Genomic DNA, 72,089 nt, shown 5'->3' on the forward strand with positions numbered 1-72,089 from the left:
GACTCATTTGTCATAGTCTTCATTGATGACATTCTGGTATACTCGTGAAGCTGGAATAAGCATGACAAGCATTTGAGAGTAGTGCTCCAGACTTTGAGAGATCAACAGCTTTATGCCAAGTTCTCAAAGTGTGAGTTTTGGTTTGATTCCGTAGCATTCTTGGGGCATGTAGTGTCCAAGGAGAGCATTATAGTAGATTCGGTGAAGATTGAGCCTATTCGTTATTGGGCCAAGCCCACCTTTGTGATTAAGATTCATAGCTTCATTAGATTGGCAGGTTCTTATAGGTACTTTGTTGAGGGTTTCTCTACTATAGCGGCACCTCTAACTTGGTTGACTTGCCAGGTTGTCCTATTTGTGTAGTCGAAGGAGTATGAGAGGACCTTTTTGAGGCTCAAAGAGTTTCTTACCACCGCTTATGTATTGACTCTTCCAATTGAGAGCGAGGGATTCACTATTTATTATGACACATCTAGTATTGGTTTAGGTTGTGTAGTGATGTAGCAGGGCTGGGTTATCACTTATGCATTGAGGCTGCTTAAGCTGCATGAGCGTAACTACCCCCCTCATGACTTAGAGTTGGCGGTGGTAGCTTTTGTGCTTAAGATTTAAAGGCACTACCTGTATAGAGTTCGATGCGAGATTTACACTGATCAAATGAGCCTTTAGTATATTATGAGATGGAGGGATCTTAATTTGAGGCAGTACCACTAGATTGAGCTCTTGAAGGACTATGACCTCTGTATTCTCTACCATCCGGGAAAGGCGAATATAATAGCAGACACCTTGAGTTGGAAGGCACTGAGTATGGGTAGTCTAGCCTTCCTTTCTACTGTGGAGCAACCATTAGCTTTGGATATCCATTCCTTAGCTAACTGGATTATTTGACTTGACATCTTTGATTCCCTATGTAGGCTAGCCTATGTAGGAGCTCAGTCATCTCTATTTGATCGGATTCACAATCGTCAGTTTGAGGATGACGATCTAGTAGGACCTTGAGGTCGGGATTTGGGAGATGACACCAGCCTAGCTACTTTATATATATATATGGGGTATTAAGGTTTGGTGGTCATCTTTATATTTCGAGAGTTGGAAGTTTGGTTCAGTTGATCCTTAGTGAGGACCATGATTCTAGATATTCTATCCATCTAGGCACTGGTAAGATGTATCATGACTTGAGGTAAAATTATTGGTAGAGCGACATGAGGAGAGATATTATGAATTATGTATGGTATTATATGAGTTGTCAGTAGGTTAAGGTCGAGCATTTGAGGCCTGGTGGCGAGCTTTAGAAATTATCCATTCTTGAGTGGAAGTGGCAACGGATTACCATAGACTTAATTGTGGGGTTGCCTCTCACTTCCCATGGTCTTGATAGTATTTGGGTCATCGTGGATTGATTGACCAAGTCAGCTCAATTCTTCCCCATTCACACTTCCTTTAGTGTTGAGAGGTTGGCCCATTCGGGAGGTGGTCCATATTCATGGTGTGCCTGTCTCTATCATGTCATATCAGGGCTCACATTTCACATCCAACTTTTGAAAGACTTTTCAAAAGGAGTTAGGTACCCACCTCGACCTTAGCACAACTTTCCACCCGCAGACTGATGGCCTGTTGGAGCGCACTATTCAGGTTCTCAAGGATATATTGAAGGCTTATGTTATGGATTTTGGGGGTCAGTGGAATCAGTTTTTGCCCTTGGCTGAGTTTACATACAATAACAGATACCACACCAGTATTCAGATGGCCCCATTCAAGGCTTTATATGGTAGGCATTGTCTCTCTCTGGTTGGTTGGTTTGAGTCTATGGAGGATAATCCTCACAGTACAGACTTGATGTAGGAGGCTTTAGATCATGTGAGGGTGATTTAGGATAGGATCAGGACTGCTTAGAGTAGGCACCAGATTTATGCGGATCGCAGGCATCGGCTGTTGAGATTTGCTATTGGTGAAACGATGTTCTTCCTATATCATCCTTGAAGGGCGTGATGAGATTTGGGAGGCGGGGCAAGCATAGCCTCCGGTATATTGTCCCTTTTGAGATACTAAGGATAGTTGGCGAGGTTGCATATGAGTTAGCTTTATCTCCGGCCTTTTCATCTATTCATCTAGTCTTTCATGTTTTGATGTTGTGCTGGTATGCTCTAGACGTGGCCCATATGCTTCAGTATGGCATAGTTGACTTGGATGATTGACTGAGCTACATTAAAGAGTCAGTTGCTATTTTGGCCAGGGATTTCAGGCAGTTGCGATCCAGAGCCATTCCTATGGTTAAGGTCCGTTGGAGGCATCGTCCAATCGAGGAGGCTACCTAGGAGACCGAGCAAGAGATATGGGCACAGTTCCCTAGATTATTTGAGCCTTTAGGTACTTTTTGAATCTTACTTTTGTGGATGAAATTTCTTTTAGTAGTGATGTTGTAATGACCCTCTAATTTATTTTAGAAATAAAGAATTCATTTTATCATTTAGAGCATTCGACCCCAAGTCATTTATGACTTGCTGGCACTAATTTTTCGGTCACCTAATCATTTATTTGGGTTTTAGGCCTGTTTCCCTATTTTGGAGCTTTTATAACTTAAAAAGTTGACTTGGTCATAAATTCAAGAAAATAACTTCGAACAGAATTCTGACAATTCCATTAGCTCCAGAATAGCCAAATTTGGCTAGTAGCATGGTTCGCAGAGTACTGAGGCAATCGGTATGAGTTGGGGCCATTTGGCGCTTTTACCTTTGAAACTGGCCTATGGTTGACTTTGGTCAATATTCTTGAAAAAAGCACTCAGATGAAAATTCTGATAGTGCGATTAGTTCCAGAATGTCGAGTTTGATCTAAAATGACCCTTCATTCACTTTCTGAGGCTTCCAATTTAATTTGAAGGCCCGTTGTGGAATTAGACACAAAATGAAACTTGGGTGTGAGACCCACTTTTCTTTAAAATGACCTCATATGGGAATTTCAAATGCTCCGTTTGATGCATGCTTGAATTGTAGATGATGTAGTGCATGAATTTTGTTCCTTTTTGGTACATGAGCCGGGGGTAGTAATTGGAACCTATTTTCAGAGTCAATTCTGTGAGTTACAGAGCGAGTCCCACAATTATCAATTTTTGATTTCTGAAATTGGCCCAACTTTGAATTCATAAATTTTAGTTTCATAATGACTGTATTAATGTTATAATTCTATTATTGATAGCATGGCAGCGTTTAGAGGTCATTCGAAAGGGAAAAGCTTCAATTCTCTACGTTGGAGCACGCGTGGTCGGCCTACAATTAGGATACGATTTTCCTTCCTTTAGATTGAGCATGTTTAGGCACTTGTATACTAAATTATATGAACTTGGAGCAGTTTGGGCATCGAGCATGCTAAATTACTCGAATTCATGTCCTAAGTTTTATTTTGGGGGAAGTTTAGGACTGATAAAGCATGACTCCTATTATTGTTGATTATCCCTACCTTCTGGTGTGTGTTGTGCCTTTGATTTATATATTTGGAAGCATGCTTGGCCTTAGTCTAGGTTCAGATTAGTGTTGCCTTTGACTTGCACTATTTTGGTGCCGTTGGGCCTTAGAACTTCTCCGATGTTGTTTCAGATAACTTAGCTCCTTGTAGACTGATATAGCAGACTTGAGTCTCATAGTCTGAGCTTTAGCTAGGTAGTTACAAAACTTGGGAACCTTACCTCCATAATGCCTATTCTTATATCGGTCCGGCACTTGGTTCTTGGTTCTAGAAGTCTTCTCAATGATTCTGGTTGGATGTGGTTCGGGATGGAGTGATTTTTTATAGAACTTGGTTTAGGGGGTACTCCCCATGACGCTTAGTTGGCCGCTGATCCTAATTTTTATCGACTCGCCTCTGTTCGTGGTTAAAGTCCCTAATTTACCCTATTGGGCGGGGTTCAAGCCCCTGCCTTGGTATTATAGCCTTGGTTCAAGTCCATCGCTCCTTACTTAGCCTTGGTTCGAGCCCACCGCCCTTATATAGCCTTGGTTCAAGTCCATCACTCCTTGTTTAGACGTGGTTTGAGCCCACCACCTTTATATAGCCTTGGTTCAAGTCCATTGCTCCTTACTTGCTTTGGTTTGATCCCTTAGCTACTATTACCTGGTTCAAGTCCAAGGTTTCTGTTACACGTGGTTCAAACCCACGATTAGATATTACCCGAGTTCAAGTCCTTGGTCCTTTTTAGGCATATGGTTCAAGTGTACGATTATCTATCACCTTGGTTCAAGTCCTTGGTTGCTTTCAAATCTCGATTCAGGTCCCTAATCCTTTGATGAATCTTGGTTCAAGTCCTTATCTATTCTCAACTTTGAGTTAAAGATTCAGGCCTTCGGGATGGTTCGGTTCAATTCTGGGAAATGGGTGGCATTATTGGAACTTTGTTGGATCTGTTCATATTACTTCAACTATCTTTCACCCATCAGGATTATGGGAGTCCATTCAGGTTGTTACCTTTAGACCTGTTCACGAGCATACCCGTCGGGTTTATGTGTTACACCCCGTACTTTGGTACTTTGGACCGCTTCTTAAGCTTCTTAAGTTTCTGGGAAGGCTCTTAGGTTTATTAGAAGTCGTCATGTGAGTCGGATAATCTATAATGCTATCAAATAATCCTAAGGAAAGGAGAAGGAGATAATCCATAAGAGAGAAGATTGGAAATAGGGTTATAAGAATCCGGAAGAAGTTGGAGGTTAAGTAGTGAGTCGTAGGACTAGACTTACTTGTGAAAGCTATTAGTTGGGACATTTTACATACTAAGCTACTTGAGTACACGTTGAGCTTAAGTAGCACGGATTACATAGGCTCTTGAAGTGAGACAAGATTACGAGCTCACGAAAGAGAAATAAATGACGTGCCTACTCGAAGCAAGTAGGTGATGCACCTACTTGGACAAGCAGGTGATGCACCTACTTAGGGTCAATTAGGTGATGCAGCAGCTTGGGGTGGACCCCACTGCCACGTGGTAGTGTGTAAGGGGCTGCATGGGCTGAGGTGGCACCCTAGGAGGCTTTCACGTGTCACCCCTAAGGGGATGCCACATGGCGCCTTCTAAGGAGGTGTATATATGTATATTATGCTGAGATATACTTCATTTTCAGCATGTTCTCTTTGGAAAAAGAAGAGAAAAACGTTGAAGGCAAGAGAGGGAAGCCACGGGTTGGCTCAATTGAAGGTAAGGTTTCTAATTTCTTTCTGTGAATTAATTATTTAAGGTATCCTGCGATGATATATAGGTTTTTAATAATGAAAAATTTCTATTTGGGGCAGCGAAGAAGCGACACAAACAGCCCACTACTTTTCAGCATACTAAGAGAACTTCCGAGACAAGTTTTAGTACGTTTTAGCAAGGTATGGCTTGGTTATCTTATCCCACGTTTTGGTAATGGTTTGTACAGGTTATGATAGTGTTAATTATGTAAATTTATGGTTTGGATCAGCACCAAATGGATAGAAAGCAGCCACGAAATTTCAGCACGTTTAGAGAAGTTCTGAGGGGCAATTTTGGCGAGTTTTGGCCAATTTCGGGTAAGGTAAGGTCTTTTCTTCCAATTTGAAAATTATTGTATTGTTATAGGGTGTACTACACACCTTTTATGCTGCTGGAAGTGTAAAAATGTCGTAGAAATATTTAACGTTCAAAGCAAACTAAATTGGAGTCGCTATAGTTAAATTGTAGTCGAAGCAAGGTGTTGTGCTTGTGGTGTGCTGCTGCAGGTGTGTGGTGGTGTGTTTCAGGACTAAAAGTATTCTAAAAGAGGTTTAGGTGCTTCTGTTTTCAGCCACATGACCCCTCATTTTGTATAGTTAAAGGTTTTGTGAAATGGAAACTAGAAACCCTATTTTGGTATCGTGGTTTCGAGCGAGTAATTTGCAGCTTGTGTTGTATTATGTTGGTGTGAACTGCTTATACATGTGCTGCAGGTTTTTGTTGTTGGTTGTCTTTATTTATTAGGATTTTGATTGGAAATTCGGATAGGGCATGTTTTTGGGGAGGTGCTGCCCGATTTCCGTTAACTCCTTAACTAACTAAGGAACTAGTCGAGAAGGCGAGCAAAGAGATGAGTTCTATGAATACTCGTATGTAACTTAAGACTCTGGAAAGTCGAGGGTTGTTGATGCTCGTATTGCTTTCATGTTAAATAGGTTCAAGAGACGATGAGGGGAACGTGTTAAGAGTAATCCGTAAGAGGTATGTAAAGCTAACGTTTTCTTCTTTTGGCATGTTTTTGGCATAAGTATGTAAGGCTTAGACTCTCTTTTGGCATGTCTTTGGCATAAATATATTAAGATTATTCTATCTCTTGGCATGTTTTGGGAACAAATATGTGAAGCTAATCTTCCTTGTTGACATGGTTTTTATGAAGCAAGTATATGACTTTTATATGATCCTAAGGAAGTTCCTATTCGTAGAGCCGCTAGGATGGCCAACTTCTCAATTTTCTAAAAGATATTTGTTATGCCTTGATATGTATATATGATTCCCAAAAGTTCTATTTTGATATAACCCATAGTAACTTTTAAAAGGTACTTGATATGACTCTTGTCTTGATTTGGAATGATAGCTCATTTTGATTATTCCATCGAGTCTCAAATATGATTTAAATTGCATATAGTTTCTTACTACTCCATTTGTGGATGCTTCAATGCTTCCTTCATCAAGCTCGAGTCAGGTTTTGTTATCATACTTACTTCTCTGCATTGTTCGCCATGCCCCGACATGAGGAGGCAGGTATGACCTGTAGATGGGTTTTGTGGAGTTAAGATATGCCATGTACACAAATAATATGATATGATCTGATATGACCATCTATTATGATATGATCTGTTACAGAGATATTCCCTACTCCGGAGTTATGATGTGCTGTGGCGCCGGTGATGGGGTGGCGACCATAATTTATTCACCAAGTCCCATAATGGGGCCGGATATGGCATATTACTTTCTACATACCTTATCTGTGGTTATGATAAGCATTTTGATATTTTTGGATACTTTGCTCATTTTTGCACATTCTGCTCTGGTAATGAATTTACTTATTACAATCCATGCTTTATATACTTAGTACATATATCGTACTGACCCCCTTTTCTTTGGGGGGCTGCGTTTGATGCCCGCAGGTGCAGATGTTCATTTTGGAGATCCGCCAGCCTAGGGTTTCCACTCAGTAATGTTGGAAGTGCTCCACTGTTCTGGAGCCTAACTTTTGATATTGGTCATTTGATATATATATGTTTGTTTATTCAGGGGTACGGCGGGGGCCCTGTCCCGCCATATGTTACCATTACTATTCTTAGAGGTCTGTAGAAATATGTACGTGGGTTATTTGTGTGTTCTTTTTGATTGTGCCTACATGGCATGTTGTAAATATTTTCATGTTACACCAGCCTTGTCGACTTGCGTGCCCTTTCATGATATGGTACGAATGGAAGGGGCCATACGTACTCAAAAAAGTTTTAACTCATTGGGATTTTATAAGTAGTATCACTTTGTGCATAGCTCAATTTGACTACAGTTGATAGGTATGTATACGGGGGTCCAGATCGAACCCCAGTCGCGGCCTACGGGGTTAGGTCGTGACATTATAGGAGCCCAACAGATTTAGTTATTTCTCTCTCTTTGTGTTGAGTATGCTTATGTTATTCAATTTTTGTTTTTAGTTATATGGTTGGTCTCCTACGCTGACATCCCATTACTCACAGTTTTGGGATATGGGTCGGCTTCTTTATTAGTGGGTCATAGTAGGCGCCATTATGACTTGAGCAATTTGGGTCATGACAGAAAACTTCACAACATTACTCAATGACTATCAATCACTATTAAGAGTATCTCTATGATATAGAATAAACCCTAACTTACCTCAACCGAAGAATTGAAGTCAAGAAAGCTAATTCACCAATGCTTTTTCTTTTTTTAATGCCTAAGAACATTTTCAATCTATCAAATATATAATATTCATAAGCAAACAGTCCGTAGACACTTATATTACAATTCTCTATCCTAGACCCAAAAACTCACCCAATTCTATAATCAATTTCCTAAATCTCGAGCCTAGGGTTAAGTCTTTATTCCTCCAAATAACCTAACTCTAATGGTATTCATATAATATAATACACATAAGATTTAATTACCTAAACTAATTTATCAAACTTGAATCATAATATTATAATTATAAGAATAAATTAAAAAAAATAACTTAAACTAAATGGCACAGGTGAGAACAAATTACATAAATCATTCACAAACTAATTCCATATATAAATATATCATACTACATAAGCATTACCTCATGGACACCCAACTGATTAGCCAATCATTGGATGATGAATACACCCATTTACCATAAGCATCTTGTCTCCCAAATCCAAAACCACTATTGCATGTATACAATTCACCTTTATTGGTTGTGAAGTTGGTCGCAAATGGTGTTGCGATAAATAAATAACCAAGGAAAAGGAATAAAAAGCTTCCTATGGTAGAAGATGAGAAGAACACAGAGTGAATAGGGGAAAAGAGATAAGTGCGACAAGGTGGGGCGAGCGAGACAACGCTAAGGTATTTCTTGCATTCTCTCATATTCTTGTAAAGGTAAATCTTGAGCTAAGCCGAGTGCCCCGCACATTATTGCAAGGATTACAATGAAATGCGACATGAAGACTTCCCAAGAAGGTCACCCATCCTAGTATTACTCTCGCTCAAGCACGCTTAACTTTGAAATTCTGATGGAATTTAGTGCGTTAGTGCTAGTATGATCGCACGAGATGGAAGAATCTGAACTAGCGGTGGAGAAGCGACATGAGATTATGTACCTAAAGTACTATAAGTTACGTTGAGGGAATTGGAAAAAAAAAGACTTAAGCAAACAAACAGGATTAGCTAATTACTAACTGATGGTGCACTTGAATACCACAGTTCTTCAACATGGTACTAGTTAATGTCATTTACGGAAGGCAGGAAGTAATACACGAGGTCGAAGATTCCATAATATGACCGGGGCTACAAGACTCACTTCGCACACCATCGACAGATGACTCTTGAGGGAATGTTACCTGTGGATTAATCAACGACTACCTACTCAGCCGAGAAGGTGTAAAATTATAAAGTAAAAGAGTGGTAGGACCTTACGAAGTCTCCGTAGCTATTATCCCAGACGAAGGAGCCCAAGTTACGGTTAACTACTGAAGATCAATCCGTGAAAAATATTGGGAAGACAGATAAGTCTTCATACATTACTTTACCCTCAGACTAATGGACAGGACAAGTGCATTATGCAAACGCCTGAAAATATGTTGCGGGCCTACATTATTAACTTAAGAAATAGTTAGAGTGATCACCTGTCCCTTACTAAAATTACGTATAATAGTGTCCGAAGGGCACCATAGACAGCTTCGTATGGCAAAAGGTACAGAACCCCTATTGGTTGATTTATAGTGGATAAAGTTGTACTATGCATAGTCCAAAGTCGATAGAAGTCATACATAGATAACTTGCATCGACACATTAAGTTTGAGGTTCAGGATTAGGAGTTCTTGAAAGCGTCACCCAAGAAGAAGGGTAATAAAAACTCGGCACGAAAGGGAAACTTGACTCGAGATATGTTGGTTCTTATCAAATTATTTGTGGCATAGGCAAAGCTTCCTAAGAGTTGGACCTACTATCGGATTTGGAAGCAATATCCAAGTTTTCGCAGGTCAACACTTCGCAAATATATAAGTGAACCCTTCCAAAATATTCTCCGTGGATAAAGTTAATGTAATAAAGGAAGTTATCATGTGAAGAACAACCTATCGCTATACTGGATTGACAGATTAAAAGATCATGGACTAGGATGTGACTCCCGTCAAGATATTGTGGCAAAACAAAAACCAGAAAGAGGATGACATGAGAAGTCAAAAAGAAGATAGAGAGAAAATATCCGCACCTGTTCACCATATATAAAGGTAATCTAACCTACTAACTAAATTGAGAGATGACAATTACACAGCACCCTCGAAACCCTAGTCAAGTTAACATTCTTGAGAGTGGCCAGGTGACCCCTACTATCCAGACACTATCAAACAATTCTAAGGAAAGAAGAATGTGACAACCCACAGTAGAGAAGGTTGGAAATAGAGTCATAAGAATCTGAAAGGAGTTGGAGGCCAAGTAATGAGTCGTAGAACTCGATTTACCTACGTAGGCTACCAACTTAGAAGTCTTGCATACTTAAACCACTTGAGTACATACCAAACTTACGTAGCAAGGATTACATAGTCTCTTAAAATGAGATGAGATGACCAACCTACGAAAGGGAGCAAAAACTAGTTTCCGAACTTATGAAAGTGAAGCAAGCAGGTGACAAGCAAGTAGGTGACTCACCTACTTGGGGTGGACCCCACGCTGCTACATGGCAGCTTTGGGTTGGAAGCTTGGACGAGGTAGCACCCTAGGGGGTTGCCACATGTCACCTCTAGGCGGCTGCCACATGTCACCTCCTAAGGAGGTGTATATATACATGTTGTCTGACTCTTAATTTATTTTCCATCTAAAATGTTCAGCCAAAGAAGAGAGAAAAGTTGAGAGGAGCAAAGAGGGGAGCTATAGGTTTCTTCCTCTAAAGGTAAGTCTCCAACGTTTTCTCCGCGAATTAATTATCTATGGTGTTCCGAAACCACATGGAGGTGTATATATATATCTTATGATGCCTATAGAACCATATCTTTAGGTTTACACATGGAAACTTGGAAGAAAGTTGAAAGAAAAGCTTGAGAGAACAAGCTAGAGGGGCTACGGGTTTGGGCCAACAAAAAGGTAAGGAGTAATTTCTCTCCATGAATTAATTGTTTGAGGTGTACCAAGGATATATAATGGTTTTTTATAACATAAAATTTCAGTTTGGGGCAGTGGAGAAGTGACACAAACAGCCCGCTCAATTTCAGCACGTTTGGAGAAGTTTCGAGTTATAATTTGGCAGTTTTGGCCAATATCGGGTAAGGTAAGATTTCTCCTTTCAATTTGGAATTTATGGTGTTGTTATGAAATGTATTATATGCCTTGTGTGTGGCTGGAAACGTAAAAATGGTATAGGAATGCTTGACGTTGGAGACAATCCAAATTGTAGTCGCTATAGTTAAATTGTAGTCGAAATAAGGTATTGTGCTTGTTGTGTGCTGATGCAGGTGTGTGCTTGTGTGTTTCAGGGTCTAAAAGTATTCTAAAATAGGTGTGGCATCTTCTGGTTTCATCCACACGCCCCTCATCTCATATAATTAAAGGTTTTGCGAAATAAAGACTAGAAATTCTATTTTGGTATCGTAATTTTCAGCGAGTGGTTTGGAGCTTGTGTTGTGTAATGTTGCCATATTTTATGTGTATATATGCTGCAGGGTGTTGTTGTTGGTTGTCTGTAGTGATTAGGGATATAATTGGAAATTCGCATAGGGCATATTATAGGGGAGGTGCTGCCCAATTTTTGTTAATGCCTTAACTAATTAAAGAACTAGTCGAGGAGACGAACAAGGAAATAGGTTCCATGAATACTAAGGTACAACTCAAGGTGATGGAAAGTCAAGAGTGGTTGATATTCATATTAGTTCCATGTTGAATAGGTTCAAAGGATGACGAGGCGAACGTGATAAAGCGTAACCCGTACGAGGTATGTGAAGCTTTCTCTTGGAATGTTTTTGGAATAAGTATGTAAAGTTATCTTTCTTTCCTTTTGGCATGTTTTAGCCTTAAGTGAATTGTATGTGAAATTAGGGGATAATTCCATTCCCATAACTCCAAGTACGCCTAAAAATCTCTGTCCACTGCTTAGTATTGAAACTCCCGCAAGAATAGAGTATTGCATGTTAAGGCTTCTACATATTAAAAAGTAGTGTGTGGAAAGCTATCTCTCCTTTCTCTTGATATGTACTTGGTATGAAAATGAGATTATGATGCCATAGTAGTTCATTAAGCCGCAGGATGGGACGGGTACGAATTATGTACGTGATGACCACACGAAGGGAAGTACAGACTATATAGAGCTTATTCTCTTTCTTTTGGCATATCTTAGTTGTAAGTTAACTATGATATCAGCTTCAGAGTAATTCCATTCTTAAGCGTCTCCTATTGACTTCTGAATATCGAACTCCTATGATAGTTGAACTATTTCTCTAGAAACTTTCATATGTTAAAGAGGTAACCAATGTACAGGCTCTAAGTCTTAAAACCTATATGATAACAAGTGTTTTGGATTCCATAAGCGACTTGGTTTTACCTTGGTACATGTCTAGAATCCCCGAGATTACAACTAGCATAGCCCATAATGGCATTTAGAGGACACTCGAGATGATTACACCACTACTCGGGTCCTCAGACGAAAGTTTAATCTTCTTATATACCCTAAAAGGGGGGAAGTGGACAGGAGAATTACAAGCGTAAGAGAAAATCAACTGACGCTATCGTATGTAAATGGGAACGCTTAAACTTCAAACGAGACCCCATAAGGGATGGACGCAATCATACCCGCACTAAAGCACCGGATTCCGACAAAACTCTGAAGTTAAACGTGCTTGGATGAGAGTAGCACTGGAATGGGTAATCCCCTTTGGAAGTGAAAAAGGGAACGAAACAAGTATGACAAAAAGAGATTGTAAGTACGTGTTAGTACAATGAAACATATAGAACAGAGTAAGCCAAGAGAAGAAAAGATTATGACTGAAATACAACGCACCTCGTGAAAATGGCTCAAGAATAGTTGTGCAGCTTATGAATATTGGCATACAAAGAGCGAGGTCAAATGATTACTCGATAAAAGAAAGTCAGTAATAGCTATATGATTGCCATATTTAGAGTCTATTAAAGAAAAGTGTAAGATGATTCAAGGCAGAACTATTAAGATATAATCGGTACGAAGAACAAAAGTCATAGTGGAGCCCTGACCTCAACCGAAGGAGGTAAGCCGCTAGTATAACGACACTAAAGCATTTTCTGAATGGTTCTACGTACCTACACACGTTTGTGTAAGAATTGCAATATACATGCCGTATAGGCACAGTCGAAACAACTTATAAACAACCCACATTCATATGTCTACAGACCTCTAGGAATAGCAATAGTAACATATGGCAGGACACAGCCCCCGCCGTACCCCTGAATATACAAATATATACATTAAGTGACCAGTATCAAAAATTAGGCTCCAGAATAGTGAAGCACTTCCGACATAGCTGAGAGGAACTCCTAAGTTGATGGATCTCCAGAATGAACATCTGTACCTGCGGGCATGAAACACAACCCCCCGAGGAAAGGAGGGTCAGTACGATATATGTACTGAGTACGTAAAGCATAACACATCATAACTGAGACCATAACTAAAATAGGGATGCAGGGGACAAGTATAATAGCTTAACGAATTAATGTACCTGCACCTTAGGACACGTAAATCATATACATCATCATATGCTGTGCCTGGTCCTCTAGTGAACTCGATGCCATAATCATTTTCTCATATTCACATGTCATCGTATCATCATATATTTCATTTCATCATATTATCGTATACGGCATCATATCATCGTATATGGTACAATTTTATCATGTATGTCATCGTATTACATTCGGTTCACTATGGGGCTCGGGGTCGCAAATGTATCACTTTAATCTCATATGCATGCCTACATAAAGTATTCGGCCCATTTAGTGAGGGACTCGGTGAATGGAGTGGTGTACGTCTATAGCGTACCATCATAATATACATACGTACCCGACCCTCTAAGGAGGGACTCGGTGCTCCTTCCTTATTTCACCACATATACTATCATATTATAGCCGGCCCGAGACTCGGTGAATAATCATATCGTCATAACATATAACATATATCACACCTCACGTACGGCATCGTCTCCTCGTGCGTGGAACTATACACATCCAGCTCAGGATGCGGTGAAAAAAGTAGTAACACTGTGCATGATAACGTTCCCGGCCCATCGTGGGACTCGAGGAAGGATGGGTTACAGTATGCACGAGTAGAGAAGTGAGAAACCATATGCAACTAAGTCATTATCTGAGACTTGATGAAATAGTCAAGTGAACCGTCACCTGAAGACTAGGGGAGTAATTATCCGAGGTATCCCTTTAGATGTCATTAGGGCTTACATAAGTTGGGGCTTCAGGGATCACAAACATGCATCAAAATAATGCCACACAATTTATGCAATCAGAAATATAATTATGCAGTCATAGACACAATTATGCAATCAGACCACATTGATCGTTCAGAGCCTTCAAAAAGAGGAGCTGGTTCCTCCACTTACTATTCATTATATAGAAGGCTCGAGAATAGTAGTTTGACCACTTTAAGACTCTAAATGTTAAGAAGTGACTACAAGTTGCGAGTTACACTCAGAGCTCTTAAATGGGATTACCTCTAAACCCACATCATATATCATTTAACTTAAAAGTAAGCCATTCCAAAGGAAAGAAGAGATAGGCTTTACATGTACTAGTTTTCATCACATAGAAGACTTAAAGGCAATGACTTAGTTATTGCAGGAGTTCTAATATCAAGCAGTAAATGAGAGTCTCGACTCATACTCAGGGATTTACGAATGGATTGAATCCCAAATATCATATACATATCATGCATAACTTACATCTAAGACATGACAAAAGAAAAGAAGAATAGTTCTACATACTTATTTCAAAAACACGCCAAAAGAAAGCTTCACATACCTCGTATGGACTTCTCTTAATCACGTCCACGTCGTTGTCCTCAAAACCTATTTAACATGGAAGTAATGCAAGTATTAACAACCTTGGACTTTTCAGCAACTTATACTACCCACGAGTATTCATAACATTCATCCCTTCGCTCGCCTTCTCCACTAGTTCCTTAACTAGTTAAGGCGTCAACGGAAATCGGACAGCACCTCCCCTATAATGTGCCCTATACTAATTCCCAACCATGTCCTTATAACCTGCATCCAACCAACAATACAACCATTATCCCATACATATAAATATTACGACAACATTACACAATATAAACCCCCAACAATTCACTCGAAACTAAGATACCAAAACTAGAGTTTTTAATCTTTCTTTCGCGAATCCTTTAATTGCAAAGCGGAGGGTCATGTGGCTGCAACCAGAAGCTCCCCAACATAATTTAGAGAACTTTTAGACCCTTCAATATGCCACAACACAACCATCAGCAGCCCCCACGCGCACAACACCTTATTTCGACAACAATTTAACTATAGCGATTCCAAATTCGTTTATTTCGAACGCCGAACTTTTCAAACCTTTTACCCAACTTCCAGCAGCCCATAAGGTGTGTAATACACCCTAATTTAACATAATAAACTTCAAATTAGAGTAGAAGAACTTACCTTTCCCGAAATTGTCTAGAACTCACCGAAATCGCGCCTCAGAACTTTTTTTCAGCGTGCTGCAACGTTGTGGCAGCTTCCTGTCCGTTTTTTGGATGAACCAAACTCTAATTTTACTCTACTAATACTTCCATATCATCGTGGTATACACTATATAATTAATTTATAGAACGAAATCGGGACTTACCACATTTTTCTCTCAAGTCGTCACCCTTTTCTCTCTTAGCTTAGGGTTTGGTTTTAACTTCCTTTGCTGAAGATTTTCTGATAAGGAACTGAACCTATGAGTCATTTAGAATGTATATAAGGTCAGCCTTGGAGGTTACACATGTCATCTCCCTAGGGTGACACGTGTCAATCCATGATTGGCCACCGTGTCATGCTTCCAATTAGGGGCTGCCACGTGGCAGCGGGGTCCACCTTCCCCAAGCAGCTACATCACCTACTTGACCCTAAGTAGTTTCATCACCTGCCCGGCAGCACCTCAAGCAAGCAGGTTTTAAACCTACTTAGGGTCAAGTAGGTGATGCAGCTGCTTGGGGGAGGTGGACCCCGCTGCCACGTGGCAGCCCCTAATTGGCAGCATGACACGGTGGCCAATCATGACTTGACACGTGTCACCCTAGTGGGATGACATGTGTAACCTCCAAGGCTGACCTTATATACATGCTAAATGACTCATAGGTTCATTTCCTTATCAGAAAATCTTCAACAAAGGAAGTTAAAACCAAACCCTAAGCTAAGAGAGAAAAGGGTGACGGCTTGAGAGAAAAATAAGGTAAGTCCCGATTTTGTTTCATAAATTAATTATATAGCATATACCACAATGATATGGAAGTATTATTTGAGTAAAATTAGAGTTTGGTGCAGCCAAAAAATGGACAGCAAGCTGCCACGACGTTACAGTACGCTGAAAAAAAGTTTCGATGCGCGATTTCGGCGAGTTCTAGACAATTTCGGGAAAGGTAAGTTCTTCTACTCTAATTTGAAGTTTATGATGTTAAATTAGGGTGTATTACACACCTTATGGGCTGCTGTAAGTTGGGTAAAAGGTTTGAAAAGTTCGGCGTTCGAAATAAACGAATTTGGAATCGCTATAGTTAAATTGTTGTCGAAATAAGGTGTTGTGTGCGTGGGGGCTGCTGATGGTTGTGTTGTGGCGTGTTGCAGGGTCTAAAAGTTCTCTAAATTATGTTGGGGAACTTCTGGTTGCATCCACATGACCCTCCGCTTTGCAATTAAAGGATTCGCGAAAGAAAGATTAAAAACTCTAGTTTTGGTATCTTAGTTTCGAGTGAATTGTTGGGGGTTTATATTGTGTAATGTTGTCATAATATTTATATGTATGGGATGATGGTTGTATTGTTGGTTCGCTTCAGGTTATAAGGACATGGTTGGGAATTCGTATAGGGCACATTATAGGGGAGGTGCTGTCCGATTTCCGTTAACGCCTTAAATAGTTAAGGAATTAGTGGAGAAGGCGAGCGAAGGGATAAATGTTATGAATACTCGTGGGTAGTATAAGTTGAAGAAAAGTCCAAGGTTGTTAATACTTGCATTAATTCCATGTTAAATAGGTTTTGAGGACAACGACGTGGACATGATTAAGAGAAGCCCATACGAGGTATGTGAAGCTTTCTTTTGGCGTGTTTTTGAAATAAGTATGTAGAGCTATTCTTCTTTTCTTATGGCATGTCTTAGATGTAAGTTATGCATGATATGTATATGATATTTGGGATTCAATCCATTCGTAAAGCCCTGAGTATGAGTCGAGACTCTTGTTTACTGCTTGATATTAGAACTCCTGCAATAACTAAGTCATTGCCTTTAAGTCTTCTATGTGATGAAAACTAGTACATGTAAAGCCTATCTCTTCTTTCCTTTGGAATGGCTTACTTTTAAGTTAAATGATATATGATGTGGGTTTAGAGGTAATTCCATTTAAGAGCTCTGAGTGTAACTCGCAACTTGTAGTCACTTCTTAACATTTAGAGTCTGAAAGTGGTCAAACTACTATTCTCGAGCCTGCTATATAATGAATAGTAAGTGGAGGTACCAACTCCTCTTTTTGAAGGCTCTGAACGATCAATGTGGTCTGATTGCATAATTGTGTTTGTGACTGCATAATTATATTTCTGATTGCATAAATTGTGTGGCATTATTTTGATGCATGTTTGTGATCCCTGAAGCCCAACTGATGTAAGCCCTAATGACATCTAAAGGGGTACCTCGGATAATTACTCCCCTAGCCTTCAGGTGACGGTTCACTTGACTATTTCATCGAGTCTCAGATAATGACTTAGTTGCATACGGTTTCTCACTACTCTACCGTGCATACTGTAATCCATCCTTCCTCGAGTCCCACGATGGGCCGGGAACGTTATCATGCACAGTGTTACTACTTTTTTCACCGCGTCCCGAGCTGGATGTGTATAGTTCCACGCACGAGGAGACGATGCCGTACGTGAGGTGTGATTTATGTTATATGTTATGACGATACGATTATTCACCGAGTCTCGGGCCGGCTGTAATATAATAGTATATGTGGTGAAATAAGGAAGGAGCACCGAGTCCCTCCTTAGAGGGCCGGGTACGTATGTATATTATGATGGTACGCTATAGTTGTACACCACTCCATTCACCGAGTCCCTCACTAAAGGGGCCGAATACTTTATGTAGGCATACATATGAGATTAGAGTGATACATTTGCGACCCCGAGCCCCATAGTGAACTGGATGTAATACGATGACATACATGATAAGATTGTACCATATACGATGATATGATACCGTATACAATGATATGATGAAATGAAATACATGATGATACGATGACATGTGAATATGAGAAAATGATTATGGCACCGAGTTCACTAGAGGGTCGGGCACAGCATATGATGATGTATATGATTTACGTGTCCTAAGGTGCAGGTACTGTAATTCGTTAAGTTGTTATACTTGTCCCCTGCATCCCTATTTCAGTTATGGTCTCAGTTACGATGTGTTATGCTTTACGTACTCAGTACATATATCGTACTGACCCCCCTTTCCTCGGGGGGTTGCGTTTCATGCCTGCAGGTACAGATGTTCATTCTGGAGATCCATCAACTTAGGAGTTCCTCTCAGCTATGTCGGAAGTGCTTCACTGTTCTGGAGCCTAATTTTTGATACTGGTCACTTAATGTATATATTTGTACATTCAAGGGTACGGCGGGGTCCCTATCCCGCCATATGTTACTGTTGCTATTCTTAGAGGTCTATAGACATATGAATGTGGGTTGTTTATAAGTTGTTTCGACTGTACCTATATGGCATGTTGTAAATGTGTTTATGTTATGGCAGCCTCGTCGGCGCGTGCCCTAACATGATATGATACGAATGAAAGAGGCTATAGGTACATGAAAAAGTTTTAAACTATTGAGGTTTTTGTGTATAGTATCACCTCACACACGGTTCAACTTAAGTGTAGTTGATAAATACGCATAAGAGGGTCCAGGTCAGACCCAAGGTGCGACCTACGGGGTTGGGTCGTGACACCAGGGCATATTCTTATGCACAATTCCCTACATTATTCACTGAGTCCCTCACTAGAGGGCCAGGGCACGTATGTATATATATGGTGATGTGTTGTAATAAGAAGGTGATGGTCCTACAGATATGATTCATTGGACCCTTGAAAAGGCCGGCTATATTGTATGATTTGAGCATGCATACTTTTTATGATTCACAAGGTACCGGTACAGATTTCTAATTTGATATTTTATCCCCTGTTTGTCCATTTTAGATATGCTTCCAGTTGTACTATGTTATGTTTTACATACTCAGTACATATGTCGTATTGACCCCCTTTCTTCGAGGGGCTGTATTTCATGCCCGTAGGTACAAATATAGTTTTTGGGAGTCCATCAGTTTAGGATTCCGTTCAGCTCAGCTGGAAGAGGCTCTGTTTTATCGGAGCCTAGTTTTTGGATATGGCCACTGATGTATATAATTGTTTTTGTTATTTAGGGGTATGACGGGGGCCTTGTCCCGCCATATGTTGTCGTTAATATTTTTAGAGGTCTACAGATAGACATGTATATGTGGGTTGTATATGTCAGTTTGGTTCAGCTGGGTCTATATGATGTATTGTATGTGTTGTTATGTTATGGCAGCCTTGTCGGCTTGCGCTCCCTTTCATGTCATGATATGAATGAAATAGGCTATAGATATACGAAATGTTATGACCCATGGGGGTTCTCATGTACAGAACATGTTGTTTGTAGTTCAGTTTGACTACACTTAATGTATATGCATTACGTGTCTATAATTTGACTTGACCACAACGATAAATATGGTTATGGGGGTCCACGTCGGACCCTAGTCGCGGCCTACGGGGTTAGGTCATGACACTATCATACAACATCTTGTAGGGGTCATCTGGATACTGGAATGGTAGACATTCTTGTAGGGAGACTCAATAAGTGGTAGACAATTGTCCCAGTTACTCTTGAAGTCAACCACGTAGGCTCCCAATATATCTTCTAGCATTTTGATAGTACGTTCAGCCTATCCAGCAGTTCGAGGGAAAGATGCGGTACTAAGACCTACCTGTGTTCCCAATCTCTTTTTAGACTGATCTCCAGACGTTAATCATAATTGAAGTTCTTCTAACTGAGATATTAGCTGGGGAAACCTCATAGAGTCTTACTACCTCCTTATCCTATAACTTCACCTAGTTTCAGCTGCATAGGTGGTCTTGATTGAAAGCAAATGGGTTGATTCATTAGCCTACTCACAATAACCCATATAGTACCCTTCTCTCGCAGATATCGAATAGGTGCGTAGTAAAGTCCTTCTCGACTCTTCTCAAAACTTTAACTAGCACTTTACCTTTTGGGTTTTGTTTTTCCATCCTCAGAGTTGGCTTTCATAGTCGTTCTGTGCTCCGTCTATCATTACTTGATATAGTTCTGAAGGAATTTGACATATAAGTCTGCCATCTTCTGGTAACCAGTTAGTTCCCCTCCTCTTGGTTAAATCATTTCATGATTTCCTTATCCTAGCTTGTCCCAGCTTGTAACATTTTAAATATGTTATCTCGTGTCATCCTTTACCTTTACAAGAATGCGAGAAGGTATTCAACTTAACCTAAGAGATATCTTAGTGTTGTCTCGCTAGGTCTCATGTGTTACCTTACCGTTTCTCCCCTTATTCTACAATCGATGTCGGAGTAGATCTTTGGTCAACCGTGGCCATGTCTTACTTTGCTCGTAGTACTAACTGTTGACACCCAATTTTGACCATTCACAGCATAATTTTTTTTAAAAATAATAATAATAATAATAAATTAATTAAAAATAAAATAAAATATTAATAAATAAATAAATAATAATTTTAATAAAACGAAATATGCATATGTATTATCATTATTTTTAAAAATAATTTCGGTATATATATATATATATAAAATAATTCTTGAACATTAATATTTTTTATTATATATTCGAAAACTGTCTCAAAAAGAGTTTTTATTTTTAAACTAAATATTTTGTTAATTGGCTTGATTTAATTAATCGACTCACATTTTAAGTTAATTATTTTAATTCTAGGCTTCTTCAATCTTAAACAAATTAAAATAATTGGCTTTTATAAAACCATGCATATTTTCAAGTGTATTTCAAATAATTTTGTCATCTTCATAACATATGTATTTTTGTTATATAGTTATTATCTTTTAGTAATATTTAAAATTGACTTATAAAAAGATTATTTATTTATTATTATTAATTATTTCGCAAATTAATAATTAGTTACAATAAAGTTAATTATTTTTGTTTTTTTAAGCTCATTAATTAACTGATATTAATTTATCTTATTTGATAACCAAATTCACTAACTAATTTTACGTTTTCATTTCTTCCACCTAAATAATACATAATTAATTTTATATTAACAACTTTTTAATTCTTCCATTAACACTACAACATGCAAATAATATATATCATCCCTCCAATTTCACATCTCATTCTACATATATACTGTACATAAACTAATTTACACATCACTAGAATAAAATCATTAAATAGTTTTTTAAATTTCTATAAAAGGGCAGCCCGGTGCACTAAAGCTCCCGCTATGCGCGGGGTCCGGGGAAGGGCCTGACCACAAGGGTCTATTGTACGCAGCCTTGCCTTGCATTTCTGCCAGAGGCTGTTTCCAAGGCTTGAATTATAAATTACTTTTTTTTAGAAATAATAATAATAAATAAATAAAAACGAAGCCACGCGTGCCCCTATATTAACAATAATCATTTTTTCTTTTTTTAGGAAAAATAATAATAAATAAATAAATAAATATATATATATATATATATATATATATATATATATATATATATATATATATATTCCTACCATGTTTTGTCCCCCTCCCCATACCCGTATACCAATTTAATATTCCATGCACGCCCCCCCTAATTCTATAAAATAATAATAAAAATAAAAAGGCAAAATTGTCCCCTCCCCACTTTTCAGGAAAAAAAAACATATATATATACACACACATATTAATAAACTAAACATGTTTTGTCCTCACCCCATTTCCCTATACTCATAAAATAATGTCCGACCATACCCCTTTGTCTCTATCTCTCGCTATATATATATATATATATATATATATATATATATATATATATATATATTCAACCGAAGACCCTTTATTGTATTTTTAAAATATATATATATATATATATATATAATATAAAAATGTGTATTCTTCATCCGAAAAATAAATAAATAATATGTATATATTTCTTTCATTATTTTTATTTCTTCTATTCATCCCACATTATTTTAATATTCTGCCCCATTCCGCATTATTTTAATATTCTGTCGCATTATTTTAATAATCTGCCCCATTAATTATTATTTTATATTTCTGTCGTTCCGCATTATTTTATTAATTTGCCCACTCCGCATTATTTTAATCATCCATTTTTTTATTATTTAATCTTCATCTCCCTATAAATAGAGGGATTGGACAGAAGGAAAAGGGGGGGGGGGGCTTACATGGATACGGACAGGAGGAGAGAAAAACGCGGACAGAATACTCAAAAATAGACTTTTACCCTTTGATTTTGAATATTTTTCTTGCAAAAGATTTTTTTTCTTTTTGAATTTTTCTCTCCATTTGAACTTGATTTTACTTGAAAAACGAGGGTAGATTCGTGACCAAAATACCATCGTTCACTGCTCAACAACAGGTAATGTTTATTCCATTTTCTTTTATTTTCCGTTGTCATTATGATAAAAATGTTGTCCTAAAATATTATCTTGCTAATTTCGTCATTCTTTTCTTGTTTGCATGAACACTTTGGGAGCAAAAATGGAGTCTTGATTTGAGACTCAATATAGTCATCATCCCCTCACATGGGACCGATATCTTAGACCTCTCGAATAGCAAACAAAACAAGATGATCTCGCTCGGACCCAATTCCGCTTACTTATATTTGTAGCATTTTGTTTATTATTATTATTATTATTATTATTATTATTATTATTATTATTATTGTTATTGTCGTTATTATTACTGCTACTGTTTTTATCATTATTGTTATTATTTTTTTATTTTTTTTATTGTTTTATTATTATTATTATTATTATTATTATTATTATTAGTAGTAGTAGTAGTAGTAGTAGCAGTATATTTATTTATTGTTATTATTAGTATTTTCATTATTATTATTATCATTATTATTAGTATATTTTATTACTATTATTATTATATTTATTATTATTATTTTTGTTATTAATATTATTAATAGAAGTAGTAGTATGTTTATTATTATTATTATTATTATTATTATTATTATTATTATTATTATTATTATTATTATTATTATTATTATTATTATTATTATTATTATTATTATTATTCATTGTTATTATTACCATTATTATTAGTATATTTTATTTACGGTTATTATTATATTTAATATTATTTTTGTTATTAATATCATTGATAGTATTATTATTATTATTATTATTATTATTATTATTATTATTATTTTATTTTTATTATTACCATTATTAATAGTATATATTTATTTACTATTATTATTAGTATACATATTTTATTACCATTATTAATATTATTATTATTAGTATACATATTCTATTACCGTTATTGATATTAGTATTATTAGTATACATATTTTATTAGTAGTTGGAGTTGTATTTCTTATTTTACTGTTAGTATTATTATTAGTATTTTCATTATTATTGGTATGTTTATTTACTGTAGTGTTGTTGTTATTATTATTATTATTAATAGTATTAGTTTCTTTATAATTAGTATTTTTATTTACTGTTATTATTATTATTATTATTTTCGTAGTAGTATCTTTATTTTTTGTTATTATTATTATCATTATTATTATTTTCCTTATTATTATAATTATTAGTAGTACTAATGCTTTTACAGTTATTAATATTATTATAATAATAATAATTATTATTATTACCATTTTCGTTATTATTATTATTATTATTATTATTATTTTCGTCATTGTTATTATTGGTAGTAGTAGTAGTAGTAGAAGCAATTTTTTATTTGCTATTGTTATTATCATTATTTTTGTTATTATTGTTATTGTTGTCATTATTATTTTATTTTCATTATCGTTATTATTGTTATTGTTATTATTATTATTATTATTATTACTACTACTACTACTAATACTACTATTATTACTATTACATATTAAACTTGCTTATATAATTTGAATATGTTCTCATTTATGTAATAGTTAACATTATATTAGGTATAATATTTATGATCGTCTTTATCTCATTTAAGTAATTTATTTAAATTATCCCTCCTTCATTAAATCATTTTTATACCAAGTTCATTTCTCTTATAAATCTTCCTAAATATTTTAAAATTTATATTTATTTATTTTTGTCAAAGTTGTTTAATACTTTGATTATTGTTAAAATATATTTTCCCAAAGTTAGTCAAATAATTTCAAATCATCGGACAACCACATGTTAGCGGCTATTTTAAGTGCTAAGACCTTCTTAAAATAGTAATATGAACCTCGTACCTTTTTCTCTAATTTTTAAGACTTAAATCTGTTAGGGTCTTTTAAATTAAGTTTTCTTAATTTCTTTAAAAAATTAAGTGGCGACTCCTCTTTTACTAAAATTGATTTTTTCTTAAAAAGATGAAATTAATTTTAAATCACGTCCATTTTTCGACATAACAGAAATGGCGACTCCGCTGGGGAATTAATTAGATTCTAACCATTAGATTTGATTATTTATTTGACTAACTATTTGAAATAATTAGTAATTCTTGTTTTCCTTAATTGCACCATTACGTGTTTAGCTTTTATATTAAATTGTCATTTGCATTTCATGGCATCTTTCTATTGAATATATAGTATATTAAAGAACGGTTTTGCGGAACCACAGCCGGGTTTTTTATACTTAACCCCTTTTTGGAACAATCGACAATTTATTGATACGCCATGCGTCCAATGGTTGTCGTAAGTTACAGCCTGAGTTGTCCGCTTGGGTTACCAGTCTTGCAAAAGCCACTCCTAGTCAACCTAGCGTAGAGAAAAACCAAAACCCTAATTTAGTGCATTTGCCTAAGATGACCCAATACCCAAGGTGTATTGATCCCATTAGAAAGACCACCTTGAGTCCAAAATGGCCCTCGGCCTAAATGGACGATCATACCTATGTGTTTAAATTTGAAGGTTGTATGCGCTATTTGACAAACATTGTCCCGCGAGGTTGGAAGTTTATTTTATTAGCTTAAAAAAGATCTTCACAAAATTGTTATTCTATCCAAAGAGGTTGATGTCAAGAATTCAAGAACGAAATTTATTTCACGAAGGCTTAGTTAGGATTGTACCCCTGCGTGGGACTGATTATTTGTATCCCTTTTTTCCCATTATGTACCCCCATTCAGTTTATTCATAATATTTGTATAAATGTATGTTTTGGGGCAACGAAATGTTTCAAATGGTGCTATACATCCTTCAAATTGATAGGCCTATCCTTGGCACAAAAGGGTCACATATCTATTTAGGACATGCAATAATTGTTTATCTGTTATATGCTTGAATGAATGTGTTGCTTACTTGAAGACACTCTAACCCACTCTTTTCTAAAATCCCCCAAAGCACAAATATCAACTCACCACAAAGTGCGATGAAATGCTCTTAGAGTCTTTGGTTTATCCACAAAATTCAAATTTCACTTTTATGTCCTAAACTTTACTCTCTCCTCTAAAAAATGATTGATTTGTCGGAGCTAGTCAAAATACATAGGGCCTGACATCTCCTTCATGGGATACGTAGGCAGTTTTTCAAGGTTTGACCACTATCTTTTAAAAGCTTATTTTTTCCCTTCATTTTTTTTACAAAGAAATCACATCAGTAGATGTATAGATACAACCGTGACAAAAGCAAGAAGATCTTGATTCAAAGCAAGTTGTATTTCTTGATACACTAAATCCTAAAATCAATAGGCAAATTCTTGTCTATTTTGTCATTTTTCAATACTTGTGGGTTATCTTGTCTTCAAACAAAGAAACTCTTATGTGTTTATCTTTTTTCGGTATGATATTTTGCATTATCTCTTATGAATGCAGACTGACATGTTTGCCTTTTGAGTTATTTTCCGTGCAGGTATTTAGAATTGATTTGTGATGATAATCTGGCCGAACATCCATACTTCACAAGATCTAAAGTGCCTAAAGACTCATTTTCCGATCGAAATTTGATAATAGGAAAAGAAAAAATGACTAGACATAATGAGGACACTGGGTTGACTGATATTATTGTGATAGACCCTGTCATCACTGAATAAAATAAGTTGATTGCACAGTTAGTGCAACAAATTGCCGAGATGAGAGTTGAGATACAAAAGAATCGAGAATTATCAAACCTAGCTATAGCCGCCAACACGCAAGACCTCCAATTCACTTCCCTTCTCCAAGTTCAAGTACGGAACACGTTCAAAACCCATCCTTAAACCCCGCGCAAAATGCCTTCATTGTTGACCTCACTGCTTCCAACCCCCATCATGCTTTCGTTTCCTACCAAGTACCACCTCACCCTCAAAATACCAATCCCCAAAGCTTTCCTCCCCCACAAAACACCAATCCTCAAGCCTTTCCTCCCCCACAAAACCAAAGTGTTAACAATCCACAGACCTTTCCCCATCATCAAAATCAGCATACTAACCGTCAAACAGTCCCCCAAAATTACCAAGTTCATCAAAATACACCAAACCCTCCCATTATTCCTCCCTTGCCTCAAAATACAACTTTCCAAATCTCAATCCCAAATGAGCCATATACCAACGGTTCCGAACTTGATTACTATGAGGAACAAGGAATGAAGTGGAGAACTAAAGAGGAAATAACTAAGCAGAGTATGAAAGAGGAAATTGTAAAATCTATGAAGGAGTTTCACTATACCCCGGATGTTGTTGGTTTGAATTATGAAGATCTGTGTATCCATCCAGATCTGGACCTTACAGAAGGGTTTAAAGTACCTAAATTTGATACTTTTAGTGGAACCGGGAATCCTTTGTCTCATTTGAGAGCATATTGTGATCAACTCGTAGGAGTTGGGAAGAACGAGGCATTATTAATGCGACTCTTTAGCCGAAGTTTAAGAGGAGAGGCCTTGGAATGGTTTACTTCTCAAGAGATGAAACAGTGGACAATTTGGAATGCTTTGGCTAAAGATTTCATCGAAAGATTTGCTTACAACGTGGAGATCGTTCCCGATCATTATTCTTTAGAGAAAATCAAACAAAAGTCTACTGAAAGCTATCGAGAGTACGCCTACCATTGGAGGAAAGAGGCTGGCAGAGTGAGACCTTCCATGATTGAAAAAGAGATTATTGAAGTCTTTGTACGCAATCAAGAGCCTGGGTACTATGACAGGATGTTGTTGCTCGTAGGAGCAAAATTTGCTGAGGTAGTCAAAATTGGTGAGACCATCGAAGATGGTCTTAAGACCAAAAGGATTATTCGTGTGGCTATCCAAACTAGTTCCTCAGTTTTGTTCAAAAAGAAAAAAAAAGATGTGTCCTTTAATTCTGATGCGCACGATAGAAGGATACGAAGATCACCCTATTTTAGCTCTAGAAAAACCTCACCCTCCAAAATCTACCCCCCATCTCTAAAAAATCCCTACCCAATTTTTTACGTCCAACCGAGTTACCAAACTCCGCCTCCTAATTACCTACCTTCGCACTATCAAACTGCACAACGCCCAAATTTTCAAACTCCCGCACCTTTTTGCCGAAATCCTCTGAACTACCATCAAGTACCTCCACCCCTGCAAAATAACTACAACCTTACCCAACCCAATTTTGAAAATAGGTCTGCTAGGAGTTTTACTCCTCTAGTGGAAAGTCGGACTAAGCTATTCGAAAGACTGAGAGATGTAGGTATTATTCATCCTATTGCACCTAAATCAGCTGATACAAGCTCTAGATTCTTCAGAGCTGACCAAACATGTGCGTATCATTCGAATAGTGTAGGGCATGATACTGAAATTTGTGTCAATTTAAAGCATAAAATTCAGGATTTGATTGATTGGGAGGTCGTCACTCTCCAAACCGCTGCTCCCAATGTTAATAATAACCCTCTGCCGAATCATGAAGGGTTGAATATTAACATGATTGGAAAAGATTGGAATGCCGATAGTCCCAATCAAATCTGACAATCTTGAAAAGCCTTTTCCTTATGTGTGTCAGTCATTTTCAGTACGAGAGTCTGTCAATAATATAGGTCTAGGAGAAGGAGTCAGTGAGCTATGATAATCGAGACATCAGGCATATGAGATGCCAAGCCAAGAGAGCAAGTGCCTAATTGATTATACAATCCTCTCTTGATTCCTCACTCGTCTTGATAGATAAAGACAAATTTTATGAAAGCCGGTGGTAGTCTGGATAACCATGCTTTATGTCACTTTACCTTGTGACGCTTTAATTATCCTTGTATTATTTTGAAAAGGCAAATTGGTCCATGACCATGGCCAAAGTTTATTTCTTTATTTCCAAATGAAAGCCTTCTTTATTACGAAAGTTCATTTTAATTTCTTTCAGTATTTTCCCTTATAATTGCATCATTTTCTTGTAATCGCTTCCATGTTTATCTATTTTCAAAATTCCTTTTGTAATGAACTATGTCTGACCTGAATTCTCAAGAATGAGATACGTAGGTGACCTATGTCGGCCTCGGTCATTTTTCTATTAAAATTCGCTACTCCTCAGTTATCTCCCGAGCGGGGAACTACGTTTGACCTGATTTCTGCCTCAACGAGATACGTAGGCGCCACAACGGTTCGGTCATATCTCCCGTAAGTTCTCTTTTTATAATAGAAACTGGGAATTTGTTTTTTGAGAGGAAATCAAAATTTTCAAGAAAGATCTTTTTACAAAAGAAAACAAGACTGAAGTGCATCAAAAAGTAACTGGGACAGAATTTTTGATAGGATCTCAAAAATTCTACAGTTCTCTTATTGTTCGTTTGATATTTACCAAGACATCTAACTGGGACAGAAATTTTTGAGGATAACCTCAAAATTTTTGTCTAATATCATCAGAAACTTTTACTCATCTTCAAAGTTTAACGTTGGCCTCAAATGATCCCCGACATTATTGGAAGGTCAATGTCAACCTCAATAATCTCTAGCACCATCAGAGTTCATAGTCAAAACTTTCTAGCTATGTCAGAATTTCCCAAGAATTCTTAAAAATTTTGTGAACAAGATATCAAGTTTGCTCAAAGCTTCGGATCAAGGACGTTCATTTAAGTTATGCATGACATGACATCTGGCAGTGACCCTTTCCAAATTGCTTTTCAAAAAACTCATCTTTCTTAAAGTTTTTAATACATCAAACATTTTGCATGAATATATTTTAGTCTTATATCTATCGAGAAGTGTGGAATCAGAGCAAGCGATCAAAGATAGTAAGATAAGGAGAAAACAAATGGAGAATTCAACACAGATCAATTCATTCAAAACTAATAATTTTTCTGTGGATACAAATTATAAAAGATCACCATATCCCTCTTTTCAGCAAGTACAAAGAAGTTAAAAGAACAAAGAGTTTTCAAAGTGATAATTTTGTCACCAGGATTCATCAGACGAAAAGGAGACGTTCAAAAAATGAACAACAATGCCTCGTTCAAATCTCCAGCAAGCCATGAGCCACAATAAATATAGAGTGTTCGGAAATGAGCATGATATTCACACACTAATGTCAAAGTGATCAGGCACTTTGTACATATTTTCAAGAATTTTCCCTAAAGATTTTTGCTCAATCGTTAGTTAAAACGACAATGTGTCTATTACTTATTTTCTTTTGAGTGCAGGAAAACGCAAAGGAGCTACTTTCAATGCAAGCATCCATAATAACGTCAAATTATATTCTCTATCCTCAAAGACGTCTAATGGGCACGTATAATGCCGCATACAATGATATAATACAATATACAATGATATGATGTTGTATACGATGATCTAATCCCGTATACGATGATATTATTTTATTCATATTATATTACCGGAGGTAGTAATATCATTGCCAAGAGGGTCATTCATATTTTATTATTCGTATTATATTACCGGAGGTGGTAATATCATCGGTCAAGAGAGCCATTCATATTTTATTATTCGTATTATATTATCGGAGGTGGTAATATCATTGCCAAGAGGGCCATTCATATTTTATTATTCATATTATATTACCGAAGGTGGTAATATCATTGCCAAGAGGGCCATTAATATCTTATTATCCGTATTATATTATCAGAGGTGGTAATATCATTGCCAAGAGGGTTATTCATATTTTATTATTCGTATTATATTATCGGAGGTGGTAATATCATTGCCAAGAAGGCCATTCATATTTTATTATTCACATTATATTACCCGAGGTGGTAATATCATTGTCAATAGGGTCATTCATATTTTATTATTTATATTATATTACTGGAGGTGGTAATATCATTGCCAAGAGGGCCATTCATATCTTATTATCCGTATTATATTACCGGAGGTGGTAATATCATTGCCAAGAGGGCCATTCATATTTTATTATTCGTATTATATTATCGAAGGTGGTAATATCATTGCCAAGAGAGTCATTCAACAACAACAACAGCAACAACAACCTAGTGAAATCCCACAACATGGGGTCTGGGGAGGGTAGAATGTACGCAGACCTTACTCCTACCAAGGTAGGACGACTGTTTTCTGGAGACCCTCGGCTCAGTAAAAGCATAAATGCATAAAGAGGGCCATTCATATTTTATTATTTATATCATATTACCGGAGGTGGTAATATCATTGTCAAGAGGGTCATTCATATTTTATTATTCGTATTATATTACCGGAGATTATAATATCATTTGCCAAGAGGGTCATTTATGTTATAATACCGTATATGATGATATAATGCAATTTACGATGCCATATACGATGATATAATACCGTATGCGATGATGTAATGTCATATACGATAATCTAATGCCATATTCGATGATATTATATTATTTACATTATATTACCGGAGGTGGTAATATCATTTCCAAGAGGGCCATCATTCATCATTCATCATTTATCATTGCCAAGAGGACCATCATTCATCAGTCATCATTTCCAAGAGGGCCATCATTCATCATTTATCATTTATCATTGCCAAGAGGGCCATCATTCTTCATTCATCATTACCAAGAGGGCCATCATTCATCATTGCCAAGAGGGCCATCATTCATCATTTATCATTGCCAAGAGGGCCATCATTCATCATTCATTTATCATTGCCAAGAGGGCCATCATTTATCATATCATTGCTGAGAGGGCCATCATTTATCATATCATTTCCGAGAGGGCCATTGCCGAAAGGCCATCTGCATATCATGTTAATTTATTATCATATCGCATCATATCAACTCATTGCATATTACATCAAATTGAAAGCAATTTACAGCCGAGGTATATATTACAAATCACATCAACTAAGGAAATACGTATTTTTTGCTCTACATCAAAATCAGAGGAGGTTGACTTGCCAACATAGTAACGCACATCCTACCGATGGAATATCATTATTCTGCCGATGGAATATCATCATCCTACCAATAGATCTTCATTCGTCCTACCGATGGACACATCAATCTATATCCTACTAATGGATCTCCATTTGTCCTATCGATGGACACACATATTTGTATCCTATCGATGGAACATCAATCTATATCCTACCAATGGATCTACATTCGTCCTATCGATGGACACACATATTTATGTCCTATCGATGGAACATCAATCTATATCCTATCAATTGAGTAACATATATCATACCGATGGAATATCATTATCCTACCGATGGAATATCATCATCCTACCAATAGATCTTCATTCGTCCTACTGATGGATACATCAATCTATATCCTACCAATGGATCTCCATTTGTCCTATCGATGGATACACATATTTGTATCCTACCAATGGAACATCAATCTATATCCTACCAATGGATCTACATTCGTCCTATCGATGGACACACATATTTATGTCCTATCGATGGAACATCAATCTATATCCTATCAATGGAGTAACATATATCCTACTAATGGAATATCATTATCCTACCGATGGAATATCATCATCCTATCAATGAATCTTCATTCGTCCTACCGATGGACGCACATATTTATATCCTACCGATGGAACGTTAAGTTAGATCCTATCAGTAGAATATCATTATTCTATCGATGGAATATCATCATCCTACCAATGGATCTTCATTCGTCCTACCGATGGACGCACATATTTATATCCTACTGATGACACATTAAGTTAGATCCTATCAATAGAGTAACATACATCCTACAAATGAAATATCTTTATTCTACTAATGGAATATCATTATCATACCGATGGATCTCTATTCAGACTACCGATGAACACGCATATTTATATCCTACTGATGGAACATTAATGGGTCTTCATCCTTGCGGTAAAGCATCATCATTCCTATCAATGGAATATCATCATCATTAATAGAGCATTATCATCCTATTGATGGAACATCATCATCATTATATTGCATCATATCTATCCATCATCTACAGTATAAAATCAAAGAAAATTGAAGTCAAATATTCCAAGAGATGAATACGTGCCGACATGTAACGACACTACCTCTTTATTTGAATTATATTTTGTACTAATGAATTTTGTCTCAGTGTTTGTCGAGATCATCCAAGAGGATGAATTCTCAAATAAACCACAGGTGTGGACGCCTACAAAAAGAAGCTTTAGCACAACGTGGAACCGTTTCTAAGCAGTGAATTAGGATATTTATTGGAGGGTCAAACTCACCAACAATGGTCATGAATCTACTTTCGAACTCTACTCAGCCTATGTTCCATAATTTGGGTCTTAAAATCCAGTCTCGTCATAACTCGATACTGGGATAATTTTTGTGCTAGGCTTTACTTCGTTCTTCCCAATATTCTCACACTTTTTCGAGTTCAGATTTTTAATTCCACTTATATATCTTTATATTATCACTATGTAGCCTTTTGCTTCACCTCATTTTTAATAAGTTTTCACTTGTTCAATCTCATTCTTTTTCCTTGGCCGCCTCTGTCAACATTTTCCTCAATCGCTAATACCAACACAATTTTATGATTGATGGTGTTGTCAACTCACTCCACCTTATTCTGGCATAACTTGAGAGTTGCACTCAACTCGATCCTCATGCTATCTGATATATGCAGGCAACTCAGAAACAAAAGTTCAACCATAATTCTCACAAATTTCTTACCCTGTATATTCTGAGCTTCATTTCAACGTTGATGTTCAGGACAAAATTGGATAGTACGTCAACTTCTTTGTCCAAAAACTCTTTCATCGTCTTCGGTCAAAGAGGGACAACTGTTGACACCCAATTTTGACCATCCACAGCATCATGTTTTTTTTTAAAAAATAATAATAAAAAAATTAATTAAAAATAAAATAAAATATTTATAAATAAATAAATAATAATTAAAAAAAACGAAATATGCACATATATTATAATTATTTTTAAAAATAATTTCGGTATATATATATATATAAAATAATTCTTGAACATTAATATTTTTTATTATATATTCGAAAACTGTCTCAAAAAGAGTTTTTATTTTTAAACTAAATATTTTGTTAATTGGCTTGATTTAATTAATAGACTCATATTTTAAGTTAATTATTTTAATTCTAGCCTTCTTCAATCTTAAATAAATTAAAATAATTGGCTTTTATAAAACCATGCATATTTTCAAGTGTATTTCAAATAATTTTGTCATCTTCATAACATATGCATTTTTGTTATATAGTTATTATCTTTTAGTACTATTTAAAATTGACTTATAAAAAGATTATTTATTTATTATTATTAATTATTTCGCAAATTAATAATTAGTTACAATGAAGTTAATTATTTTTGTTTTTTTGAAGCTCGTTAATTAACTGATATTAATTCATCTTATTTGATAACCAAATTCACTAATTAATTTTACGTTTTCATTTTTTTCACCTAAATAACACATAATTAATTTTATATTAACAATTTTTTAATTCTTCCATTAACACTACAACATGCAAATAATATATACCATCCCTCCAATTTCACATCTCATTCTACCTATATACTGTACATAAACTAATTTACACATCACTAGACTAAAATCATTAAATAGTTTTTCAAATTTCTATACTTTATAAATTACTTTTTTTAGAAATAATAATAATAAATAAATAAAAAAGAAGCCACGCGTGCCCCTATATTAACAATAATCATTTTTTCTTTTTTTCAGAATATATATATATATATATATTCCTACCATGTTTTGTCCCCCTCCCATACCCCTATACCAATTTAATATTCCATGCACGCCCCCCTAACCCTATAAAATAATAATAAAAATAAAAAAGTAAAATTGTCCCCTCCCCACTTTTCAGAATAAATAAATAAATATATATATACACACATATTAATAAACTAAACATGTTTTGTCCCCAGCCCATTTCCCTATACTCATAAAATAATGCCCGACCATACCCCTTTGTCTGTCTCTCTCTCTCTCTATATATATATATATATATATATATATATATATATATATATATAAATGTGTATTCTTCATCCGACAAATAAATAAATAATATACATATTAATTTCCCATCACTATATATATATATATATATATATATATATTTCTTTCATTATTTTTATTTCTTCTATTCATCCCACATTATTTTAATATTCCACCCCATTCCGCATTATTTTAATATTCTGTCACATTATTTTAATAATCCGCCCCATTAATTATTATTTTATATTTATGCCGTTCCGTATTATTTTATATTTTCGCCCGTTCCACATTATTTTATTAATTTGTCCACTCCGTATTATTTTAATCATCCATTTTTATTTTTATTTTTATTTAATCTCCATCTCCCTATAAATAGAGGGATTGGACAGAAGGAAAAGGGGGGGGGGCTTACATGGATACGGATAGGAGGAGAGAAAAACGCGGACAAAATACTCAAAAATAGACTTTTACCCTTTGATTTTGAATACTTTTCTTGCAAAAGATTTTTTTTCTTTTTGAATTTTTCTCTCCATTTGAACTTGATTTTACTTGAAAAACGAGGGTAGATTCGTGACCAAAATACCATCGTTCACTGCCCAACAACAGGTAATGTTTATTCCATTTTTTTTTATTTTCCGTTGTCATTATGATAAAAATGTTGTCCTAAAATATAATCTTGCTAATTTCGTCATTCTTTTCTTGTTTGCATGAACACTTTAGGAGCAAAAATTGAGTCTTGATTTGAGACTCAATATAGTCATCATCCCCTCACATGGGACCGATATCTTAGACCTCTCGAATAGCAAACAAAACAAGATGATCTCGCTCGGACCCAATTCCGCTTGCTTATATTTTCAGCATTTTGTTTATTATTGTTATTATTATTATTATTATTGTCGTTATTATTGCTTCTACTGTTTTTATCATTATTGTTATTATTTGTTTTTATTTTTTTTACCGTTTTATTATTATTAGTATTATTATTAGTAGTAGTAGTAGCAGTATATTTATTTATTTATTGTTATTATTAGTATTTTCATTATTATTATCATTATTATTAGTATATTTTATTACTGTTATTATTATTATTATTATTATTATTATTATTATTTTTCGTTGTTATTATTACCATTATTATTAGTATATTTTATTTACGGTTATTATTATATATATATATATATTTTTTTTTATTAATATCATTGATAGAAGTATGATTATTATTATTATTATTATTATTATTATTATTATTATTATTATTATTTCGTTTTTATTATTACCATTATTAATAGTATATATTTATTTAGTGTTATTATTAGTATACATATTTTATTACCGTTATTAATATTATTATTATTAGTATACATATTCTATTACCGTTATTGATATTAGTATTATTAGTATACATATTTTATTAGTAGATGGAGTTGTATTTCTTATTTTACTGTTAGTATTATTATTAGTATTTTCATTATTATTGGTATGTTTATTTACTGTAGTGTTGTTGTTATTATTATTATTATTAGTATTAGTTTCTTTATCATTAGTATTTTTATTTACTGTTATTATTATTATTATTATTATTATTATTATTATTATTATTATTTTTGTAGTAGTATCTTTATTTATTATTATTATTATTATCATTATTATTATTTTCCTTATTATTATAATTATTAGTAGTACTAATGCTTTTACAGTTATTATAATTATTATAATAATAATAATTATTATTATTACCATTTTCGTTATTATTATTATTATTATTATTATTTTCGTCATTGTTATTATTGGTAGTAGTAGTAGCAATTTTTTATTTGCTACTGTTATTATCATTATTTTTGTTATTATTGTTATTGTTGTCATTATTATTTAATTTTCATTATCGTTATTATTGTTATTGTTATTATTATTATTACTACTACTACTACTACTAATACTACTATTATTACTATTACATATTAAACTTGCTTATTTGATTTGAATATGTTCTCATTTATATAATAGTTAACATTATATTAGGTATAATATTTATGATCATTTTTATCTCATTTAAGTAATTTATTTAAATTATCCCTCCTTCATTAAATCATTTTTATACCAAGTCTATTTCTCTTATAAATCTTCCTAAATGTTTAAAAATTTATATTTATTTATTTTTGTCAAAGTTGTTTAATACTTTGATTATTGCTAAAACACATTTTTCCAAAGTTAGTCAAATAATTTCAAATCATCGGACAACCACATGTTAGCGGCTATTTTAAGTGCTAAGACCTTCTTAAAATAGTAATATGAACCTCGTACCTTTTTCTCTAATTTTTAAGACTTAAATCTTTTAGGGTCTTTTAAATTAAGTTTTCTTAATTTCTTTAAAAAATTAAGTAGCGACTCCTCTTTTACTAAAATTGATTTTTTCTTAAAAAGATGAAATTAATTTTAAACCACGTCCATTTTTCGACATAACACTAACTCCATTTCGATAGTTTGTCTTAAACTATCTGCGTAGCTTTTGGTGGGGTATCCAAAATATCATAATTGCCTTGTCATAATTAAGCCCCTATTCCTATTATCATGTACTTACTCATTAGCCTAATGCTTATATAGACATCTTCATAGGGTGTACAACCGTTCTGATGCAACTTGTAGGAGGTAGACGTAGTTTTTCCATCTCCTGGTTCATTCTACTATACACATCTCACGCATGTTGGGATTTGCTTGTGTCCCATCTTACTATACTTTCTTTTCCCTTGCTCACTCTTTACTCTTCTTACCTCCTACCACAAGAGGTTTTGTATTCCTTTTCCTTGTTTATGCATCTGTCGCAACATCCTTTGCGACCAACTCTATAGCCATTATTTTGGCTTTTGGTCTAGCATGATGTCATTATCATCCATAGTGTCTCTTGAGTTATTCGATATCCTTTCATTTCTATGCCTTTTTCTTTTTATACGCACCCACCTTCTAGCGTTATGTCATTCAAAGTCTTGTTAAAAACTTCTTAACACTGCCTTACATAGCATTCTGGCTTCCATCCAATTATTGGTGACTTCCAAACCTTCCTAACTTGGTTCAGAAAGGGATCTTATTGAAATTTAAAAATCCATCTTGGATATGTTGCCATATCAATTGCCTCCACCTTACCTTTGCAATTTTTCTCATTAACTTCCCCCTTTTAGAGGGTACTTACACCTTTATCCGCTTATACCTTGCTCTATGTCTCTATGTCCAGTCTCAATTTCATCCAATCTCCTTCCCTAATCTAATTGATGCCGTATCCTGTCTTTGTCTCTCTCTATATTTTATAACCTGACTATCCATGTACAGAATATTGGATAAATCACAAAGCATCGAGAACCTTTTCATACATAGTGTGACACCTCATCTATTAATCTGTACTTGAGGAATGGGACTCATGGAACAACTTGTCCAAGGCCACCTTCTACTTGTCTTCATCCAAGAATTAATTAGCACATGTAGCCGTTCCCATTCTAATTAGGCAGTGATAGTATTCCGACTATAATTGTTCAAGGTTTTCTTGAGGTAGTAGCTTTATCCCAACCTATATCCTTTGTTTCTTGGGGTGAATGGAAGTTGTGCCATTTATTCCTTAACTTTGCATTCTTTGTCTTTTTAAGGGTTCCATTATTTTCGGGGTGACGTTGTGTACATACGTTATTCCTTTATACCTTATGCCTCTTTTCCTTACTGTGTACCCAACAACGACTTTTGATTTAGTCAACACATACCAAGTGCGCCTTACTAGCGGTCTTACTTTATCCCCTCATTGTTATACCACACCCTTACATTCATACTCATATTCCATTAGTGACATCTCTCTGGGTGCTTTTGTTAGAAGTTCTTTTTCCAATTAGTCGGTGAAGAACTAATAAACTATTATCATAGAATACTTTCCAACCACCGTTAGAAGAAAAGTAGAATCCCTTAAATATCACAATGCTTCTTAACACTTGACCTACATGGTCTCCTTCTAAATTTATCCTCGATTTATGAACAACTTATCTAGTTTACAGCTAGCAGTTGGGGCTTGGTACTTTTCAAAAAGAGTGAAACTCAATCGCGGGACATCTTACCCTTTAACCTGAGCCCCCTGTTTTTGTTCCTATAGCACAAATACGACTGGAGATACCGTGGTCTAAACTTTACTACTTAAATAGGCTTTTGTTTCTCCGAAATAAAATTCTCCAAGTAAAAAGGGTGCCCTTTATCGATGACCTAAAGGGTACCTCTTACATCTTTAGTTAAACCTAATAGGGGTACTTGGTATCAATTTCTAAGACATCTTAAGAATCTATGTTTCATTCCTTTTTCTTGTTTTGGGAAAATTTCGACAGAGTTTCCTCTATACTCCTTACTTATCCCACAACCTGCACGCAGACAATACCAACAATGCCTCACAGGGCCAACATATATATATACATATCATATCATAGCCACACAGGGCTTTCAATATCGACAATAATACAGAAATAATGCACTTACCTCGTATGTCCAACTTCAAACTGCATCTGTTGCACGTCCTGTCTACTTTTCCCTTCAATTGTCGACTATACATTTCAATTTTTACTTCAATACCTTATCTAACAGATATCTTTCGTGCCTTTACTTTACTTAATTGCATGCTTCGTAAGGTCCCATGTCGTTAATTACTTCCTTCTATTGATGTCGTCTTTCTGTTAAGATCTAAGGTTAATATAAGGGATATTTCTATAACTCAGATCTATAGTACGATCTTAGTTATGAAAGAAAAGTAACATCCTAAATGTCTTATAGCTTCCTATTTATAGATGTGGCGTAAAACATATCGATAATTGAGACTCTACTAGACACGATCTGTAGAAAATCTAAGGACGAACTGCTCTGATACAACTTCTGTCATGACCCAACCCTATAGGCCATGACTGGGGTCCGATCTGAACCCCCGTATACGTGTCTATCATTTGTGGTCAAGTCGAACTGTAATTAACATAACACCATGCAACAGAACCCCATTGGGTGATAACATTTTCATAAACTAGTAGCCTCTTTCATTTGTATCACATCACGAAAGGGCATGTAAGCCGACAAGGCTGCCATAACATATCAACATATATAGTAAATCATATAGACCCATCTGAACCAAACCGACATACACAACCCACATATACATGTCTGTAGACCTCTAAGAATATTAATGACAATATATGGCGGGATAGGGCCCCCACCGTACCCCTGAATAAACAAGACAATTTTATACATCGGTGGTCAGTACCAAAAACTAGGCTTCGATACAATGAAGCCTCTTCCAGCTGAGCTGAGGGCAATCTTAAGCTGACGGACTCCCAAAACCTATATTGTACCTGCGGGCATAAAATACAGCCCCTCCGAGAAAAGGGGGGTCAGCACGACATATATACTGAATATGTAAAACATAACACAATACGACTGGAGGCATATCTGAAATAGAGAAGCAGGGGATAAAATATCAAATCAGAAACCTATACTTGGGAAAGTAAAATCATGCATGCTCAAATTTTCAATATAACCGGCCCTATCAGGGATCTGGTGAATCATATCTGTAGAACCATACCCTTCTTATTACAACACATCATCACATATATATACGTACCCGGCCCTCTAGTGAGGGTGCGATGAACAAAGCAGTGGAATTGAGCTTAAATTCGATAACTGGCCCGGGACTCGAAGAAGAAGTGTTACAGTATACACGACTAGAGTAGTAAGAAACAAAACACAGTTTAAATCATTATCTAAGACTCAATGAAGTCATCAAGCGAACCATCACTTGGAGATCAGGGTAGGAAGTATCTGACGTATACCCTCCAAATGTCATTAAGGACTAAGTAAAAAGGAGTTTTGGAACTCTTAGACATATACCAGTGTAAAATATCTTATAGCAGTCAGAGCATTGGTTATCTCAGAGCCTTTTTCTTTTAAAAGAAGAGTTTTGTCTAATCAATCACTATATAGTCACATAGAAGACTCGAGGAATAGGAGTTTATCTACTTTAAGAGTCTTAACATCCAGAAGTTATCAAGAGTCTTGAAGTCATATTCAGAACCTAAGAATGAAGTTGCACCAAAGCTTACATCATCCATAGTGTACATCTATGACATGCCAAAAGAAAGAAGAGATAGTTTCACATACTTATTCCACAAACATGCCAAGAGAAAGCTTCACATACCTCGTACGGGTTACTCTTTGTAACGTTCGCCTCGTCGTTCTTTGAACCTATTCAAAATGAAAGTAATATGAATATCAACCACTCTTGACTTTCTATCACATTAAGTTGCACCTTAGTATTCATGGAACCTATTTCCTTATTCATCTCCTCGACTAGTTCTTTAATTAGTTTAAGGCGTTAACAAAAATTGGACAACACCTCCCCTATAATATGCCCTATACGAGTTTCCAATTACATACCTAATCACTAAAGTCAACCAAAAACAACACCCTGCAGCATATATACATATAAAACATGGCCACATTACACAACACAAGCTCCAAACCACTTGCTGAAAATTACGATACCAAAATAAGGTTTCTAGTCTTTATTTCGCAAAGCCTTTATTTATACGAAACGAGGGGTCGTGTGGCTGAAACATTTAGTCCCTGCAACACAGCCTCACACACCTGCAATAGCACACCACAAGCACAACACTTTACTTCGTTGACAATTCAACTATAACGACTCTGATTTAGATTGTCTTCAACTTCAAGCATTTCTATGATATTTTCACATTTCCATCCACTTAAACAACATATAATACACTTATTAATAACACCATAAACTCCAAATTGAAATAAAAGGTCTTACCTTACCCAAAATTGGCCAAACTCACCCAAAACTCACTTCAGAAACCTCTTGACGTGCTAAAATAGAGCGGACTGTTTATGTCCCTTGTCCGCTGAACGAAATTGGAATTTTATGTTATCAAACACCATTATGTAACCGTGGGATACATTATATAATTAATTCAACGAACGAAACTCGGAGGCTTACCTTGGCAGCCCCAAACCCGTAGCTCCTCTTCTTGCCCTCCAATGTTTTTCTCTTCAAGTTTCTAAGTGTAAGGCTAAAGAAATGAATCCGTAGATATCGTAAAATACATATATACCTCCCCACGTGCTTGAGTAACACCGTAGATAATTAATTCGCGGAATAAAATTGAAGAACTTACCTTTAATTCTTCACAACCATGGCTGCCTTTCTCCCTTTATTCTCTATGTTTTTTTTCTCTTCTTTGGCTGATGTTTTGCATAAAAAATGAACCTCTTAGTCACTTACATACATATATATGTCTCCCCAAGAGTTGAAACATGTCATCCCCTAAAGGTAACACGTGTCCAGCCCCCATTGGGCCAACACATTCATGCAGCCAATCCATGGCTGCCATGTGTCCTTGGTGGGGGCCCACCCCCAAGTAGGTGGGTCACCTACTTGACCCTAAGCAGGTGGGTCACCTTCTTCAATGTGGGACTTTCCTAGGCTGCAACGTGGCACCTCCTCTTGCTTCCACGTGTCATCTTCTCCTCTTCCCCGTGGATTTGTAATCTCATTTTATTTTAAGAACCCGTGTAATCCATACTACGTAAGCTAGATATGTACTCAAGTAGCTTAGGTATGTAAGAATTCCAAGTTAGTAGATTATGTAGGTAAATCGAGTTCTACAACTCGTTACTTGGCCTCCAACTCCTTGCGGATTCTTATAACCGTATTTCCAACCTTCCCTCCAATGGGGTATTACATTCTCCCTTCCTTAGAGTTGCTTGATAGCGTCGTAGATTATCCGGCTCACAGAATAACTTCTAAGAAACTGAAGAGACATTCCAAGCTCTAGAGTGTGGGGTGTAACACTATAACAACACCATAAACTTCAAATTGGAAGGAAAGACCTTACCTTACCCAAAATTGGCCAAAACTTACCAAAATTGCGCCTCAGAACTTCTATAAACGTGCTGAAATTGAGTGGGCTGCTTGTATTGCTTTCTTTCTTCCCCAAAGTGGAATTTTATGTCATCAAAAACCACTATATCACCATAGGATACCTTAAATAATTAATTTATGGAACGAAATTGGGACTTACCTCTTTTTCTCCCCTAGGCCGTCACCTTTTCCTTTCTTAGTTTAGGTTTTTTGTTTCTTGCCTTTGCTAAAGTTTTTGGATAAAGAATAAGACTAAGAGTCATTTAACATGTATATATGGGCTGCCTTGGAGGTGACACATGTCATCCCCTTAGGGTGACATGTGTCCAGCCCTTATTGGGCCACCATATCTATGCAGCCACTTAGGGGCTGCCATATGGCAGTGGGGTCCACCCCCAAGAAGGTGGGTCACCTACTTGACCCAAAGCAGGTGGTTCACCTTCTGCTACATGTCACTTCCCTATGCTGCCACGTGTATCTCCTTTCTTGCTGCCATGTGTCATTCTCTCCTCCTCCTCATGGGTTCATAATCTCGTCTTATTTTAAGAACCTATGTACTCCGTGCTACGTAAGCTTGGTATGTACTCAAGTCGCTTAAGTATGTAAGACTTCTAAAGTAATAGCTTACGAAGGTAATTCGAGTCCTACGACTCACTACTTGGCCTCCAACTCCTTCCGACTTCTCTTGCCCCTATTTCCAACCTTCCCTACTATGGGGTATCATATTCTCCCTTCCTTAAAGTTGTTTGATAGTGTCGTAGATTATCCGGATCACATGATAATTCCTAAGAAGCTTAAGAGACATTCCAAAATCAAGAGTGTAGGGTGTAACAGTTTGAATAGGGTAAATTATACGAGAGATGCTGCCCAATTTCCGCTAACTCCGGAACTAATAACGGACTAGTAGAAGGAAATGGATAAGGGATTGGTTCCTATGGGTAATTGTTTTTCATGACCCAACCCCATAGGCTGTGACTGGGGTCCGACATGGATCCCCGTATACATACCTATCAGCTATACTTAAGTTGAACCGTGTGTGATGTGACACTATACACAAACTCCAATGGGTCAAAACTTTTTTTTTCATAAATCTATAGCCTCATTCACCTGTATCATAACAGGAAAAGGCACGTGAGCCGACGAGGCTGCCAAACCACAAAAACATTTGCAATAAGTCGTATGAGCACAATTGAAATGAACTTACAAATAACCCACATACATATGTCTACAAACCTCTAAGAGTAATAACTACATCATATGGCGGGACAGGGCCCCCGCCGTACCCCTAAATAAACAAATATGTACATCAAATGACCTGTATCAGAAATTAGGCTCCAGAATAGTAGAGTACTTCTAACATAGCTGAGAGGAACTCCTAAGCTGACGGATCTCCAAAATGAACATCTGTACCTGCTGGCATAAAATGCAGCCCCCTGAGAAAAAGGGGGGTCAGTACGATATATGTACTGAGTATGTAAAACATAACACATAATAACTGAGACCATAACTAAAATAGGGATGTAGGGGACAAGTATAACAATTAACAAATTACTGTACCTGCATCGTAGGACACGTAATCATATACATCATCATATACTGTGCCCAACCCTCTAGTGAACTCGGTGTCATAATCATTTCCTCATATTCACATGTCATCGTATCACCATGCATTTTATTTCATCATATCATCGTATACGGTATCATATCATTGTATATGGTATAATCTTATCGTGTATGTCATTGTATTACATTCGGTTCACTATGGGGCTCGGGGTCACAAATGTATCACTCTAATCTCATATGCATGCCTACATAAAGTGTCCGATCCTTTAGTAAGGGACTCAGTGAATGGAGTGGTGTACGTCTATAGCATACCATTATAATATACATACCGTATTCGGCCCTCTAAGGAGGGACTCGATGTTCCTTCCTTATTTCGCAACATATACCATCATATTACAGCCGGCCTAGGACTTGATGAATAATCGTATCATCATAACATATAACATATATCACACCTCACGTACAGAATCGTCTCTTTGTGTATGGAACTGTACAAATCCAGCCTGGGACGCAGTGAAAGAAGTAGTAAAACTATGCATGATAACGTTCCCGGTCCATTGTGGGACTCGAGGAGGGATGGGTTACAGTATGCATGAGTAGAGTAGTGAGAAACCATATGCAACTAAGTCATTACTTGAGACTCGATGAAATAGTCAAGTGAACCGTCACCTGAAGACCAAGGGAGTAATTATCCGAGGTACCCCTTTAGATGTCATTAGGGCTTACATCAGTTAGGGCTTCAGGGATCACAGACATGCATCAAGATAATGCCACACAATTTATGCAATCAAAAATATAGTCTATGCAATCAGAAACATAATTTATCTAGTCAAAGACTAAACTTATGCAATCAGGCGCATTTATCATTTTAGAGCCTTTAAAAAAGAGGAGTTGGTACCTCCACTTACTATTCATTATATAGCAGGCTCGAGAATAGTAGTTTGACTACTTTCAGACTCTTAAGGTTTAGAAGTGACTACAAGTCACGAGTTACACTCAGAGCTCACAAATGGAATTACTCTAAACCCATATCATATATCATTTTACTTAAAATTAAGTCATTCTAAAGGAAAAAAGAGATAGGCTTTACATGTACTACTTTTCATCACATAGAAGACTTAAAGGCAACAACCCAGCTATTGCAGGAGTTCTAACATCAAAAAGTAAACAAGAGTTTCAATTTATATTCAGGGCTTTATGAATGGATTGAATCCAAAATATCACATACATATCAATCATAACTTACATATAAGACATGCCAAAAGAAAAGAAAGATAGCTCTACATACTTATTCCAAAAATATGCCAAAAGAAAGCTTCACATACCTCGTATGGACTTCTCTTAATCATGTCCACGACGTCATTCTCCAAACCTAGTTAACATAGAAGAAAGGAGAGTATCAACAAACTTAAACTTTTCAGTGCTTTTGGTTGCACCTTAGTATTCACATAACTCATTTCCTCGCTCGCCTCTTCGACTAGTTCCTTAACTCGTTTAAAGAGTTACCGGAAATTGGGCAGCATCTCCCCTATAATATGCCCTATCCGAATTCCCAATTACATACCTAATTAATACATCCAACCAACAAAAACAACCTGCAACTCATATACAAGTAAAACATGGCAACATTACACAATATAAACTCCACCCAACTTGCTGAAAATTGTAATACCAAAGTAGGGTTTCTTGTCTTTGTTTCGCAAAACCTTTAATTATACGAAACGAGGGGTCATGTGGATGAAACCAGAAGTAACCACAACCATTTTAAAATACATTTAGGCACTGCAACACATCACCATACACCTGTAGCATCACCCCACACGCACAACACCCCATTTCGACTAAACTTTAACTACGACAACTTCACTTTCGATTGTTTCTATTATCGAGCATTTCCACGACCTTTTTTATACTTCCAGCAGTATAAAAGGTATATATCACACTAAATAACAACCCCATAAAATTCAAATTAGAAGGGAAGACCTTACCTTTCCCGAAATTGGCCAAAACTCGCCTCGAAAACCTCTTGATGTGCTGAAATGGAGTGGACTGTTTGATGTCCACTTGGTGCTGCTCAAAACCATAACTTCACATTATTCACACCCTCATAACATTTCCAAATCCTTAACAAAACGTGGGAGAAGAGAATCAAGCCATAGCTTATCAAATGGCTTTCCAAACATGCTGAAAATTAACTTTGGAACCTCCTTGACGCGACTGAAATGTTGTGGATGCTTGTTACTCGTTTTTGCTGCCCCAAATAGGTAAGTTACGTTATTAACCACCTACAATTGATAGAAGAATACCTTATCTAATTAATTTACGGAGGGAAATCGGGATGTACCTCTTTTTTTCTCCTTAAGCCGTCACCCTTTTCCTTTAACTTTTAGGGTTTCCTTTGCTTTTGCTGCAGATCTTTTGATAGAACTGAAGTATAAGTCCCTATATACATATATATGTGGTCTTAGGAGGTGACACGTGTCATCCCCATAGGGTGAAACATGTCCAGCCCCTATTGGGCTACAGATCCATGCCTTACCCCTAGGCTACCACGTGTCCTTGTAGGCCCCACCTCCCAAGTAGGTGGGTCACCTACTTGACCCTAAGTAGGTGGGTCACCTGCTTGACCCTAAGTAGGTGGGTCACCTGCTTTCTTGAGGTGCTGCCTCATGTCGCTCCTCTATTGGCTGCCATATGTCGTCTTTTCCCCTGCCTCATGGGTTCGTAATCTCATCTTATTTTAGGAGCCTATATAATCCATGCTACGTAAGCTTAGTATGTCCTTAAGTAGCTTAAGTATGTAAGACATATAAGTTGGTAGCTTACATCAGTAAATAGAGTCCTACGACTCATTATTTGGCCTCCAATTCCTTACGGATTCTTATGTCTCTATTTCCAACCTTCTCAACTATGGGGTAACACATTCTCCTTTCCTTAGAGTCATTTGATAGTGTCGTAGCTTATCCAGCTCACATAATAATGTCTAAAGAACTTAAGAGACATTCCGAGCTCGAGAGTGTGGGGTATAACATTATTGGTAGAATTACAAGCTGGAAAGTCGAAGGTCACTAACTTTAGAATTACTTTTGTGTTAAATAGGTTAAAGGAGTAAGGAAGCGAGCCGGGATGCGATTAACACATAACAGGTATGTAGAGCTATCCTTCTTTTCTTTTGGCATGCCTTAGATGTAAGTGATGAATAATATGAGCATTATTCACCAGTCCTGAAAATGATGCATGACCCATACTCACCTTTAAATGTTATGAAATGTGAAGTATGCTTTGAGGATAATTCCATTTATGAGCTCCGAGTATAACTCGTGACCATTATTCACTTCTGAATGTTGAAGTTCTCAAAGTAGTTAAACTATGACCCTCGAGTCTCCTATTTGATGAAAAGTACTTGAATGTATAAGCTCCTATTCCTAAGGTCTCTAATTCCATAAGCTGTTTAACTTTGTCTCGATACACATCTACGATTCCTGAGACTCCACTTGACATGATCCCTAATGATGTTTAGAAGGTACTCAAAACGATTACTACTCTAGTCTTCAAGTGACGGTTCACTTGACTATTTCATTGAGTCTTGGATGATGATTTAAGTTGCATATGGTTTTTCACTACTCTACTCGTGCACATTATAAATCATCTTCCTTCGAGTCCCATAGATTGGCCTGGAACATTACCATGCACAACTTTACTACTCTTTCACCGAGTCCTGGGCCGGATATATATATATATATATGTATGAAGTATACGATGATGAACTATTGTATATGATGAAGTGAAGCATACGATGACGCCATATGTGATGATGTTATTCACCGAGTCTTGGGCCAGATATATATATATGATGATATGATGAAAATATAGATCGAGCCATACATTCCTTGGCATATTTTACTATGTGACTATGACACCGAGTACCATAATAGGCTGGGTACGGTATATGATGATATGATAATAGCATTCAGTCCCATAATAGGCCGGGTGCAGACGTTATGTACACTACTCTTTCATCGAGTCCCTTACTAAAGGGCTAGCTACGATAAATAGGCATGCATGTGAAAACATAATGATGTATTTGTAATATATGAGATGATGTCGTTTATGATGGTATAATGCCGTATGCGATGATATGATAACACTGAGTCCCACAGCGGGCTGGGTACGGTATAGGAAGTAGATATACATACCCTTATTTTATAATATGCAGGTATAGTGATTTGCTAACTGTTATACTTATTTCCTGCATCCCTATTTCAGCTGTTGTCACAGTTATAATGTTTTATGCTTTATATACTTAGTACATATATCGTACTGACCCCCCTTTCCTCGGAGGGCTACATTTCATGCCTGCAGGTATAGATGTTCATTTCGGAGGTCACCATCCAAGGATTTCCGCTCAGCTATGTTGGAAATGCTCTGTTGTGCCGAAGCCTAGCTTTTTGGGTACTGGTCCTCCTACGTATATATTTGTTTGTTCAAGGTTATGGTGCTGGCCTTTTCCCGCCATAAATTACTAATACGATTCTTAGAGGTCTATAGACATATGTTTGTGGGTTGTTTATAAGTTGTTTCATTATGCCTATATGATGTGATGTAAATGTTATTATGTCATGATAGCCTTGTCGGCTTGCGTGCCCTTTCATGATATGATGTAAATGAAACAGGCTACATATATATGGAAATGTTATCACCCACTAGGGGTTCTTATGTATAGTTCTTATATCAGATAGTTATGTATATGAGAGTCCAGGTCAGACCCCAGTCACGGCCTACGGGGTTAGATCGTGATAAAAATAGTATCAGAGTAGTTCATCATTGGAATGTCTACAGACCGTGTCTAGTAGAGTCTTGTTTATCGGTGTGTTATGCACCACATCTATAAATAGAAGGCTATAGGACATTTAGGATGTTACTTTCTTTCATATCTAAGATCGTGCGATAGAGCCAAGTCATAGAAAATGAAATTCCTCATACTAACCTGTGATTTTAGTAGAAGAACAACATTGATAGAAGAAAGTAACTGACGATATTGGAAGTTACAGAGCACGCAGGTAAGCAAAGGCATGTAGGAGATATGTTAGGTAAGGTGTGGAAATATGATGGATATGTAAAGTGGAAAGGTGAAAGGAAAAGTCGACAGGAAAGTGTAACAGGTGTAGTTTGAGTGGACATACGAGGTAAGTCCACCATTTTATACTATTATTATATTGGAAGCCCTGTGTGGCTGCGATATGATATGATATGAATATATATGTTGGCCCTGTGAAACATTATTGGCATTTTCTGCGTGTAGGTTTGAGGTAATAAGAAATACAGAGGAAACTTTGTCCAAATTTTCCTAGAAATAAAATGAGAATGAGATACATGGTTGTAGTATGCCTTGCCCATCATAAGAATGGGATTTGACTAGACTACAAGTATGGCTAACCTTGAGGAATAAGTTAATTACTGAAGTGATAGTAATTGTAAAGAGGAGGTCAATACTGGTATGGAAAAAATTTGGAAATGATTGGTGAGACTAAGATATGATTTAGAAAATGAATAAGAAAGACTTACACAGATTTATAGAGAAGGTTCAGAATGAAAGGTCAAGTGGTAACAAAAGTAAAGGTGAGCAACAAGAGAGGATGAATGCCAGAAATGACTGGTATGCTAAGAACAAATAGAGGTAAATAGAAAATGTTTTGAAAATGAGAAATGAAAGGACTACTGAAGAAAGTACTCAAGATAGACGTAATTACTTAAGTGTGAGTATTGGACACAAAGGGAAATAGACAGTTATGAATTGAAGGTATAGTACAATGAAAAGGTAATAAGACAAGACTGCTATTAAAACCAAGTTGCTACAATTCAGAGTGAGATTAGAAGATAGCATTGGGTACACGACAAGTATGAAAGCTCATGAGGCATAAATAAGTATGGTGTATATATAACTTCACCGTGGAAAATAGTAAGATCCTTAGCAGATAAGGGATGTAGATTTACAAAACAACTAATGTGTTGCAAATTTATTAGTGGGACAAGTGGTATCCACTCGAATAAGGCTAGTATTATGACAAAGCTTGAGACACGGATCATCAAAGTGTAAGTGCTCCTGAGTGGAGAATTTGAAACGGTTATGAGCCCGAGCTAATTACTGATTCGGATGAATGGAATGTGGCTTTGAATGCACTGCTACGTTAAGCATATTACTCGAGTACCAGTGTTCAGACTAGATTTTGTACTGTATATCAAGGATTCTAAGTACCTCATGATTGTATTAAAGTTTCGTACATGGGTACACACCCTAAAAGGGGGAAGTGGATAAGAGAAATACAAGTATGAGATAAAACCAACCGACACTACAACATGTTAATTCAAATACTCAAACTTGAAGTGAGGTTCCATGTTGGAATGAGCTAGCAAGATCTAAAAGCCAGCACTAGATGGATAAAAGCCAAGATGATATCTGAGGCAGTGCGGAGGATTATTAGGAAAGACCTTGAATAGTATGACATCAAAGGATGGGCACATATAGAAAGGGATGGATACGACAAAGAAATGATAAAGAGTAACTTAATGATATTGTAATGGATAACAAAGCTATACTTGACTAAAGGTCAAGACGTTGGCAATTGAGTTACTGACTACTAATATTGTGATGTACAGGTAGAAAAAAGAGGAAGGATAAGAAATCTCTCCTATGATAGAATATGAGAGAACTTTAAGAGTACACAAAGGCAGCAAAACAAGTGTGACCCAAAAGAGACTACAAGTACGTGTTAGTAAAACGACACATGGAGAGCAGAGTAAGACAAGAGCAGGAAAGACTATGACTAGAATTGCATACACTTTCTACAAATAGAACAAGACTGTATGTAACCTACGAATATTGGTATGCTAAGAATGGGACCGTGTGGTTACTCGATAAAAAGAAGTTGGTAATAGCAATATGATTGAAATATGATGGGTGGTAAGAGAACCAGAAGGAAGATCTGAGTAAGAGCGCAGTAGTACATGCCTAGAGTGTTACAAGTTGAATTGAGAGAAATTATGCGATAGCTTAAACAAAATGGAGCATCAGTGTTATGCCCCGTACTTTCGCACCTTGGGACACTATCTTAAGTCTATTGAAAAGTTTCATGTGATGTAGATTATCCACCATGTATCAAATAACTCTAAGAAAAGGAGAATGAGATACCCCATAATAAGGAAGATTGGAAATAGGGTTATAAGAATCCATAAGGAGTTGGAGGCCAAGTAATGGGTTGTAGGACTCAATCTACTTTCATAAGCTACCAACTTGGATGTCGTATGTAATTAAGCTACTTGAGTACACGTCGATCTTAAGTAACAAGGAATACATAGGCTCTTAAAGTAAGATGAGATTACTTGAGGTGGACCCCACGCTGCCACATGGCAGCTTTAGATTGGACGCATGATTGAGGTTGCGCCCTAGGGGGATGCCACATATCACCCATAGGGGATGACATATGTCTCTCTCCAAATAAGGATATATATGTGTGTAAGTTGCTGAAATTAGTCTCATTCTTCATCTTTTACTTCAGAAAAGTTGAGGGAACTTGAGAGAAACAAAGGAGAGAGCTACGACTTGGCTGCAACAAGGTAGGGCCTCCATTTTTATTCTCTGAATAAATTATTTAAGGTATATTACTGTTAAATAATGGTTTTTAACAATGTGAAATTACTATTGGGGGCAACAAAGAAGTGACGTGAACAACCCGCAACTTTCAGCATGTTAAGGAGCTTCCAAAGTAATTTTTAGCAAGTTTGGGAAGCCGTTTGTTAAGGTATGTCTTGATTCTCTTCTCCCACATTTTGTTAAAGGTTTAAGAATGTTATGGGTGTATAAACATGAGTTGGATACATGAAAATATGGATGTCACGGCTGAAGGAAGTTGCAGGTCGTGTAGGGACTGTTTTGACGTATTCTAGTGGCTTAAAATATAACTAGTGTCGTTGTTATTGTAGTGTCATATTGGGAATTGTTTTGTAGTGTTGTAGGTATGGAAGCATGTCTAAACATTGGTATAAGTGCTGATGGTTGCAGTCACATGACACCCCATTTTGTGTGGTGAAGATTTTACGAAATAAAGATTGTAAACAGTATTTTGGAGTCGTAGTTTTGAACATGTGGTTTGGGAATTATTTGGTGTGATGTTGAGGTGGTATAATTGTGTATTGTCTTCTGTTTGTTTTTTTTGGTTGGCTTAATTAATTGAGGATGTAATTGGAAGTTCGGATATAGCAGGTTATACAGGAGATGCTGCCCGTATTCAGTTAACTTCTTAACTAACTAATAGACTAGTCGAGACTATTCAAGAAAGGCGAATAAAGAATTGATTCCTATGGGTGCTTAGTTTTGGATTTAGAAGATGGAAAGTTTAAGGTTATTAATATTAGTATTACCTTTGTGTTAAATAGGTCCATAGGACGACGAGACAAGCTGGGTTAAAAGCAATCGATAAGAGGTATGTAAAGCCTATCCTTTCTTCTCTTTTGGCATGTCTTAGATGTAAGTGTTATGTATGTAAAGTCTATATCTCCTTTATTATGGCATGTCTTCATGTTAATTAATGAATGATATAAGCTTTAGTGTAAATCTACTAATAAATGCCAAGCGTAACTTACGATCCTCATTTACTTCTTAATGAAAGCAATCTTACAGTAATTGAATTAGGGCTTCTTAAGCCTTCCATACATTAGGAAGTGATGAGTATGTAAAGCTATCCTTCTTTTCTCTTGGTGTGTCTTAGTCTTAAGTATGATGTGCATATGAAATGTGGGGACAAATTTACTCATGAAGCTCCAAATATGATTCACGACTTCTACCTAGTTCTTGAAGTGAAAGCTCCTATGCTAATTTAGTTAGTGTCTCTCATTGTCTCCTAGATGATGAAAGGCAGAGGGTATGTAAAGCTTAACTCTTCTTCTTTCTTGGCATGTCTTAGCTATAAGGGGTTGGTGTATGAAATGTGGGGACAATTCCATTCTTAGAACCCCGAGCATGATTCGTACATCTTCTTTACTTCTTGATGTTAGAACTCTTGCGATAGTTTAGTTATTATCTTGTAAGCCTCTTACATGATGAAAAGTTTTATACGTGAAGCCTATCCATTCCTTCTCTTGAAATAACTTAATGTAAGTGAAACGATATGTGATATGAGTTAGAGATAGTTCCATTTATACATTCTGGATGTAACTCATGACTTGTACTCACTTTTGAATGATAAGGGCCTTGAAGTAGTTAAACTATGACCCTTGAACCTATTATAGGTTGAATATTATCGGTATGTGTAAGCTCCTATACCTAGGAACTCTTAAACATGCATTATGGTGATATCTGAGGGATGTTTGATATGTTACAGAGTTTTACGTGGATGTATATGCATTATGATATATATGGATTGGGCCAAACATACCTTGGCATATTTTTCTATATAGGGATCGGGCCGTATGTTCCACGACATGATATATTATATACGGATTAGGTCATCGTAACTCGGCATTATTATATGATATACGGATCAAGCCATTATACCTCGGCATTATTATATGAGATATGGATTGGGCCATCATTCCTTGGCATTATTATATGATATGTGGATCGGGCTGTTGTTCCTCGGCGTGTACTTTCTATATGCATAGATCGGGCTATATGTTCTACAATGCTAATGGTACATATATGCTTATGATAACAAAATGATGTAGTTGTTACACCGAGTCCCTGAATGGGCTGGATACAGTACATGATGATAATATGTATGCCTATATTTTATAAGATGCAGGTACAATAGATGGCTAAATGTTATACTTTCCCCCTGCATCCCTATTTCAGTTGTTGTCTCAGTTATGATATTTTATGATTTATATACTCAGTACATGTATCGTACTAACCCCTTTTCTTTAGGGGGCTACATTTCATACCCGTAGGTACAAATGTTCATTTCGGAGACCCGCTAGCTTAGGATTTCCACTCAGCTATGTTGTAAGTGCTCCACTATTCTAGAGCCTAGCTTTTGGGTACTAGTCCTACGATGTACATGTTTATTTATTCAGGGATACGACGGAGGCCCTATCCCACCATATGTTGCTGTTACTATTCTTAGAGGTCTATAGTCACGTGTATATGGGTTAAGTGTAAGTTGTCTCAATTGTACATATACGACGTGTTGTAAATGTTTTTATATTATGGCAACCTTTTCAGCTCGTATGCCTTTTCATGATATGGTACGAATAAAAGAGGTTATATGTATATGAAATTTTTTTTGACCCATTGGGGTTTTTGGGTGTAGTATCACATTACGCATAGTGCAATTTGGCTATATTTGATAGTTACATATACGGGAGTCTAGGTCGGACCCCAGTCATGACCTATGGGGTTGGGTCATGATAGAAGTAGTATCAGAGCAGTTCGTCCTTGGAATGTCTACAGACAATGTCTAGTAGAGTCTTGTTTATTTGTGTGTTGTGCACCACATCTATAAATAAGAGGCTATAGGACATTTAGGATGAAATTCCTCATACTAACCTGTGCTTTCAGCAGAAGGACACCATCGGTAGAAGAAGTAACTGATGGTATTGGAAGTTACAAAGTACGCAAGTAAGAAAAGGCACGAAAGATATATGGCAGGTAAGGTATTGAAGTACGATTGACATGTAAAGTTAAAATGGAAAGGAAAAATAGACAGGAAAGTGCAACAAGTGCAGTTTGAGTGGACATAAAAGGTAAGTTCATTTTCATACTGTTGATATTGTGTGCCCTGTGTGGCTGTGATATGATATGACCTGAATATATACATGTGTTCTCTGTGAGGCATTGTTTGTATTTCCTGCGTGCAGGTGTTGAGATAGGGAGAAATACAAAGGAAACTGTCACGACCCAACCCCGTAGGCCGCGACTGGGGTCCGACCTGGGTCTCCGTATACATACCTATCAGCTACACTTAAGTTGAACCATATGTGATGTGATACTATACATAAAAACATCAATGGTTTAAAACTTTTTTGTATACATGTAGCCTCTTTCATTCGTATAATATCATGAAAGGGCACGTGAGCTGACGAGGCTTCTATAGCATAAAAATCATTTACAACGTGCTATATAGGCACAGTTGGAACAAACTCATAAATAACCCACATATACATATCTACAGACCTCTAAGAATAATAACTGCATCATATGGCGGGACAGGGCACCCGCCATACCGCTAAATAAATGAATATGTACATCAAATGACTAGTATCAAAACCTAGGATCCAGAACAATGGAGCACTTCCAACATAGCTGAGAGGAACTCCTAAGCTGGCGGATCTCCAAAATGAACATCTGTACCTGTGGGCATAAAATACAGCCCCCCGAAGAAAGGGGGGGTTAGTACGATATATGTACTGAGTATATAAGTATAACATAATTGAGATAACAACTAAAACAAGGATGCAGGAAACCAAGTATAATATTTAATAGGGTATTGTACCTGCACCTCACAAAATAAAGTCATGTATACCACTATCACATACCGTATCCGATCTGCTCGGGAACTCGGTGTTACAAACACATCATCTATCATGAATATATTTTTATGCCATTAATGCTGTGGGATGTATAGCCCGATCCCTGTATATAAAAAGTATATGCAAAGGAACGACGACCCGATCCATGCATCATATAATAATGTCGAGGAACGACGGCCCGATCCGTATATCATATAATAATGCCGAAGAACGACGTCCCAATCCATGCATCATATAATAATGCTGAGGTACGATGGCCTGATCAGTAAATAACATAACATGCCGTGGAACGTACGGTCCGATTCTTACATAGAAAAATATACCGAGGTACATTCGGCCCGATCCATATATATCATAATGCATATACGTGTACATAAAACTCTGTAAAATATCAAACATCCCACATATATCATCCTAAAGCATGTTTAAGAGCCCCTAGGTATAGGAGATTACACATCCCAATACTATTCAACCTATAGGAGGCTTAAGGGTCGTAGTTCAACTACTTCAAGGTCCTTATCATTCAGAAGTGGGTACAAGCTATGAGTTACATCCAGAATCTATAAATGGAGCTATCTCCAAATCCATGTTCTATAGTACCTATCATCCAGTCTTTCTAGAAGTAGGAAAAATCAAGCTTTACATGTACCATTTCCTATCACATGGAAGACTTTGAAAAGTAATGACTCAACTTGTTATAGGAGTTCTAATCAGTAGGAAGTGAACGAGAGCCTTAACTCACACTCAGAGTTTTAAGAGTGGAATAAATTCAAACTTCCTATACATAATACTTACATCTAAGTCATGCCAAAAGAGAGGAAGAATAACTTTACATATACTACTTTTCAGCATATAGAAGACTTGAGGAATGGAAGCTTAACTACTTTAAGAGTCTTAATATTCAATAGTGAATACGAATTATGAATCATGTTCAGAGCTCATGAATAGAGTTACCCCAAGCTTCATACACATATCATTTGTCACTTAAATCTAAGACATGCCAAAAAGAAAGAAAAGATAGGCTTTACATACTTATTCCAAAAACACGCCAAAAGAAAGCTTCACATACCTGGTATGAACTTCTCTTAATCACGTCCACGTCGTCGTCCTCCAAACCTATTTAACATGGAAGAAAGGTGAGTATCAACAACCTTAAACTTTTCAACGCCTTCGGTTGCACCTTAGTATTCACATAACTCATTTCCTCACTCGCCTCTTCGACTAGTTCCTTAACTCATTTAAAGAGTTACCGGAAATTAGGCAGCATCTCTTCTATAATATGCCCTATCCGAATTCCCAATTACATACCTAATTACTACATACAACCAACAACAACAACCTGCAGCTCATATACAAGTAAAACATGGCAACATTACACAATATGAACTCCACCCAACTTGCTGAAAATTGTAATACCAAAATAGGGTTTCTAGTTTCTATTTTGCGAAACCTTTAACCGTATGAAGTGTGGAATCGTGTGGATGCAACCAGAATCTCCCACACCTATTTTAGAACACATTTATACCCTGAAACACACACCACACAACCATAAGCAGCCTCCAAACACACCACGCCTCACTTCGACTACAATTTAACTACGACGACTTCAATTTAGATTGTTTCTTTCGCTGAGCATCCCAACAACTTTTTTCATACTTCCAGCAGTATAAAAGGTACATAATACACTCCATAAAAACCCCATAAAGTCCAAATTTAAAGGAGAAATCTTACCTTACCCGAAATTGGCCAAAACTAGCCAAAATCGCGCCTCGGAAACCTCTTTAGTGCGCTGAAACTGTAAAGACTGGTTGCTGTCCACTTTGGCTGCACCAAGCCGTTATTTTATACTTCTAATACCTCCATATCATCGTGGTATACACTGGATATTTAATTTATGGAACAAAATCGGAACGTATCTATTTTTTTCCTCGTAGCCGTCGCGATTTTCTCTCTTGTTCTAGGGTTTGTTTTCTGATTTTTGCTGCAGTTTTTAAGACCCAAAACTGATAGTCATAATATACATACATATATGTGGTCCCAAGGGGTGACATGTGTCAGAACCTAAGGGGGACACGTGTCCGGCCCTTATTGGGCCACCGTGTCCATGCAAGCAAGGTGGAGCTGCCACGTGGAAGTGTGGCCCACCTCTCCCAAGCAGGTGGGTAACCTACTTGCCCCCAAGTAGGTGGGTCACCTGCTTGATTGAGGTGCTACCACGTGTCATCCCCTTATTGGCTACCACGCTTCATCTTTTCCCCTTCCTCATGGGTTTGTAGTCTCGTCCTATTTTAAGAGCCTATGTAATCCATGCTACGCAAGCTTGGTATGTCCTTAAGGAACTCAAGTGCATAAGACTTCTAAATTAGTAGCTTACGTAGGTACATTGAGTCCTATGACTCATTACTTGGCCTCCACTTTCTTTTGGATTCTTATGACTCTATTTCCAACCTTCTGTACCGTGGGGTATCACATTCTCCTTTCCTTAGAGTGGTTTGATGGTGTCTTGGCTTATCCAGCTCATATGATAATGTCTAAGGAACTTAAGAGATATTCCGACCTCGAAAATGTGTGGTGTAACAGAAACTCTGCCCAAATTTTCCTAGAAATAAAAAGAGAATGAGATATAGGGTTGTAGTATGTCTTGAAAGGTCGTGCCCATAATAAGAATGAGATGTGACTAAACTATTAGTAGGGCACACATATATATATTCATATCATATCATATCGCAGCCACCCACACTCAAGCTACTAAGCTACTAAATTAGAAGTCTTACATACTCAATTAGAAGTCTTACATAGTCAAGCTATTTGATTAGAAGTCTTACTTACTCAAGCTATTTGAGTACATACCAAGATTACGTAGCACGGATTACATAGGCTCTTAAAATAATACGAGATTACGAACCCACGAGGAAGAGGAGAGGACAACACGTGGCAGCCAATGGAGGAGCGAAACGTGGAAGAACTTCAAGCAAGTAGGTGATGCACCTACTTAGGGTCAAGTAGGTGATACAGCAGCTTGGGGGTGGACCCTACTGCCATATGGCAGCCCCTAATATGCTGCATAGATGCGGTGGTCCAATCACGGCTGGACACGTGTCACCCTAAGGGGATGACACGTGTTACCTACAAGGCATCCCATATATATACATGTTACATGACTCTTAAGGTCATTTCTATCCAGTAAACTTCAGCAGCAACAAAAAAAAGAACCCCAAGTCTAGAGAGAAAAAGAGGACGGCTTGGAGAGAAAAATAGGTAAGTCCCAATCTTATTCTTTAAATTAGTTATTCAGAATATAAACGATGATATGGAGATATTATAAGTATAAAATCATGGCTTGGTGCAGCCAAAATGGATAGAAAACAGTCCACACAACTTCCAGCACGCTAAAGAGGTTTCCGAGGCGTAATTTTAGCTAGGTTTGGCCAATTTCGGGTAAGGTAAGGTTTATACTTTAAATTTGGACTTTATGGGGATTTAATGAAGTATATTATGTACCTTTTATACTGTTGGAAGTATAAAAAAGTCGTGGAGATACTCAGCGAAAGAAACAATCAAAATTGAAGTCGTCGTAGTTAAATTGTAGTAGAAATGAGGCGTTGTGTGTGTGGAGGATGATGATGCTTGTGTTATGTGGGTTTCAGGGTCTAAATGTGTCCTAAAATAGGTGGCGGGGGGGGGGGGGGATTATGGTGGAGTCCACATGATCCCCGCTTCGTACGGTTAAAGGTTTTGCAAATTGGAAACTAGAAACCCTATTTTGGTTGTGTAATTTCGAGCAAGTTGTTTGGAGTTTATCTTGTATATTGTTGATATGAATTTCTTAAACATATGCTGAAGTTTTTTTTTTGGTTGTCTATAGGTATGAGGAGTGTAATTGGAAATTCGAATAGGGCACATTATAGGGGAGATGCTGTCCGATTTCCGTTAATGCCTTAAATAGTTAAGGAACTAGTCGAGAAGGCGAGCGAGGAAATGAATGCTATGAATACTCGTAGGTAATATAAGATGCTGGAAAAGTCTAAGGTGGTTGATATTCATATTCCTTCCATGTTAAATAGTCTTGGAGGACGACAACGTGAACACGATTAATAGAAGTCCATAAAAGATATGTAAAGCTACCCTTTCTTCTCTTTTGGCATGTTTTCAAGTTAAGTAGTGAATGATATGAACTTGAGGGTAAATCTACTCATAAATGCCAAGCGTAATTCACAAACCTTATTTACTTCTTAATGAAAGCACTCTTACAGTAATTGAACTAGGACCTCTCAAGCCTTCCATATGTTACGAAGTGAGGAGTACGTAAAGTCTATCTTTCTTTTCTGTTGGCATATCTCAGTCCTAAGTGGATTGTGTATGTAATGTGGGAATAATTCCATTCATAGAACCCTTTGTATGGTTCGTCAATCTCATTCACTTTTAGATATTAGAACTCCTGTGATAGTTGAGTTATGGACTTATAAGTCTTCTACCTGAAAAAAAGTAGTACATGTGAAACCTATCCCTTCTTTCTTTTGAAATAGTAGAATGTAAGTGAAGCGATATATAGTATGAGTTACAGGTGATCCCATTTATAAGTTTCGGGTATAAATCATGACTTGTACTCACTTCTTGAGGTTAGGATTCTTAAAGTGGTGAAACCCCTATTCCTCGACCCTTCTATTGGCTGAGTAATGATTGGATGTGTAAACTTTTATACCTAGAGACTCTTTGACACATCTTATGATGATATTCGGGAGATGGTTTATACGTTACCAGGTTTTATGTGCACATATATGCATTTTTATATGTATAGGGACCGGGCCATACGTTCTTCGGCACTAACATTTTATATGTATAGGGATCGGGCCGTACATTCTTTGGTACTAACGTATTATATATATGGATTGAGCCGAATGCTCCACGGCACTAACATGTTATATGTATAGGGATCGGGCCGTATTGTACGTGATATTGATATACATGACCTTACCTTGTAAGGTGCAGGTACAATACTCTGTTAAATTTTATACTTATCCCCTGCACCCCTACGGTAACTGTAATTTCCTTATGATGTTTTATCCCCTACTTCTGGTTCAGATATGCTTTTGTATATGTTACGTTATGTTTTACATACTCAGTACATATGTCATACTGATCCCTTTTCCTCAGGGGGCTGCATTCATGCCCGCATGTACAGGTACACAGTTTGGAGATACGCCAGTATAGGAGTCTCACTCAGTGGTCCAGAGGTGCTCCATTGTGATGGAGCCTAATTTTGGTTCCTAAACCTTGATGTATATATTCCTTTTGTTTATGGGTACAGCGGGGGCCCTATCCCACTGTATGTTACTGTTTTTACTCTTAGAGGTCTGTGTATATGTACGTGGGTGGTATGGATGGTATATATATGTATGTATATATGTACAGTTATGCTCATACGACTTATGATTTGGGCATTCCCGAAGTTGTAACAGCTATGTCATGTAGCATGTATATGTTTTATGGAATGATCCTATATGTTATGACAGCCTTGTCGGCTACACTACGAGTCGAGCAGGATACATATTTACTTATAATTTGCTGGGTTACACGTGCATGTCCAATTTGAGCAACCATCGCGGCTTACAGGGTTTGGTCGTGATAGAAGTGGTATCAAAGCAGTTCGTCCTTGGAATGTCTATAGACCGTGTTTAGTAGAGGCTTGTTTATCGGTGTGTTGTGCACCACATCTATAAATAGGAGGCTACAGGACATTTATGATGTTACTTTCTTTCCGATCTAAGATCATGCGATAGAGCTGAGTCATAGGGAATAAAATTCATCATACTAACCTGTGATTTCAACAGGAGGACAATATCGATAGAGGAAAGTAACCGACGATATTGGAAGTTACAAAGCACGTAGGTAAGCAAGGGCAGGAAAGACCTATGTCAGGTAAGGTGTTGCAATACGATTGATATATAAAGTTGAAAAATGAAAGGAAAAGTATATAGGAAAGTGCAACAGGTGCAGTTCGAGTGGACATACGAGGTAAGTCAATTTTCATACTGGTAATTGTGGGTGCCCTGTGCGGCTGTGATATGAGGTGATATGACTATATATGTGTGCCCTGTGTGGCTGCTATATGATATTATCTGAATATATATACATGCATGCCCTGTGAGGCACTGTTGGCATTTTTTGTGTCTAAGTGTGGAGATAGTAAGAAATATAGAGGAAATTCTGCCCAAATTCTACTAGAAATGTAGTATGTCTTGAAAGGTTATGCCCACAATAATAATGAGATTTGATTAAACTACGAGTATGGCTAACCTCGAGAAATGAATTAATTGTTGAATTCATGGCAATAGAAACTAGGGGGTTGATACTGGTATGGTAGGACGAAGTTGGAAAAGACTTATAATCTAAAGAAAATGATTTAGAGAAAACTGACAGAGCTGGATAGAATGATATATTAAGGCACCGACAGAATTGATACACAGGGATAAACTATGACGAGTTATGGTTAAAAGAAGTAACAGTATGATTAAGACAAGAGTACAAGGGAAAAGAATTGTGATGGATATAAAGTAGTAATAAGACAGCTTGTGAGACATTAAGGATAAGACTAACTAAGAAGGGTAAGTAGCCCATAGTAAGAAAATAACTAAAAGATATGGCGTGTTCAATGTGAATGGAATGTAAAGATAGGTGTGAAACGGATAAACAAGCTATGGATCAAATAAGGAAGATTTATAAAGTTCTGTAAGGAAAGGTTCGAATAAAAGGTATGTGACGACGAAAAGGATAGCTAGTGCAAGGAAATAAAGAGTAATATGGAATTCCTTACGTACAACAAAAAATGGATATGAGCTGGAGGAATAATAGAGAAGTTCTAATAGAGGCACTCAAGATAGATGTGATTAATTAAGTATGAGTATCAAACAAAAAGGGAAATCGATAGTTACGTACTAAAGGTATAGTACGATGAAAAGGTGATAAGATAAGGTCACTACTACAATGAAGTTGCTATAGTTTTAAGCAGGATTAGAAGTGAGCCTTAAGAATATGACAAATATGAAATTTCAGGAAGCATAAAGAAGTATTGTGTATACGTGACTCCATCTTGATGATTAGTAAGATCCCGCAAGGAGAGGGAATGTCGATTTGTAGAACAACAACTGCATTATGAGGTTATGAGAAGAATAAGTGGTATCCACTAGAATAAGGCTAGTATAATGACGGAGCTTGAGACACGAATAATCAAAGTATTAGCACTCTCGAGTGGAGAATTTGAACCAATTATGAGCACGAGCTAATCACTGATTGGGATGATTTAACAAAAAGTGTAGATATGGTGAAGCACGTTAAATGTGTTGTAGTAGAATCATTCGCGTGTGAATAGCTGAAAATAAATGGAGGATGACATGGGTACACCCTAAAAGAGAGGAAGTGGACAAGAGAAGTACAAGCGTAAGAGAAAATCAACTAACGCTATCGTATGTAAATGAGAACGCTTAAATTTCAAACAAAAACCCATAAGGGATGGATGCGATCATACCCGCACTAATGCACCAGATCCCGTCAAAACTCTGAAGTTAAGCATGCTTGGGTGAGAGTAGCACTGGGATGGGTGACCCCCCAAGGAAGTGAGAAAGGAAACAAAACAAGTAGGACAAATAGAGATTGTAAGCGCGTGTTAGTACAATAACACATATAGAACAGAGTAAGCCAAGATCAGAAAATATTATGACTAAATTGGAATGCACCTCGTGCAAATGGTATAAGAATAATTATGCAGCCTATGAGCACTGGCATCTTAAGCATAAGATTAAGTGATTATTCGATAAAAAGAAGTCAGTAATAACAATGTGATTGCCATATTCAGAATCTTTTAAAGAAAAGTATAAAATGGTTCAAGACAGAACTATTAAGACATAATTGGTATTAAGGACAAAAGCCATAGTGGAGCCCTGACCTCGACTGAAGAAGGTAAGAGACTAATATAGCGACGCTAAGGCATTTTTTGAATTGCTCTAAGTACCTACACATATTATGTAAGGATTATAATATAATGCATGGTAATAAAACTGGAAAGAAGATTTGAGTAAAGGCATAGTGGAGTATACCTGGAGTATTACAAGTTGGCGTAAGAGAAATTGTGAAATAGCTTGAACAAGATCAAGTATCAGAAGTCGAATGACCAATTATAGGAGATAGAAATTCCGACTTAGAAATAGATATGCCGAGATGTAATCCACTAAATTATTGATAAAGTAAAGCTTATTCAGGGACAAGCTATCGATTAGCAGCCTAGAGTTGGCAAGAAGGGGATACATTGGTCCTTCTCAGGTCATTCGTAGGATAGATAAAGCTGCCTATGATTTGGACCTACCGTCTGATTTATAGAAATACATTCAATTTTCACAGATCAATGCTCTACAAATATATAAGAGATCTTCCCAGAATATTCTTCGTGGGTGAGGTACACATGAAAGGAAAGTTATCCTATGAGGGGAAACCTATCGCCAACTTGGATCGGCAGAGTAAAAGGTTGCGAACTAAGGGTGTAGCTTCTGTCAAGGTGCTGTGGTAGAATAAGAATCATGAAAAAATGACCTGAGAAGCTGAAAAGGACATGAAACATAGGTATCCGTACCTATCCCCGATGTCTACAGGTAACCCCCACTCCTGGAACTCGTATATTGATTACTTGGATGAAAATGTATGCTATCGCAATAGAAAGGAATCTCCCTACAGTTTGTATAAAGTCTTAAGGGAAGTTTTATTCAACATTCGGGGAAGAATGTTCTAAAGGGGGAAGGATGTTACACCCCACACTCTCGAGCTCAGAATGTCTCTTAAGTTCCTTAGACATTATCATGTGAGCCGGACAAGCTACAACACTATCAAACGACTTTAAGGATAGGCAAATGTGATACCCCATAGTAGAGAAGGTTGGAAATAAATTCATAAGAATCCGGAAGGAATTGGAGGCCAAGTAATGAGTCGTAGGACTTGATTTACCTACGTAAGCTACTAAATTAGAAGTCTTACATACTCAAGCTATTTAAGTACATACCAAACTTACGTAGCACAGATTACATAGGCTCTTAAAATATTACGATATTACGAACCCATGAGAAAGAAGAAAGGATGATACGTGGCAGCCAATGGAGGAGCGACATGTGGAAACACCTCAAGAAAGCAGGTGATGCACCTACTTAGGGTCAAGTAGGTGATGCAATAGCTTGGGGGTGAACCCCACTGCCATGTGGCAGCCCTTAATAGGCTGCATAGATGCGGTGGTCCAATCACGGCTGGACATGCATCACCGTAAGGGGATGACACGTGTCACCTCTAAGGCATCCCATATATATACATTTTAAATGACTCTTAAGGTCATTTCTATCAAGAAAACTTCAGCAGCAACAAAAAAAAACCTTAAGTCTAGAGAGAAAAAGAGGACAACTTGGAGAAACAAATAGGTAAGTCCCAATTTCGTTTCGTAAATTAGTTATACAGCATATAACATGATGAAATGGAGGTATTATAAGTATAAAATCATGACTTGGTTCAGCCAAAATAGACAACAAATAGTCCACGCAACATCCAGCACGCTAAAGAGGTTTCTGAGGCGCAATTTTGGCTAGTTTTGGCCAATTTTTGGTAAGCTAAGGTTTCTCCTTTAAATTTGGACTTTATGGGGTTGTTATGAAGTGTATTATGTACCTTTTATACTGATGGAAGTATAAAAAAGTCTTGGATATGCTTAGAAAAAGAAACAATCAAAATTGAAGTCGTCATAGTTAAATTATAGTCAAAATGAGGCATTATGTGTGTAGAGGATGCTGCTGGTTGTGTGATGTGGGTTTCAAGGTATAAATGTGTCCTAAAAGAGTTTGGGGGATTCTTGTGGAATCCACATGATCCCCGCTTCGTATGGTTAAAGATTTTGCAAATTGGAAACCAGAAACCCTATTTTGGTTGTGTAATTTCCAGCGAGTTGTTTGGAGTTTATGTTGTATATTGTTGATATGAATTGCTTAAACATATGCTGCAGTTTGTTGTTGTTGGTTGTATATAGGTATGAGGAGTGTAATTGGAAATTTGGATAGGGCACATTATAGGGGAGATGCTGTCCGATTTCCGTTAACGCCTTAACTAGTTAAGGAACTAGTCGAGAAGGCGAGCGAGGAAATGAATGCTATGAATACTCGTAGGTAATATAAGATGCTGGAAAAGTCTAAGATGGTTGATATTCATATTCCTTCCATGTTAAATAGTCTTGGAGGACGACGACGTGAACGCGATTAATAGAAGTCTATAAAAGGTATGTAAAGCTACCCTTTCTTCTCTTTTGGCATGTTTTCAAGTTAAGTAGTGAATGATATGAACTTGAGTGTAAATCTAATCATAAATTCCAAGCATAATTCAAAACCCTTATTTGCTTCTTAATGAAAGCACTCTTACAGTAATTGAACTAGGACCTCTTAAGCCTTCCATTGGCTGAGTAATGATTGGATGTGTAAACTCTTATACCTAGAGACTCTTTGACACATCTTATAATGATATTCGGGAGATGGTTGTTATGTTACCAGATTTTATGTGCACATATATGCATTATTATATGTATAGAGACCGGGCCGTATGTTCCTCGACACTAATGTGTTATATGTATAGGGATCAGGCTGTACGTTCCTCGGTACTAACTTATTATATATATGGATCGGGACGAATGCTCCTCGGCACTAACATGTTGTATGTATATGGATCAGGCCGTACGTTCCTCAGTACTAACCTATCATATCTATATGGATTGGGCTACACGTCCTATACCACTAATATTATGCATATGCCAACGATGATAAAATAATGCATTTGTAACATCGGGTCCCCAAGCGGGCCAGATATTACGTGATAATGATATACATGACCTTACCTTGTAAGGTACGGGTACAGTGCTCTGTTAAATTTTATTCTTGTCCCCTGCACCCCCTCAATAACTGTAATTTCCTTATAATGTTTTATCCCTTACTTCTGGTTTAGATATGCTTTTGGATATGTTATGTTATGTTTTACATACTCAGTACATATGTCGTACTGACCCCTTTTCCTTAGGGGGCTGCATTCATGCCCGTATGTACAGGTACACAGTTTGGAGATCCGCTAGCATAGGAGTCCCACTTAGCGGTTCAGAGGTGCTCCATTGTGTTGGAGCCTAATTTTAGGTCCTAAACCTTGATGTATATATTCCTTTTATTCACGGGTACGGCGGGGGCCCTTTTCCGCCGTATGTTACTATTTTTACCCTTAGAGGTCTGTGGATATGTACGTGAGTGGTATAGATGGTATGTGTATGTATGTACAGTTATGCTCATATGACTTATGATTTGGGCGTTCCCAAAGTTGTAACAGCTGTGTCGACTAGCATGTGTATGTATTATGGAACGACCCTATATGTTATGACAGCCTTGTTGGCTACACTACGATTCGAGCAGGATACGGGTTTACTTATAGTTGGCAAAGGTACATATGCATGTCCAGTTTAGGCACCCGTCGCGGCTTACGGGGTTTGGTCATGACATTGTATTACATCGTATTATAGTAATTCAATGTTGTATAGCTGCTGATTGTTATTGTTAATGTGTCTGATAAGGTTTGAAGGATAAACAGAAGTTTGGATACGGTAAGTTATAGGAGAGATGCTGCCTAATTTCTGCTAACTTCAGAACTAGTAATGGACTAGTCGAAGGAAATGGATAAGGGATTGGTTCCGATGGGTAATTGTTGGTAGAATTACAAGCTAGAAAGTCGAAGGTCGCTAACCTTAGAATTACTTTCGTGTTAAATAGTTTAAAGGAGTAACAAAGCGAGCCGGGATGCGATTAACCCATAACAGGTATGTAGAGCTATCCTTTTCTTCTTTTGGCATGCCTTAGATGTAAGTGATGAATAATATAAGTGTTGGGGTAATTCCATTCACTAGTCCTGAACATGATGCATGATCCTTACTCACCTTTAAATGTTATGAAATATGAAATACGCTTTTAGGATAATTCCATTTATGAGCTCCGAGTATAACTAATGACCATTATTCACTTCTGAATGTTGAAGTTCTCAAAGTCATTGAACTACAACCCTCGAGTCTCCTATTTGATGAAAAGTACTTGAATACATAAGATCCTATTCCTAAGGTCTCTACGATGACAAACGTCTCTAATTCGATAAGTTGTTTATCTTTGTCTCAATACACGTCTACGATTCCTGATACTCCAGTTTACATGATCCCTAATGATGTTTAGAAGGTACTCAAGATGATTACTACTCTGGTCTTCAAGTGACGGTTCACTTGACTATTTCATTGAATCTTGGATGATGATTTAAGTTGCATATGGTTTCTCACTACTCTACTCATGTACGCTGTAACCCAACTTCCTCCGAATCCCATAAAGGGGCCAAGAACGTTATTGTGCACAACTTTACTACTCTTTCTGTCATGAACCAACCCCGTAGGCTGGAACTGGGGTCCGACTAGGACCCCTGTATACATATCTATCAGTTGTGGTCAAATTGAACTATAAACAACATAATACTATGCATCAGAACTCGATTGGGTGATAACATTTTTCATAAACCAGTAGCCTCTTTCATTTGTATTATATAATGAAAGGGCACACAAGCCGACAAGGCTGCCATAACATAATAATACATATCATATATCATATAGACCCAGCTGAACAAAACAGATATACACAACCCACATATACACGTCTGCAGACCTCTAAAATTGTTAGCGACAAGATATGGCTGGATAGGGCCCCCGCTGTACCCCTGGATAAACAGAAACAATTATATAAATCAGCGGCCAGTGCAAAATACTAGGATCCGATAAAATGGAGCCTCTTCCGACTGAGCTGAACGAAATTCTATGCCGACGGACTCCAAAACCTGTATCAGTACCTGTGGGCATGAAATGCACCCCCCATAGAAAGGGGGTCAGTACGACATATTTACTGAGTATGTAAAACATAACGTAATATAATCGGAAACATATTGGAAATAGAGAAGTAGAGATAAGATATCAAATCAGAAACCTGTACCTGTACCCTGTAAATCATAAAAACATGCATGCTCAAATTATATAATATAGCCGGCCCTATAAGGGATCCGGTGAATCATATCTATAGGACTATCATAGGCCCGGCGCCGTCACCACCTTATTACAACACATCATTATATATATACATATGTACCTGGCCATCTAGTGAGAGACTCAGTGAGTTTTTCATGTAATTGCATTATCATGTCCTCGTATAATGTACCTGGCCCTTTAGTGAGGGACTCGGTGGATAATGCAGTGAACTACACATGTCTACATACCACGGCCCGGGACTCGGGGATAGAAGGGTTACAGTATGCACTAGTAGAGTAGTGAGTAACCATATGCAATTTAAAATATTATCAGAGACTTGATCGTACAAGAAGATTAAGCTTTCATCTGAGGACCCAAATAGTAGTGTAGTCATCTCGAGTGCCCTCTAAATGCCATTATGGGCTTTATCAACTGTAATCTCAGTGATCTTAGACATGTATTAACGTAAGGCCCAATCGCTTATGGAACCAGAAACACTTGTTATCATATAGTCTTTAAAACTTGGAGCCTGTACACTTCGTACCTCTTTAACATATTGAAGTTTCCAGGGAAATAGTTCAACTACATAGAAGTTCAATATTCAGAAGTAAATAGGAGATGCTTAAGTATGGAATTACCCTGGAGCTCATATCATATTTAACTTACAACTAAGACATGCCAAAAGAAGGAAGAGAATAAACTCTATATAGTCTGTACTTTCCTTCAGGTGGTCATTATGTACATATTTCTTACCCGACCCATCATGGGGATCGGCGAAAAACCATGGCATCATAACCTCATTTTCATGCCAAATACATCTCAGAGAAAAGGAAGGATAGTTTCCCATACACTACTCTTTAACCCGTAGAAGCCTTGAAAGGCAATACTCAATTCTTACAGGGTTTCCAACATCAAGGTGTGGATAGGTATTATGAGGCGTACTTGCAGTTTTGGGAATGTAATTATCCCTAAATTTCACATACAATTCACTTAAGGCTAAGATATGACACAAGGAAAGAGAGTTAGCTTTACATACCTATGCCAAAAACATGCCAAGAGAAAGCTTCACATACCTCTTATCAGTTACTCTTTATCACATTTGTCTCGTCATCCTTTGAACCTATTCAACACAGAAGCAATACAAATATCAACAACCCTTGAATTTTTAGCATCTTAAGTTGCACCCAAGTATTCATAGAACTCATTTTCTCGCTCGTCTTCTCGACTAGTTCTTTAGTTAGTTAAGGCGTTATCGGAAATCGGGCAGCACTTCCCCTATAATATGCCCTATCGAAATTCCCAATTACATCCCTAGGTACTAAATCCAACCAAAAAAAAAACCTTCAGCTAATATACACAAAAAACATGGCAACATTACACCACACAAGCTCCAAACAACTTGCTGAAAATTACGATACCAAAATAGGGTTTCTAGTCACTATTTTGTAAAACCTTTAACCGTATGAAGTGGAGGGTCGTGTGGATCCAACTAGAAGCTCCAAAAATCCTTTATAACACTTTTTATACCTGAAAAACACCACCACCCCACCTACAGAGGCAGCACCACAACACCACCCCCTACTCGACTTCAATTTAACTATAACGACTCCAATTTAGATTGTTTCCAACGTCAAGCATCTTTATGAGATTTTCATATTTCCATCCACAAAAAAAGACATTAATAAAATTCATAATAACACCATAACCTCCAATTTGAAAGGAATATCCTTACCTTACCCGAAATTGGCCAAAACTCGCAAAAACCCACTTCGGAAACCTCTTGATGTGCTGAAATGGAGCGGACTGTTTGTGTCACTTCTCCGCTGCGCCAAATTATGATTTTATGCTATTAAACACTTTTATATAACCGTGATATACCTTAAATAATTAATTTATGGAACAAAAGTCGGAGGCTTACCTTTTTTGGACCAAACCCGTAGCCCTCCTCTTTGGCTACCTAGATTTTTTCTCTTCAAGTTTCTAAGTGTAGGGCTGAAGAAATGACTTCCTAGTCATCATAATATATATATATATATATATATATATATATATAACTCTATGTGATCAAGGAACGCCTTATATAATTAATTCTCGGAGAAAAATTGGAAACTTACCCTCTTTTTTTGCTCAAATCCGTAGATACTCTATCTTAGGCTTTAGGATTTTTCTTCTTGTTATTGGCTGACTTTTGGATAAATATTAATGTTTTTAGTCACATAACATACATATATATGTTGTCTTAGGATGTGAAACGTGTCATCCCCATAGGGTAACACTTGTCTAGCCCCTATTGGGCCACGCATCCATGCCTTGACTCCTAGGCTGCCACATGTCCTTGTGGGGACCACCCCCAAGTCAGTGGGTCACCTTCTGCCATGTGTTACTTTTCCAAGATGCCACGTGTCACCTCCTCTTGCTTCCACATGTCATTATCTCCACTTCTGCATGGGTTCGTAATCTTGTCTTATTTTAAGAACCTGTGTACTCCTTGCTACGTAAGCTCGACTTGCATTCAAGTAGTTTAACTTTTTAAGACTTCTAAGTTAATATATTACATAGATAAATAGAGTACTATGACTCATTAATTGGCCTCCAACTCCTTCCGACTTCACATGACCCTATTTCCAACCTTCCCCATGATGAGGCATCATATTTTCCCTTCCTTAGAGTTGTGTGATAGTGTAGTAGATTATCCAACTCACTTGATAACTTCTAAGAAGCTTAAGAGACATTCAAAGCTCAAGAGTGTGGGGTGTAACATCCTTCCCCACTTTAGAACATTCATCCTCAAATTTTAACTTACTTCATAGGGTTTCACAAGGATTTTGGGGGTTCTGTATAAATATCGTCTCTCAATCAATTTAGGGGTTTAAATTACCTTTGTATATAGGGAATGAGTACGTATATCTTCTCCATTTCTTTTTTGACTTCTCAGGGCATCCCCTTTCTGGTTGTTTTGCCACAATACATTGACAGAAGTCACGTCCTAATTTGCAACCTTCTAATTTGCCGATCCTAGATGGTGATAGGTTGTTCCTCACAAGATTCCATTTCATGGACATCATCTATGGGACATACTCTGGGTGGATTACTAGTACATTTGTGAAGTATCAGTATCAGATGTACTAGGCGTATAGTTTCGTAATCAGGTGGTAAGTTCAACTTACAGGCAACTTTGTCCATCTTACAAGCAACTTGATAAAGTTTAATGTATCTTGGGCTAAGTTTCCTTTTCTCGCCGAATCTTTTTACTCCCTTCTTGGGTGACCCTGTTACGAACACCTACTCATCAATTTGAACTTTAAATGTCAATGTCGATTATTTGCATATCGCTTTTGCTGACTCTAGGCTGCTAGTCAATAACTTGCTCAATTATGTTGGGGCCTTTTAGTCTTTGCCCCAATAGGGAGACTTACATACTATATCATATAACATCTTGTA

The 72,089-nt window shown here is 36.8% G+C and overlaps 1 protein-coding gene and 1 pseudogene across 1 annotated transcript; one reads left to right on the plus strand and one right to left on the minus strand.

Annotated features, from left to right (window-relative positions):
* Window positions 1-8,642: 8,642 nt before the first annotated feature.
* Window positions 8,643-8,762, minus strand: LOC129871785 (5S ribosomal RNA; annotated as a pseudogene).
* A 17,990-nt stretch (window positions 8,763-26,752) lies between these two features.
* Window positions 26,753-28,093, plus strand: LOC129869752 (uncharacterized). The gene has a single exon (XM_055944378.1). It carries the CDS (start codon window positions 26,753-26,755, stop codon window positions 28,091-28,093), a length of 1,341 nt encoding a protein of 446 aa, XP_055800353.1.
* Window positions 28,094-72,089: the final 43,996 nt, after the last annotated feature.

Source organism: Solanum dulcamara, chromosome 10 (genome assembly GCF_947179165.1).
Source record: "Solanum dulcamara chromosome 10, daSolDulc1.2, whole genome shotgun sequence".
NCBI classification, from domain to species: domain Eukaryota; kingdom Viridiplantae; phylum Streptophyta; class Magnoliopsida; order Solanales; family Solanaceae; genus Solanum; species Solanum dulcamara.

What these genes read in the sequence shown, in the direction of transcription:
- LOC129869752 (XM_055944378.1), top strand. Translation starts at nt 26,753, where the DNA reads ATGAAGTGGAGAACTAAAGAGGAAATAACTAAGCAGAGTATGAAAGAG.